At 41.1% G+C, this 54,049-nt stretch overlaps 2 protein-coding genes across 4 annotated transcripts; one reads left to right on the top strand and one right to left on the bottom strand.

Moving 5' to 3' along the window:
- The first annotated feature begins 7,577 nt into the window (after positions 1–7,577).
- Positions 7,578–36,557, top strand: RAD51 (RAD51 recombinase). Its single transcript, XM_019725566.2, has 10 exons — positions 7,578–7,827; positions 10,498–10,600; positions 13,137–13,274; positions 18,882–18,999; positions 19,654–19,745; positions 25,690–25,784; positions 32,803–32,916; positions 33,237–33,366; positions 33,589–33,710; positions 34,479–36,557. Exons 2-10 carry the CDS (start codon positions 10,514–10,516, stop codon positions 34,600–34,602), a joined length of 1,020 nt encoding a protein of 339 aa, XP_019581125.1. The 5' UTR covers positions 7,578–7,827; positions 10,498–10,513; the 3' UTR covers positions 34,603–36,557.
- RMDN3 (regulator of microtubule dynamics 3) lies at positions 36,558–51,783 on the bottom strand. 3 transcript variants are annotated; one of them, XM_019725476.2, is made up of 13 exons: positions 51,631–51,783; positions 51,065–51,258; positions 48,481–48,673; positions 47,937–48,080; positions 43,517–43,799; positions 42,682–42,784; positions 40,379–40,439; positions 38,783–38,858; positions 38,541–38,618; positions 38,249–38,347; positions 37,777–37,830; positions 37,559–37,639; positions 36,558–37,316 (listed from the first exon to the last, which is right to left on the bottom strand). In XM_019725476.2, the coding sequence occupies exons 2-13, from the start codon at positions 51,249–51,251 to the stop codon at positions 37,263–37,265; spliced, it is 1,413 nt and encodes a 470-aa protein (XP_019581035.2). In that variant the 5' UTR covers positions 51,252–51,258; positions 51,631–51,783; the 3' UTR covers positions 36,558–37,262. The 3 variants fall into 3 exon arrangements, with proteins under 3 accessions (XP_019581035.2, XP_019581036.2, XP_019581037.2); XM_019725477.2 differs by having other exon boundaries at positions 51,643–51,783; XM_019725478.2 differs by having other exon boundaries at positions 51,546–51,665.
- Between the last annotated feature and the right edge of the window lie 2,266 nt (positions 51,784–54,049).

Genomic DNA, 54,049 nt, shown 5'->3' with positions numbered 1-54,049 from the left:
ATTAAGACATATTATCAAGAAAGTGAAAAACACCTAAAGAATGGGAGAAAATATTTGCAAATCATGTATCTGATAAGAGTCTAGTATCCAGAATATATAAAGAATTCTTACAACTTAACAACAAATAGACAAACAACTCAAATTTTTTTAAATGGACAAAGGACTTGAAGACATTTCTCCAAAGAAGATACACAAATGGCTGACAAGTACATGAAAAAAAGTGCTTGGCATCATTAGTCATTAGGGAAATGCAAGTTCAAACCACAAAGAGATACCACCTTAAATCTACTAGGGTGGTTATAAAAAAAAGGAAAGGAAGTGTTGGAGAGGATGTGGAGAATTTGGAACCTCCTGCAGTGCTGGTGGGAATGTAAAATGATGCAGCCACTGTGGAAACTGGTAGGTTGGTGCAAAAGTAATTGCGGTCTTTGCAATTATTTTTAACCTTTTAAAACACGATTGCTTTTGCACCAGCCTAATAGTTTATCAGTTTCTCAAAAATTTAAAAGTAGAACTACCATTGGACCCAGTAATTCCCCCCCTAAGTAGATATACAAAAGAATTGAAAGCAGGGACTCGAAAAGATAAATGTACATCAATGTTCATAGCAGCATTATTCACAATAGCCAAAAGGTAGAAACAACCCACGTGTCTAGCAACATATGAATAGATGAACAAAATAGTATATACATACAATGGAGTACTATTCAGCCATAAAAAGGACTAAAATTTTGATATATGCTACCATATAAATGGACCTTGAAAATATGCTTAGTGGAATAAGCTAGACACAAAAGGACAAATGTATCATTCTACTTATATTGAGGTATCTACAGACCTTAATCAGTTCCACAAGTTTTTACATACAATTCATTTATATGTGTGTATAGTTCTCTGCAATTTTATCCCATGTATAGATTTGTGTAACCACTACCACAATGAAGATACCATCACAAGGGAGTTAAGATTCCCTTTTGCTACCACTTTATAGTCATACCCTCACCTCCATCCTTATCTGCTGGCAACAATTAACCTGTTTTTCATCTCTAATTTGATCAATTTTAGAATGTTACATAAATGGAATTTAACGATACTGGCTTTTTTTTCATTCAGCGTGATGCCCTTGACATTCACCCAATTTGTCATATGTATAAATAATTTGTTCCTTTTTAAAAAAATTTTATTGGGTAACTGTGTTTTTTCCAGGACCTATCAGCTCCAAGTCAAGTCGTTGTCCTTCAATCTAGTGGGGGGCGCAGCTCAGCTCCAAGTCCAGTTGCCACTTTCAATCTAGTTGCAGGGGGCGCAGCCCACCATCCCATGCAGGAATCGAACCGGCAACCTTGTTGAGAGCACGTGCTCTAACCAACTGAGCTAACCGGCTGCCCCTAATTGGTTCCTTTTTATTGCAGAGGATTATTCCCACCATGTAGATGTGCCATAGTTTGTTTAACCATTGACCAGTTTGCTGTTTCCAGTTTTTGGCTATTATGAATAAAGTAGCAATGAATATTCATGTATAATAAGTCTTTATGAACATACATTCTTATTTCTCTGGAATATATACCCAAGACTGCTTGCTGGATCATAGGACAAGTATATATTTAGTTTTGTAAGAAACTACCATACTATTTTCGAGAGTGGGTGCACTATTTTAACATTCCTTCCAGCAAGGCATGAGAGATCCAGTTTCTCTACATCCTCATCAGCATTTAGTATTAGTACCATTTTTTATTTTCACCATTCTAATAGATGTGTAACAATATATTGTGGTTTAAATTTACATTTCCCTAATGGCTAACATCTTTTGTGTGCTTATTTGACATCTGTATATCTTCTTTGGTGAAATGTCTGTTCATGTCTTCTGCCCATTTTCTAATTGGATTTTGTGTGTGTGTGTGTGTGTGTGTGTGTGTGTGTGTGTGTTTACTGTTGAGTTTTGAAAGTTCTTTATATATTATAGATGCAAGTCCTTTGTTAGATACGTAGTTTGCAAATGTCTTTTCCCAGTCTATACTGCATGGTTTCATCCTCCTATAGTGTGTTGTTTCACTCCTTAACAGAATCTTTTGCAGAACAAACTTAAAATTTTGATGAAGTCTAACATAACAATTTTTCTTTTATGGATTGTGTGTTTGGTGGCATGTCTAAGAACTCTTCACTTAGTTCTAGTTCTTGAAGACTTTCCCCTATTTTTTTCCTAAAAGTTTTATAGTTTTATGCTTTATATTTAAGTCTGTGATCCACTTTGAATTAATTCTTGTAAAAGGTAGGAGGTTTAGGTTGAAGTTCATTTTTTGCCTATGCCTATCTGGTGCCTTCAGCATCATTTTTGAAAAACCTATCCTTCCATTGAATTGCTTCCTAAAAAATTAATTAACATGTTTGGTGTGCAATATTTTTACTGTGGTAAAATATACATAATATCGATCATTTTAACCATTCAGTGATAGACATTCTAGTTGTTTCTAATGCAAATGTTTCTCTAGGCCCTAGCGTGTAGGGTATATACTGAAGAGAAACTGCTAAATCAAAGAATATGTAAATCTTAAACTTTAGTAGATAATGCCAAATTGTTTTCAAAAGTGTATCAATCTTTCCCACAACCAATGTCATGAAGATATCCTTTATTTTATCTTCTACAACTATAATTTTCCCATTGACATTCAGATATTTAATACACCAGAAGTTGGTTTTCAATGTATGATGTGAGGTAGCAGTTTATTTCATTTTTTCCCCTATATGGATATCCAATTGTCCAAGCATCATTTATTGAAAATATCAGCCTTTCCCTACTGATTTGTGATACCTCTGTCATGAATCAAGAGTCCTTATATGCATGGGTCTATTTCTAGATTCTCTATTTTTTTCCATCAATCTGTTTATAGCTGAGCCAATAAAACAGTCTTAATTACTATAGCTTTAAATAAGTTTTGGATCTGGAGAAGAAAATCCTGTCATTTTATTTTTTAAGATTGCCTTGTCTAGTGTTAGCCTTTTGCATTTCCACATAAAATTTTGATTGTAAAGATGCAAACGGGAAAGGGAAACTTTTGGGGATTTTTAGTGTGATAGCGATGAATCTATAAATCAATTGGAAGGAAACTGGAATATATACAACTTGGAGTCTCCAATCCATAACTACGATATGTCTCTTCATGTATGTAGTCTTCTTTAAAGCCTTCCAATGAAGTTTTTAAGTTTTCCAATAGAGATTGCTTATATATTTTGTTAGATTTATTCCTTGCTAATTGTTACTTTTTGATGTTATTGTAAAAGATACCATTTTATAAATATCATTATTTTTGCTAGTATATGAAATATAATGTATTTTTGTGTGTTGATTTTGTGTACAGCCACCTTGCTAAACTCTTATTCATGCTAATAGTTTCTGAAATTTCAATTTTTCCATATACGTACTCATATCATCTGCAAAATTGAGTTTTATTTCTGCCATTATAATAGTTGTTCCTTTTGTTTCTTTTTCTTGCCTTAATGCACAGGATTAAACCAGGACAGTGTTGATTAGAGGTGACGATAGGCAGGCATCATTGTGTTGTTCTCATCTCAAAGGAAAGCTTTAAAGTTTCACTAGTAAGTGATGTTTACTGAAGGTTTTTATGTTGTTACAATTTTCTGTTTATAAACATTCTGGATTAGTTTTCTCTGTGACAACTGCTGGCTGCAATTAACCTCTGAGCTTTACTTTCCTCATTTGTAAAACTATAGTAGTACTTCCTCATAGTAATAGTGAGGGTTAAATGAGTTCATATATATAAAGTGCAACACAAAGTAAGTATTCAATAAATGGTAGCTAGTACCTCACATAAACATACACATACATTTTTCAGAGGAAAACTAGATGCTTAATACATTCACATGGTCAAAAATTCAAAAAGTACCAAAAGGAATGTAAAAAGTTTTGCTTTTACTCTACCTGAAGACACCCAGCTTCTTTCTTGGAGAGAACCAATGTTACCAGTTTCTTATCTAACCTATCAAAGCTATCCTATGTACAAAAGCAAACATGTAAGCAATGTTTGCTTAAGTGTATAAATATGTATTTCTTGGGGGTGGCCAATTGGCTCAGTTGGTTAGAGCGGGTGCTCTTAACAAGGTTGCCAGTTGAATCCCCACATGGGCCACTATGAGCTGCACCCTCCACAACTAGATTGAAACAACTACTTGACTTGGAGCTGATGGGTCCTGGAAAAACACACTTGAAATAAATAAAAGTTTAAAAAAAAAATTATATATACACACACACACGTATATATACATATATATCTTCTTTTTTACACAAATAATACACATCAACACATCAAATTTCATTTTGCCTTTTTCACTTAACTACATATCTTGATAGGTTCAAATCAGTACATAAAGAACTTCCAACACATATTTTTTCCTTTTAATTAAATAGTTCACTGGATGGATGTATCATACATGATAGATATGTAGGTTGTCTATCACCTTTTGCTACTGTAAGCAATGCTGAAATTTCACATAGTGTAAGTTTATCTGTAGGATAGCTTCCTAGAGAAATGGAGCTGTTGAGTCAAAGCCTAGTTGCATTTGTAATTTTAATAGCTATCACTAAATTGCCCTCTAAAATACTCAGGTACTAGCAAATGAGTGCCTGGTTCCTCTCCAAACTTATTAATACAGTATATTCCAAACTTTTTTATGGTATCTCTGTATGGTTTGAATTTACATTTCTCTTATTATGTATAAGATTGGCAGTCTTTACATATACTTTAGAGCAATTTTTACCTCCTGTATACTGTTAATAACCTTTGCCTATTTTTCTGAGTTATTTATCTTTCTCATTGACTTGTAGGACATCTTTAACTATAAGAGGAAATAACCTTTGTGACACAGGTTACTAAATTCCACCCCCCACACCCCGTTTGTCATTTTATTTGACTTTATTTATGATGGGTTTTGCCATTAAGAATTTTAAAGATATATAATTAAGTGTATTAATATATTCATTTATAGCTTTGGGGTTTGTGTCATACTTAGATTTTCCCCACTGTAAAACCCATGGTTTCTCATAGAACTTCTGTGGCTTAATACTTGACATTTATATCTTTAATCCAGTTGGAAATATATCCTAACATAAAGTAGTGTGTGGTAAGGTCCAAATTAATTTTTCCCAGATGGCTATGCAGTTATCCCAGCACCATTTAACAAACAGTCTATTTCTTTCCACAGATTGGAATACCTTTTTTATCATATACTAAATTTCTTTATGTATTCGTATATATATCTGAGCATGGTAAGCAGAATAATAGCCCTCTCCCCACCCCCCCAAAGATGTCCACATCCTAATTCCTTAAACCTGTGAATGTTACCTTACATTCCAATAGGGACTTTGCAGATGTTTTGAAGGATCTCAACATTGAGAGACTATCCTGGTTTAGCTGGGTGAGCCCAATGTGATCACCAGGATCCTTTTGAGCGAGGCCGGATATCAGAGTCGGAGAAGGAAATGTGATGATGGAAGCAGAGGTCAGAGTGATTGTTGGCTTTGAAGTGAGAGGAAAGGGCCTTGAGCCAAACAACGCAGATGTCTCTAGAAAACGGAAAAGGCAAGGAAACAGATTCTCTCTTAGGACCTCCAGAAGGAATACAACTCTGCCAAAACCTTGATTTCAGCCCAGTGAAACCCATTTAGGAATTCTGACCTCCAGAACTGTAACATAATACATTTTTGTTGTTTTAAGCCACGAAATTGGTGATTTGTTACAGCAGTAATAGGAAACTAAGACACCAGGATAACTATTCTGTTCCATTGACCTATTTATTTTTGTTCAAATACTTTTTGTTTTTTTCTTTTTTTGTCTACAAATACTTTTAATTATTGTAGTTTTATAATATCCTGTATATCTGGTTGGCTCAGGCCCTTTTTATTCAGGATTTTCCTGGCTCTTCTTGCTTTTTATTTTACCATATAAAGGTGAGAACTAGCTTATTTAGTCCCCCAAAAAAACTTGTTGGCATTTTTACCGAGATTATGTATTAAATTTAAAGATCAACTAATGGAGAACTAGTATCTTTAAGATGTTGAGTCTTCCATAACAAGTAGATAGTAAGTATGCTTTTTGCGTTGTAGCCTTCTTTAATATCTTAACGTTTCCTTCATTAGGATGTGCAATTTTCTTTTTTAAATTTTCATTGGGGAATACTGGGGAACAGTTGTGTTTTTCCAGGATCAGCTCCAAGCTCAAGCCATTGTTTCTCACTGGTCCATGTGGGAATCAAACTGGCAACCATGAGGTTACGAGCACTGTGCTCTAACCACTGAGCGAACCGGCCACCCCTGCACTTTTCTTGTTAAGTTTATTTCAAGGCATTTAATATTTTTGTTACAATTTTAAAATTGTCATCATAAAGTCAAAACAATTCATACCAAATATTCAAAGAATACAGATAAAGGCAAAGTCATTCAAAAGCTTAGTGAGCATCCTCCCTAAGGATCTCTTAGCTATAAAGGACAATGACTATTGGGTAGGCAACAAACAGTGACTGCCACAAAGCCCTTTGGGATTTCTACTGGGAGTTCACTGATTTTGGAGGATTTTCAAGTTTATAATATTGAGCTTTCTTCTCTCGGAACATAGTTTTAGGTATTTCTCCATGTAGGTCCTGAACATTTCTAAAAGTTTATTCCCAGATATTTATGGGTTTTGTTGCTTAAAAACTTTCAATGATTTCCCCATTACCTAAAGAATAAAGACCAAAGCTCCATACATGGTCTTAAGCCTCTTCATTGCCTAAAGTAAACGTAACTTTCGTCTCATCACCTCTTACACTTTTCCTCCCTCATTACACAATAATATTCCTTGACCATGTTGTTCAATTTCCATGCCCTTAAGGCTCTGCTTGCCTTCCATCACTTGTTCTTTGGCCGAGAAACCCTATTCACTCTTTAAAACCAGAATCACTTATTAAATTATCCCAGTAAGCCATGATAAGGTTTAGCTTCTCAAAATCAATGCCTCCTTCCTCTGGAGTCTTGCAAATCTCCAGTAAAGTACCACAGTTCGACTACCATTGCTTTCTCCCCTCTACTTCCTCGATTTCCCAATTCATCCATCAGCTCTAGATTCCTGAGCTCCATCACTTCCAGGGACCTGGAAAGCGCCTGATTCCGGGAATTTGAATGAGTCGGAGGTTCAGAGCGACGTGAAGATCTAAAAGCCCAAGTTTAGATACGTAAATTAATCAAGAATAGCTCTCAGGAGCCAGGTTATTTCCGAGAGGGCGAGGAGTTACCGCCGCGGCGTCCGCCGGCGGTGCATACTGGGAGATGTAGTCTCGGGCCGACCCCACTATCTCTTGGGAGTTGTAGTTCTCGATCTGGTAATGAGAAAGCGGCAACTCCGAAGTTTTGAATTAGTCCTTACAGATAAAAGGAAGAGGGTAATCCATAATATCTTGCAAGGTCAAGTTCCTTGGGCCTATCTCCGGACCGCGAGCATTGGCGGAACAGGCTAGAAGGCGGATCCGAGAGGGGCGGGGAGACGTTACGCTGACGCAGACGTGACCCTGCCCTGTAGGGTTTGGCGGGATTTCCGAAAGCCATAGGGCAGAGGCGCGCTGCGGCTGGAGACTGAGTGCTGAGGAAGGCTGAGTTGTGCCCCGGAGCGCGTAGTTGGGAACTGGAACCCGCCTGGGTTGTGTGCAGAAGGCCAGAGCAAGGGAGTAGAGAAGTGGGGTGCAAGCGAGGTGTCTGGAATCCGTCCGGGGTCGGGCGCGCGCTGGGCCAGCGGACAGGTCGGAGCGCGCAGTCCGCCAGAACGAGTAACGCTGCAGGCCTAGGTGAGTTTGTCAGGCGCTGACCGGCCCCTTTCCATCGCCAGCTTCATCCCCGCGTTAGCCAGACAGGGACCCGGCACCCGAGCCCGTGTTCCCTCAATCGGCTTAGGGTTCCGCTCTGCGCCAAGTGAGGCAGGGGCGTGTCCGGGCCTGGAGCTCGGTGTGGCGAAAACAGTAGCCGACCCGTCTTTAGAGCTGAGAGGAACCTTTTTGAGGCTTTCCTTTCCAACACCTGTTTTATGGCGGTGGACGAAGAAGCCGAGATCCAGAGAGGTGTAATGACTTAGTAAAATCGCAGCCGTCGTATGTTAGAGCCAGGGTTTCCGGATTTCTGGTCAGCCTCTTTCCGTTACACCATACTTTGTTTACAAAGTACCAACCTCCAGTTGCCAAACAGATTTTCATTAGCTAATCGGAAGACCGTTCACGTGATACTTTGGGAATGATACGTAGTGAGCTGTAGATTTTTTTAAATCTTGTAAAGTGAAGTGTAATATACATATAGAAAAAGCGACAAAAGTGTATACAGCTCCATGAATTATGTACCTGCATAAATACCACTTGCGGGACTCCAGGAATTGAACTGGCAACCCTGTGGTTGAGAGCCCACTGGCCCATGTGGGAGGTTGAGAGCCCACTGGCCCATGTGGGAATCCAACCGGCAGCCTTTGGAGTCAGGAGCACGGAGCTCTAACCTCCTGAGACACCAGGCCAGCCCTAATTTATATTTTTTATGTCTGGCTTTACACAACAAGAATGTAGATCAGTACAGGTTTTTGCATATAGCAGTAGTTTTTTCTTGTTGCTATATTGTATTCCTTATTCATTCTACCCATGGTGGACGTTTGGGTTGTTTCTAGTTTTTAGCTTTTATGTAAAAAGCTGCTGAGAACATTCCTATATACGTTTTGGTGCAATGTGTATGATTTTCATTTGGTTAATAATACAAAGTAGTGAAATTCCTGGGTTATATATATAGCATTTGTCTGTCTTCAACTTTCACATTTAGTGCCCGTTTTCCAAAGCTGTACCAGTTTACACTAAAATCAGCAAAGTATGAGGGTTTAGTTGTTTGACATGTTTGTCAACACTTGATATTGTCAATCTTTTTAATTTATAGCTATTCTGGTGGGTATATAGTTATATCTTGTGGTTTTAATTTTAATTTTCCTGATTAATGAGGTTGAGTATTTGTTCAAATGTTTATTGGCCATTTTGATATCTTCTAGTGTGAAGTGCTTATTTAAATTTCTTGCCTATTTTTCTTTTGGGTTATCTTTCTTGCTGATTTGGAGGAGTTCTTCACTATATATTCTGGTTATTAACCCTTGGTTGTGTATGTGGTGAATATTTTCTCCCCTCACTATAGTTTTACTTTTCAGTCTCTTAATGGTGTCTTTTGATGGATAGAAATTCTAAGTTTAAGAACTCTTTATCGTGAAGTCATGAAGATACTTGCCTATGTTCTAAAAGCTTTGTTTTACCTTTTACATTTAGACCTGTAATCTAAATTGGAAATTGATTTTTTTCTGGGTTGTTTTTTTTCTTCTATAAGGCTATCCAATCAACCTAGCACCATTTATTGAAAAGACCAGCCTTTCTCCACTCTGCTGTCCTATCAATAAATTATGAAGGGAGAAATTTAGATTTAAATTGCATTCAGGTGATTTAGATATTTGGAATTATCATAGACACATTATGCTAAATCTGCCATCTAAGATCTGTACCTGAACCAATCAAGAAAAAATGGTCATCTTCTGTCAAGTCTCTTAAGAATGGAGATTTTATTTGAGTTAAATTTATCCCTATTGTTAAATTGTCCAGATTCTTTTGGTGTAATATAAGTCCATTCTTGTGGACATTATGACTTGTTCACTTTTACTAATGCCTCTTGAAGTTAATTTAAAAATTTTTGTTCTCAATTCTTTTCAATCTGAGCAATCTTCACTCTATCATAATAACCAGACTTTAGGTATAGGCTTTACGCTTATATGGAAGATTTCAGACTGAGCAGGGTACTTGCATGTCATTTATTCATTTGTACATTCACTGAGATCTGGAATTAATTAAAATGGTAATCTTTAAATTTCATACACTCCTGTTAGAAGCTACAAGTTATGATCCTTAACATTAGTCCACTATTTCTCTTTCTGTAATGGAGGCTTGTGGGCAGTCATTCTGAACCTTTATTTTACTCCTTTCCACCACCCCCAAATCCCGCTTGCTGGAAGGGAACAATGGAACTGAAGCAGTTTAACTGTTCATCTTTTTTTTTTTTTTTAATTTATGTAGAGTCCTGGAAATTCTGCATTCATTTACCAAATATTTACCAAACATCTAGCATTTATAATGTATCATGGGGGGTATACAAATAAATAAGACTTGGCCCCTACCCTCAAAGAATATTGAAGCAGGAAGAAACAGGCGACATAGTTGATCTAGTTAAGCTTTAGGAAGCAGAATAGTGCTGGCTGTTCCTAAAGTTTTTCTGATACATTTAGCTAGGTGGAAGGGAAAACTGGGGAGAGATTTGTTTTTTCCTTTCTGCCATGGGTAGGTCAGTGATTAGACCAAAAGCCTAGCAAGTAATTCTTCGGAGATTTATTGCAAAGCTAAGTTTACAGCTCTGTACTTTCTCTAGTGTTCTTCCTGATGGCCATCTGTGTTTTTCAGTATTGAACACTAAGTAATGGCTATGCAGATGCAGCTTGAAGCAAATGCAGATACTTCAGTGGAAGAAGAGAGCTTTGGCCCACAACCTGTTTCACGATTAGAGGTATGTACTTAGTTGCAAATGTGGGAATTAGAATGCTGGACTAGGTTCTTCTACCTGTTGGGAGAAATCACAACCTTTGCATAAACCCTTGGTTTACTACCTATGGTCAAGACCCAAATTAGAATTCAGAAGAGTTGTCAAGGATCTGGTGAAAAGGCTTAAGATAGTTGCTAAACATTTCTGGGCAGATCTCTTTTTTTTTTTTTTAACACTTATAAAATATATTTTATTTGCTGCTACACTAGATGGGTATTTTTGCCAATAATAAAGTGGTATATTTAATATTTCCTATGCAGTTCTGTGGCCATGTGTTCTGTTGTGCTTGCCAGAATCCTCCTATATTATTAAGCACTCTTTCTAGACACTAGAGCTTTTGAATTTATTGCATCTTTTCCCACTGAAAGTGCTCCTCGTTGACCAACAAAGCCAGCAAGGACCACTAGAGGTCATTCTTCTGCCTTTTCAGGTGCCTCCAAATGCTCCCAGACAGGTTTGTATCCAGAGGCTTCTAAATGTCCACTGGAGGTACAGCCCAACAGTAAATGTGCACGAGGGTGAATGTGGCTGTCAGAGACGACTGTGGACTCTCCTCCCTGGAAGGAGGACACGAGCCCAGCAAACTCCTGCATAAGCTAAGGATAGAATTCTGCCACGAATGTTTATCCAGTGGCTATTTGTGGAAACTCCCGTGCCAGCTGAGTGCTAAAGTGGGTGATGGTAGGGCGTCAATGATAAAGAAAACGAGGCTTGCCTTTAATCGGCTTACAAACTCCTGGTGCTGTGGCGGTGGTCATGTTACGGGCAGAGGCACCACTTAGACAAACATCCTCCTCTGTCCCGAGCCCTGGGCTAAACACGGGGTACACAGTGGAATAGAGCATGGCCTGGACCTCTGGAAGCTTCCAGGTTGTTGTGGAGGACAGACACCTACACTGATGAGAGTCATGTCATGATATGCCGTGCTAGCACAGCTGTGCCCTACCGCGCAGTAATGTGCATGCTAGCAGTGTGCGCTGGTGTCACGCAGAATGGAGGGATAAACAACCCTGTCGAGATGGAAGGAAGGCTTCCTGGAGGAGGTGATCATGAGCTGAGTCTTGAAGGATGAAAAAGGAGAGAACTAGGCAAAGAAAAGAGGAAGTTTGTTCTAGACAAAGGGAGAATGTGAGCAAAATGAAGAGGAGCGATGATACAGCCAGCTCAGATCTCTTCTTTTGTCAAGAATTTTCCTTCTACTTGATCACTTTTCTTTCTCAGACCTGGATTGTCAGAAACTAAGAAGCCCTAGGAACCCGTGGTGGAGTCTGTGCTGTTTGTACTAAGTATGAAATTACTGTCCAGGGAATTACAGTGGCCTGGGCCGGTGATGCAGGGATAGGAAGACCCAGATCTGTGCTGAAGTTACTAGCAAGACAACTTTCATGGGGGGCAGGGAGAAGGGCTTGTAGTTGTTAAGGTACAAGAGCCAAGCTCCAATTCAGGATTCTGCACAAGAACATCAAGCACCAGAGCTGGATGGAGCCTTGCACTATTTCTGCCCATTTTACAGAGACTGCAGTGTGAGTGCATCTGATATGGGCTGAAAGAAGTAGGAGGGAAAGCAGAGAAAGCCTTCATTCTTTTGTCTCTTTACACATATTCTTCCCATCCGTAACTAAGCTTCAAGACTCCAGAAGTTCCTTAAACAGGTTTGTGATAAACATTAGAGAGTTCAGAATTATAACTTGAGGTGTCATAAGCATCCTGATACCCACACATGTGTATTGCTTAACTATTAGTAGCAGGCATGGTTTCTATGGTCAGATTCCATTCTCTCCCGTCTTCCAAACCTTCCCTGACCACCAAATTAACTCATCCTCCCATTAACTCATACTCTCCCAGAAGTCATGGTATTGGTGGCTGATAAAACCAAAGCTGACTTTGTATATAGGGGGAAAGAGGTGCCTTTGGATAGTTTGTTTTGAGTAGTGGTATGTAAGTCCCTGACCAAAGTAGCTTTCCCCATTCTCAATGTCGGTTCTATTCATTGTGTTACAAAAAGGGTATTGATACGCTACTGTAGTGCTTCCCTCAGCTCAGGGGCAGCCTCATCTGTTTACCCAGCTTAGTGTAAAAAACATTATTTTTTAGGTGTGCTTATGTGGAAGACATTGGGAAGTACTGGTTTAAAGTGGTCTTTTAGGACTCAGGGTCTCAAAATTCATTTAGCATCCCAGTCATAAAAGGTTGAGAATTACAGGTTTATTCTCAGTGCTTGGGAGTTACTGGTTTAAACCCAGTTCATGATGAGTCCATTTTAATATACATGGGATAGTGCTAGTTTAAACTCCTGGTTTTGATAATGGAAAGGTTGATAATTTGTTTTTAAATACATTATATAAAGGGAACACTTTTCAAAGCTTTTGCATATAATGCAAAAAGCTTTTGGAAGCTTTTTTCTTCCAAAAAGCTCTGTGAAGTAGGTAGGGTAAATATCCACATTAGATAGATGAGAGAACTAAAGTTTAAATTTATCCATGGTTTTCTTCACTTGCAGCAATGTGGCATAAATGCCAATGATGTGAAAAGATTGGAAGAAGCTGGATTCCATACTGTGGAGGCTGTTGCCTATGCACCAAAGAAGGAGCTGATAAATATTAAGGGGATTAGTGAAGCCAAAGCTGATAAAATTCTGGTAAGTACTACTTATACCAACTAGGGCGGCATTAGAGGGAGTAGTACAAAAGGGTACACAGTGAAAGGTGGCTGTCTTCCTCCCGTCCCTTGTGTCATCCTGTTCCCCTTTCCAGGAGGGACTACGTTACCAGTTAATTATTTCTGTGTGTGCCTCCTTGGGATTAAATTGGGATTTTCTCTAGGGAATTGCAATATCATGAGATACGACATAAATACTGCCTCAATTTTCTGAAGTTTACATTTTGTATAATAAATATGTTTTGCTTTCAAATAGAAAAGCTGTTCTTATTGCTTGACTATTAGTCATATTAATTAGGTTCTCAGTGTATATAATTTTTTTATTTATTTTATTTTATTAAATTTATTGGGGTGACAATTGTTAGTAAAATTACATAGATTTCAGGTGTACAGTTCTGTATTACATCATCACCCAGAGTCAGTTCTCCTTCCATCACCATATATTCGATCCCCCTTACCCTCACCTCCCACCCCCCACCCTCCTCAGTGTATATAATTTGTTAGTCAAGTAATCACAGGAAAGATTCTTTAATGTCAAGAGAATGTGATTTCAAATCATGCGCTAAGTTTTTTTTTACCTGAGTGACATAAAAGTGATTTTACTGGCGTAACTGAAATGAGGTAGTAACTTAATCTCTCAAATAGTGCTTTAACTTTGAAATCCCATCCCTTTCATTTGGCTTTCATAATGACACTGAGAAAGATAGGTGGGGCCAGTATGACCTCTATTTTACAGATGAGGAAACTTAGGCACAATGGGTCAGTTATTTATCCACGGTCACAGAGATGATAGCAGAACTAAGACTAGAATCAAGTTGTTTTCATCCTATTACACTCTGATCCTTTTGCATCTCCCTCCAATGTCATCTTATAGCTATTTATTTTTCTTGTTTCATATATTTCTTCAGGACTCATAATTTCCCATATTACATTTTATTTTAAATACTTATTCTTTGGTATTTACATAGTTACACAGTTTGATTAGCTTTACCTTTGAAGTTTTACATAGTGTAAAGCAAATATTTATAAAATTTTCATATTTTATGTTTATTACTATTATAGTTTCATAGAAATTTTCTCTCAAAATAATCTTCAAAAGCTAAAGAATCTTCCAGAGGAATATACCCTTTGTTATTGAGTACCTTCAATACATGTAGTTCTGCCATGTAACTTAGTCAAATAGAAAATATCTGAGATTTATGTGTACTTGTTTAATATCTCACACATTAATACATGTGTACACAACCCAGTAAATTCTGTTGTATTGGGTATTATACTAAAAGCTTTGAATACTAAGGGCTGTTACTCCATTTATTTAGTACCAGTCTGTAATAGTAATTCAGTCAGAGCTCAAAATTGTAATTCTTAATTTGAGCCCTTTAGAGGAAAGATGTTGCCGTCCATGGAAGTATGAAGTTGTCATTTATTGGATTACTCAAATGAATAAATGTTTGTTGAAGCGGTGACTGAATTAGAAATAAGAGTTCTGAGTCCCTAATACTTCGTTGAAAGATTGATTGTGATATTGACTAAGCCGGTAGGTGTCCCTAAGTCCATTTGTTGTTTCTTTCTTTTTTCTTTTTTGTTTTATTTATTTAAGTGTCTTTTACCAGGACCTATCAGCTCCAAGTCAAGTGGTAATTTCTGTCTATTGTGGAGGGTGCAGCTCACAGTGGCCCATGTGGCAGTCAAACTGGCAACCTTGTTGTTAAGAGCACCGCGCTGTAATCAGCTGAGCTAACCGGCCACCCCTTTTGTTTCTTGACATCAGTTTTTGTGACTGAACAAATCCTGACAGGATTTTTGCTTATGCCTTATCAGACCTTGGTTTTAGAAATCAAGTCAATGTTCTGCTTCTGTGAAAACATAAATACAAACCTGTAATAAGTAAAATGAGATGTGCAAAGTGATATAGATAGATATACTTGTATGTCTTTATTTTTCTGTCCTCTTTGATTCAGACATTTTATATTATGAGTTTCTGGTGGGTAAAGATTGATTATGTTATTTATTTTTAAAGGTTAAAGAACATTTGTTCAGTGCTGTGGATAGTCCCTCCCATCCCCCCAAAATCTTGGAATTGAGACTTTTAGCAAGAATATCCATTGTCACAACAGAGAAAGGAAACTAAAGAAAAGAAATCCATTTTCAGTATATAAATCAAATAGTTGCGAGAAAGATACTGTGAATGAAGTAATTTATTCAGGAGGTGCCAGATTCTCCTGTGGCCTTTCACATTTTCAAAGTTTAAAGTAATTGTAATTGGCTTTTGTTGAGCTATGCTCTCTTGCTGCACTATGATAGCACTGACAGATTCAACATGGATATTTTTTGTACTATTTCTCTTTCACTTGCCATTCTGTGTCTTGTGTCTAAGGGTTTGGTAGCTGTTGGCTATTGAAAATTTCTAAGATTTAAAACTTCTGTCTAGCACAGATGAAAGCAAGCTTATTATGTTAAGTATAAGAATAGAAGTAAAGTTCTGCCAGATTAGGCAGTTGCATAGTTTTTTACTTCAAATTCCACTCCCCCCTGCCTTCTTCCACCTCCCCCGTTCTCCGATTCAAGCCGTTGTTTATCAGTCTAGTTGTATAGGACACAGCTCCCTGGCCCATGCTGGTATTATGAGTCTTGCGCCCCGCCAGGCTGAGGCATTCAGTTGCCAGTCGTCAGTAGGCCGGCCGCTCAGCTCATGCTGGCTGCTCACGCTGGCCACCGGCCACTCACAGCAGCACACAGTAGCCCGCAGCAGCACTCAGCAGCCCACGGCACCCCAGAGAAGCTTATGCCAACCTCCAGCTGCTCACGGCTGCCCAGCTCCAGGGAGAGCTGTTGTTCACAATCTTAGCTGTAGAGGGTGCAGCTCACTGGCCCATGTGGGAATCGAACCGGTGACCTTGCAACATGGCGCTCCAACCACCTGAGCCACTGGGCCGGCCCTCAAATTCCACTTTTTTTATAATATTCTGTTCCTTTAAGAGCTCATAGACTAGAAAATGTAGGGGTTAAAATGAAAAGATAAAGCATCTCTTAGGAGGGTATTTTTCCCTGAATATTTTATTATTAAAATGTTTGAACTTACTGCAAAGCTGAAAGAATTATACAGTGAACACTCATATACTACCCACCACTTAGATTCTTCCATTAGCTTTTTAATATACTTGCTTTATCACCTATCTGTTTATCTCTCTAGCCAACAGTCAGTCCATCTTGGATTTTTTTATGCTTTTCAAAATCAATTGCAGAATGTAACTTCAAAGAAAGTTATATTTCTCCCTAAATATTTTAGCATACATTAACTGGAGTTCAGTGTTGGTTTATAATTTCTTCCCTCTTCTCTTTGGTGTTTTTATTTTCTAATTTTCATTAATCTTTATTCATTCTGAAAATTAGCAGAAGTTACAGGAAGAAAGATCACAGAAAAAACAAGGGAAGGAATTCTCAATTAATGCAAGAAAATTTCCCAGAGCTAAAGGGAAGCAGAAGACTTACATAGCAAAACCCCATGGAGTGGCAAAGACCAACACCTAGACACATCAGTGTGAAATTTCAGTGTAACAATCATAAAGAGAAGATTCTGAAAGATTTTAGAGAGAAAAATGCCTTTACAGGAATAACAATCAGAAACCACATTTCCTATCAGAAATCTGAGTGGTAGAAGCTAGTAGAACAATGCCTTCAAAGTTCTGAGGGAAAATAATTTAAATCTAGTATTCTATTTATAGCAATATTACTAATTAAGTACTAAGGCACAATAAAACATTTTTAGAAATATAAGAATTCAGAACATCTTTCTGTCACCCACTCTTTCTTAGGAAGTAACCTGCCTTTTACTAAAATGAAGGTGGAAACCTAGGATCTAGGTTAGAGTCGTTCCAACTCAAGTACTCAATGAGGGAATGCCTGCCCAGAGAGCAGACAGTCCAGTCTGGAGAAGAAAACGAGGTCTTCAGGGAAAAATAAGGATTCAGTAGAATACATAGTAAGATTGGAAGGTTGGAAAATTTGAGAAATGGTAAAGTCAGAAAATACTAGAGAAAGACTTGGCTGAGATATAAAGGCAAGGTTAAATGGAGCATGATTTTGAATCTGGTGGAGTATAAAAAAGAATTCATTTGAATTTGACAGTAGGAACCTTTGAGAAACATAGGATTGTTAATGTTGGAATCTTAGTGAAAGAATATGTCTACAAAGCTATAATATAAACATTGTAATGAATTTTCAAGTGAAGTATTAAGAATATATAGAGAAGTTTAGAGAATAATACAAACCCTCTACTCACCTATTCATTGATTTTTTTTTTTTTTTATGGAAAGTTTTTAAATTACAAGTTTAATCTGTACTTGCTACAAATCTATTTGGTTTTTCTTTTTCTTTTTTTTTTTTAATTTTTTTGTAGTCAGACTCAGGCAATTTATTTTACTGAATTTAGACTCATGTTCAGTTGATCTTTCAGTGCCTTCACTTGGATTCTTTTCCTACTTAAGTGAGTTTTGATAGTTTGAGTCTTTCTAGAAATTTGCCTATTTCATCCAAGTTATCTCATTTGTTGGCATAATTTTATTTTTTTAAGGTTGATAGTAATGTCCCCCTCTTTCATTCCTGATTTTACTTGTCTTCTTTTTCTTTCTTTTTTGTTCTAGCTGAAGGCTTATTAATTTTCTTGATCTTTTCAAAGAACCAACTTCTGGTTTTGTTGATTTTTCTCTATTGTATTTCTATTCTCTATTAGTTTACACTCTAATCTGATTTCCTTTCTTCTGCCTGCCTTGTTTAGTTTGCTTTTCTTTTTCCAGCATCTTAAGGTGGGAGGTTAGATTATTGATTTAAGACCTTTCTAATTTAGGTGTTTGTAGCTATAAATTTATGTTTAAGCACTGCTTTCACTGTATCTCATAAGTTTTGGTGTGTTGTGTCTTCATTTTCATTTATCTAGAAATATTTTCTAATTTTCCTTGTGATTTCTTCTGTGACTCATTGGTTATTTAGGAGGGCATTATTTAATTCCCATGTATTTGTGAATGAAATTTATTTTTAAATTTTAGAATCAACTGATTGATCATTAAAGATTTACCAATAACTACAAAATAGGATTTAAATGTCTCAACCTTGATAGTATAAAAGAAAACTATAGCTGACAGTGATGGGGAAGTAGACATGGAGGGAGAAGAGATCAAAGGACAAATATCTTTGTTAACACATTTAACAAAGTAGAAAGTTAGCTATAGTCTGGTTAATGGAAATGAAAGTTTAAATATGTTTTGGACTTTTTACTGTATTGTCACATTTGTCATATGTGTAAAGCAGGCAAAGTACATATGTGTGAGTGAGTCTAATAGTTCTTTTTAACTACATGAATATATTACTTGAATTGGCAATTTAAAAATTAATCTTCATGGAGTCTCTAAATTAGTTTATTCTTTAGTTGCCTAAGAGATAATATAATCCTAGAACTATAATTACTAATATATTGATGATTTCTTAAATCATTCTGGGAATTTGTTAAATATTGTCTCTTTCCACTCTATGACTGGTTCTTGTTTTGTAAAGCATATTTTGTTGATTTGACATTTCTTGTTTTTCCTAGACTGAGGCAGCTAAATTAGTTCCAATGGGTTTCACCACTGCAACTGAGTTCCACCAAAGGAGATCAGAGATCATACAGATTACAACTGGCTCCAAAGAGCTTGACAAACTACTTCAAGGTATAGTAATCCCTTATCCTACGTTGTGAACTGCAGTTAGCAAAGCATCCAGGTCGTAGAACAAAACTAAAGTATTTGGGTAGGATTTGTGTTAAATATGATTAATAGATAAGAGAAGTAGCCACATCAGTGAAGTAAGATTGCTTCAGGGTGGGACCTGATATAAAATGCTAAAATTATCTGTTAATTAAATAATATAATCTCTAGTTAACATTGCCTTCAGAGAGTAAGCTCCCTTTGCCTAAAGAAATAATTTTAACCTTCTACTCTTAACACAATGAAAATCTGATGACTGGTTAAAAGACTCCAACTTTGAATACTACATTGTAGTATACACTAATCGTCAGGACCTTATATGGAAACCCATGAAGTTTTTGAACTTTTGAAAGCATTGCTGTCCTGTCCTAAATTATTGCAAAGTTAGATTTGGTTCTTGTTGCTTCCCCAAATATTTAATCATTCAAGTTTTCTCTTTTGGGTTGCAAAATAGCATAGGTTCAGGAATCTCACTCAAATTTGAGTGTTAGCCCTCTTTCCTATACTCCTATACCCTCCTGTAAAAATATCTTTCTGGTGAGCTATAAGGACATCTGTATGGTTATTGTATCTAAACATTTGTATTTTGCTAAGAGGTGTTTCTTATTGTTCTTTTAGGAGGAATTGAGACTGGATCCATCACAGAGATGTTTGGAGAATTCCGAACTGGGAAGACCCAGATCTGTCATACATTGGCTGTGACATGCCAGGTGAGCTGTTGGGGCTCTAACTAATCAAATCAGCAAGAATGAGTTTATTTTCACTGTTTTCAAGCAACCATTATGATGGACATAAAAGGCACTTTATCTGTCCCCAAGAATCCTATGGCTAGGTAAAAGATAGACTCCTGCTGCAGAATTCTTCCACATCATAGAAACTTTCAGATCATTGATTTCAAATACTTCCTTACAATCCACTATGCCTCCCGTGGCTTCACCTGCCCTCTTCAGTAGTCTGGATTTTATGATTCATTAAAGTCATTCCTTTACAAATACCCTCAGATTTATATCTCCCACCTGAGGAGATGCCAACCCTAGATGAACCCTATCTGTCTTCTCAATGCCTAGTCCCAAGTAGCTGATCATAGTGGGGAAAAATCATATCATAAAGCTGATTGGCTTCACTTTAAATTCAAGATGACAAACTTTAGGTTAACATTCAATACTGCTTGGCAGATCTACTGAATTTCTCCATTTTGGGATGCTTTTTCACATTTAGTAAGACAGCTGTCTCCAACCTTGATGTTCCTCTTTAGTCCTCTCTCTCAGCCAATGACCTAAGTTACTTTTCACATCAAATCTTTAAATCTACCAATATTTATACCCACCTTTTCTTATCTTGGGTTCCAATGGAGAAAGTGTCTCTTTCCCTCCAAAAGGTCCGTCCCTACCAGTGTGATCTGGTTACCATCTCTTGCCATCTTCTCAAATCCTCTATTCCTTATGTGTTTTCTATTCTACCTCTGTATAAGATTATCCTCATCGGTATACGAACCTGCCTAGTGTCTCTTCCATCAGGAAAAAAACCTTCCCTGGCCCCCTTCAGTTTCTTCTTCCTTCACTTATGCTCCCATTCACTGGTGGATATGAAAACAGACACAGTGAATTAAATAATTGCCTAAGATCGTAGTGCATTTGAGTACTAGTAGATACAGGAATCAAACCAGCCTTCAGAGACCATGCTCTTGAAATATTCATAAGAGTAGAACCTATCACTGGCTTGTTCTCTGCTATATTGCTTGTGCCTAAGTAAGTACTGGGCACTCAGTAAATACTTGAATGAATGGAAATGATAGAGAAGGTGTCCTAAGGCATACCTGATATATTATGCAATAAATGGTATAGAGGAAGTAGCGTAACTGTTTAGGAAGAGAGGAATTGTTTCACTCTAGAGTAATCATGGAATACTTTATGGAGAAAAGAGATTGTACCAGATTCCTGAAGAATGCTAAATTTGATCAGGTAAATTAAAAAGCATTTTGCTGTAAGGAATGGCATGAACAGAAATGCAGAGGGCAGAGAGGCATAATGTATTGAGAAGACAAGAAACCCATTTACCTCGTTCAGAGGTTTTATTTGGAAAAATTGTAGGAGATAATCCTTGAAAGGATACATCAAGAACATAGTTTTAGAAGGTCTTGACTACAGTATAAAATGGTTAGACTTAATTCTGTAAAGAGTGGGGATCATTCAGTGTTTTCAACTAAAGAGTAACATGAGCAAAAATTTTAAAAATCTGGCAGCAACCTGTTGAATGAATTGAAAGGAGAAGCAATAGGTGAGGATATTTGATGTATGATTATAAGCATTAGCTGATCAGGACTAAACTAAAGTAATGACACTAAAGGGATACAGGCAGAAGATAAAAGGACAGCAGTTGATGACTGACGATAAAAAAAATACCCCTCAGCCCAACAGTGTATTAATTTGGTAAACTCTAAAAAGGGTTTGGGAGAGAGAAACAGTTTTAATGGAAGGATGAGTTCAAGTTTAAAAATGGTGTGTTTGAGGTGATGAGACAGACAACCAAGTAAGCATTTCCAGCAGTGTTTAGAGATATTGAACTAAGTCCTATATAGAGAAGTAACACTGGAAACTCCGAAAATGAAAGATCTATGAGAGAGCAGGATATAGAAGAGAAAGTGAACAAGCTTTTTACTGTTTTGCAACTTTTGCAGTGTTTTGGGGAATCCTTTTTTCTCACTGAATGGAGTCAGAACATTCCTGACTTTGAGGTTATGATGTTATGCATGGCTGGCCCACAGAGTATCCTGGAACCTGGTCTATTCCCATGGACCAACTCTTCTGTTACAGTCTTTTTGGGCTTTGTTACTATTTTAGGTATTAAGAAAATGGCATTATTTTAATTTAAATGGATTGTACTCACTTCTCCCATGCACACAACTTACTGATGGAGTTCAAGAACAACTGAAATGAAATCTGTCTCCTTATATCAGTGTAATAGAGGAGGCTTCCTAGCATCTTTCCATCCTCGTGTGAGTTCCTGTACTCTCAACAAAATAATAATAGTTCTTGGAACTATTTATAAATTTAGACATCAAATATAAATTTTCTTTTGTGTTTTTTCCCTTGTAAAGCAAGTGTGAACTGTCCTTTGTAGTTTATTCTGTATTAAATCCCACTTTATCAAAAGTGTTCATCACATTGATACAGTGCTATACTTGAGGATAGTGTGTCATAAAAAATATGGATTTTGATAGGACCCTGTGTCTTGTGTCTTGCATAGGGTTTACATTTAGTAAGACACATACCTGCAGAGACTGATATAATGAGGCTGATTTTCTTCAATCACCCAAGAAAATCTGTCTCGTTTTTCTCGTGTTACAGATAGGTCCTGTATCAGACACTACTCCTGTCTTAAAGTGGTGAGTGCCATTTCTTGAGATAGAAAAATGTTCAGGTTCTTTATGAATAAAAGTTTATCTAACAGCAGGAGGCCCAACGTGATAGTCTCTTGTTTTTCTCATCCTTTTCCTTCCTCAGTTGTCATTTTACCTGCATTTCTTTCCTCAATTACTCTATTAATCTTTTCATTGTAGACCAAAATGTCACCATATGTCTTAAGAGACAATCAAGTTAGGATTTCAGTATCAAGTAGACCTAAGCTATTGTTGATTCTCCTCATAAATAATTCCAAGAAGGAAAGAGGGAGCTAGAACTCTTAAGATAATAACAGGGAAGCATTGAGAAGAAAGAAGAGTGTTAATAAGCTGTGGAAGCTATAGCTTATTGCCTGAGCACCATTAGAAAATTGTTAGCTAAAGGGAAATAATACTGTTTAAAATATCAACCCTCACATGGGTCATTTGATGTGACATGTGACCTTTTTAAATAGAAATGTTTTCCCTGTGTTGTTTTGACAGATTCATGTGGAATAAATATTTAGAGTATAGTACACTATCTATACTTACCAGGGCAACTCAGCATATCACGCTGACGCTCTTAAGTTGTACAAACAGAAACCTATCCTGAGAATGTTTATTAAGCAGTCAAATAATGCCTGTTAACAATAAACTGAAGCAAGATTCTCAAATAAACATATCCTCTATAAAAATAACTGAACATTCACAGGTGGCTGAACAACTATAGATCTTTGATATCTTTTTCAGAGAAAAATGCTAATTCATTAATAACAGAAAGGATTAGATTTTACCAGCCTGAGAGCTGGAGCCAGAGGTATAGAGAGGATATTAGACTACTTAAATCTAAACATTATCTGCTCTCATTTGTTCATATTTTCTCAACTTAATGAAGTGAAGTCCCATTATATGTTAGGTATCTGTCTAATAGTGAAGTTTCATAAAGTTGAGTCCCAAAGTTAGGTTATCAAAATGAACAGCTCACGCTTATTTAGAGTACTAGCGTAATTATAATATTCTAAGAAGACAGTTGAATATAAGTACCAATTTTAAATGTACATGCCCTTTGTCAGAAAGTGCGTCTTGCAGAACTTTTCACATATGGTCAAGGATAAATGTACAAAGAATTTACACCATAGCATTATAAAATGGTGAAAGTTCAAAACAACCTGCATCACTATAAAAATAGGAAGAAGAGTTAAATTTTGGTACTAAGTAGTTATTTAAAATAGCTAACTTGGTGTCCAAGTCCAGTACCACAAGATGGCTGTAGTGGCACTGGGAGGGCAAAGTAGAGGAGGCAAAATGGGATGGAGTGCAGAGCATGTAGTCCATCCCCTTGAGACTGGCCCAGAAATGCACTGGGACCTTGTCCAGCCTCTGCTGTCAGTCTGCCTGCCTGTGTCCAGACACCTATGGCCTCCCTTCCCTAGCTGGAAGGAGGTCTACCTCGCTGAGAAAGAAACACCTCTCACAGTAGCACTAAAGATACCAGAAAGTGAGAGAAGGGGAAACTTTAATTCCTGGGGGCTTAGCCCTCTGAGTCTCAAAATTTTCTCCTTCCCAAAAAGCTTAGGCAGCTTCTGCTTTCTGTCCTCTTGGTCAGTGTTTCCAAACCTTTCCTCTGTCAAGACCCTCTTTTGTTGCATACATATCCTTTGCTCCTTCCATGGATTCCTATAATTTGAAAGATTTTTGTTTGCCAGCCAGCCAAATGATAACATAATCATTTTTCCCTTCCCAAATTAACAAAGCCTTCTGTAACTGAGTGTATGCCCTAGAGGGAGAGACTATCACAAGTCTTCAAAGTGCTGTCTGTGTATTAGTCACTGTGCTGTACACTTTATATAAATTACTTCATATTCAGAACAATCCTAGAAGGTGGGTTTTATCTGCATTTTACAGAAAAAGAAACAGAATATTCTCAGGGAGTATGATGAGAGTTTTCAGTTTTTACTTCTTTCTATATTATTCGAGTGTTTAATACAAGCATATAATACTTTTATAATTTTGAAAACAAAGTTTTTTCTAAGAAATAGGAAAGGAAAGAAAATTCGGTGCTACCAGACCTTTCGTATAAAAATGTCCTAAGGGATTTTCCTCAGGATTTAAAGGTGAATTATGGCTCCAAAGTAGATTTCTAGGGTGGAAACTACCCTTTAGCATTATTCACTTAAAATCTGTAGAACTCAAAGGTGTCTGGCTTGGGATGGGTAGCCCAAAGCAGAGGTTTCCTTGAGTAGCTCATGAGACAGTTTTCATGGCATTCCTTCCTTTTCTTCCCTTTTTTTAAACTCTTAGTTTCTATTATTTATTTTTCCTTTTTGTCCTTTTGTTCTTTTTTCCCCCTCTCCCTTCTTCCACCTCCCATCACACACAGACACACATACTCCAGTTCAAGCTGTTGTTTCTCAGTCTAGTTGTAGCGCGCAGCTCCCTGGCCCGTGCTGGTATTATGAGCCTTGCGCTACCCCCGGCTGAGGCAGTTTGTCACCGGTTGTTGGTCAGCAGCTCTCGCCGGCTGCTGGCCACCAGCCCCTCATGGCAGCACAGGGCAGCTCACACCGACCTCCGGCTGCTCACAGCTGCCCAGCTCCAGGGAGAGCCGTTGTTCACAATCTTAACTGTAGAGGGCGCAGCTTACTGGCCCATGTGGTTATCGAACCCTCAACCTGGGTGTTAGGAGCACAGCGCTCCAACCACCTGAGCCACTGGGCCAGCCCTTTTGTTCATTTTTAACATCTATCTGTACTGTTGAAGCAAGCACCTTTTTTCTTCTTTCCGGCTCATACATTAAATTTGCTAGGGATGCCCCTGGGGTATTGCCAAGCTCCTTTAGTAACATACAGAAATGAACTCAGCTCAGTAAGTATAAGTGGTCTGGACATGCTGAAATTAACTGGGTATTGGATTAGGTTCTCTACTTACTAAAGCTAAGATAAATGATCTTCCAAATGTTTGTACTCTTGAGAGACTTGATAAGTCGTGTTGGTATGCAGTCGTAGAATTTTATCACTTAATTTGGACTATATTTCCAAGCAGTTCAACTCTGGCAAGACTCTAGCCTCACATGTTGTGGGACATAGTGAGCTTCATATCTACTACCAGCTGTATTTCTCTCAGGACGGAATGCTTCCTTCTTATCTCTGCCACCTTAAAGTGTTTTTCCCCTTTGCCTTTTTGGGGATGGGGGAATTATAAACCCATCATGGGAAGTTGGTCAGTTATATCACAAGAACAATGTTCATCGCTATGGTTCTTTTTGTTCTCTCTAGCTTCCCATTGACCGAGGTGGAGGTGAAGGAAAGGCCATGTACATCGACACTGAGGGTACCTTTAGGCCAGAACGGCTGCTAGCAGTGGCTGAGAGGTAGGTTACTGGATTAGATGAGAGAAATATGGCCATACCTGTCACTGTCTTGAGTTAGTCTGGCTGAAGAGTGTCTCTTCTTTTATTGCTCCACATCCCAAAGTTGTATATGTGGTTCAAAGAAATGACATTCCTTAGTAGAGAAATAGCATTCTTCTTTAGTCAAAAAATCTACGAGGTGCTGTCAGACTGGGTTAAAAAAACAAGATCCAACTATATACTGTCTTCCAGAGAAACACTTCAGATTCAAAGACATAAATAGGTTGAAAGTAAAAGGATGGAAAAAGATTTGCATGCAAATAGTAACCATAAGTGAGTTGGGATGGCTACACTAATATCAGACAAAATAGACTTTCAGACACACAAAAAATATTACTAGAGACAAAGAAAAACATTTCATAATTAAAAGGTCAGTTCATCGAGAAGGTGTAACTATTATAAATACATACAAATCTAATAACAGCCCCAAAATATGTGAAATAAAAACTGGCATAATTGAAGGGTGAAATAGACAATTCAACCATAATAGTTGTGGATCAGTGTCTCACTCCCAGTAATGGAGAGAACATTTATCAGATGCCCTGATAAAAGGCATCTAAAAACAACCTGCAGCTTGCATTCTACTAAGTAGTGGAAGTCTGAATGCTTTCTCCATAAGACCAGAAACAAGGCAAGGGTATCCATCTCACCACTTATATTCCACATTGTACTGAAGGTCCTAGCCAGTGCAGTCAGGCAAGAAAATAAAAGGCATCCAGATTGAAATGGAAGACAGAAAACTATCTTTATTCACCAATGACATGATCCTATATGTAGAAAATCCTAGAAAATCTACACAGACACAAAAACTACTAGAATTAACTTAGATCAGCAAGGTGGTAGGCTACAGTGGCGGCACTTCTACATACTAGTAATGAACAATTCAGAAATTAAGAGAACAGTCCCATTCACAGTAGCATTAAAAATAGTAATAAATTTAGCAGAAGCTCAAGACTTGTACACTGAAAACTACAAAACATTGCTGAAAGAAATTGAAGAAGATCTAAATAGAGAAACATTCCACATTTCATAGATTGGAAGACACGATACTATTAAAATAGTCATTCTCCCTGAAATTGATCTGTAGATTCAACACAATCTCTATTGAAATTTCAACAAGCTTTTTTGTAGATATTGACAAGCTGATTATAAAATTTTATGGAAAATGTCAAGGACCCAGAATAGCCAAAACAGTCTTTGGGAGGAAAAAATGAAGGTCTTGGTCTTCCCAATTTTAAAACGTACTGTAAAGCAACAGTGATCAAAACAGTGTGGTGCTGGCATAAGGATAGACATAGATCAATGGAACAGAATTGAGAGTACAAGAATAAACTCTCTCATTTATAGTCACTTGATTTTTGACAAAGATTCCAGGCAATTGAATAGGGGAGATAATAGTCTTTTCAATAAATGGCTAATATAGTTGGATATCCACATATAAAAATATATATTTAAATCCTTACCTTACACCATACATTAAAAATTAACTAAAAATGAGTTATAGCCCGGTGATTCCTTAAAAAATTAAACAATTACAATATGATCCAGCAATTCCAATTCTGGGTATATAATCAAAAGAATTAAAAGCACTCAAGCAGATACTTGTATACCAATGTTCACAGCAGCATTATTCATAATAGCGAAAAGGTGGAAACAGTTTTTAAGTATCCATCAAGGTGTGAGTGGATAAACAAAATGTATATACATACGATGGAATCTTAATCTCACAAAGGAAATTCTCACACGTGCTACAACATAGATAAGCCTTGAAAACATGTTACGTGAAATAAACCTTTTGCAAAAGGACAAATATTGTATGATTCCTATTATATGCGGTACTGAGAGTAGTCAGATTCATAAAGAAATTAGAATGGTGGTTTCCAAGGGCTGGGGGGTGAGGAGAATGGGGAGTTAGTGTTTACTGTGTACAGAATTTTAGTGTGGGAAGATGAAAAGTTCTGGTAGTGATAGTTGCACGACAGTGGAAATGTACTTACTGCCCCTGGACTGTATATTTTTAAAAGGTTAAAATGGTAAATTTTATGTATATTTACTATAATTTTTTTTAAAAGATGATAATGCTTTACGTAAGAGCTATAACACTTTTAGAAAAAAACAGGAGAATACTCTGATAAAGGTCTAGTACCCAAAATATATAAAGAACTCTCACAATCAGACAATAAAATGACAACCCAATTAAAAAATGGGCAAAGTATTTGTAAAGACATTTCTCTGAAGAAGATATGCAAATAGCCAAACAGCACATGGAAGATGCTTAGTGTCATTAGTCAAGAGGAAATGCAAATTAAAACCACAGTGAGATGTCACCACTAGGGTGATTATAATAAAAAAGTTAGTAATAAGTGTTGGCGAGGATGTGGATAAACTGGAACCCTAATATATTGTTGGTAAGAATATAAAGTGGTATGGTCACTTTAGAAAAGAATGTGTCAGTTAAACATAAATTTACCATCTGACCCAGCAATTTTACTGTGGTTATGTGCCCAAGAGATGTGAAAACATGTCCACACAGAGAGACTTGGATGTGGATGTTTGTAGTAGTATTGTAATCACCCAAAAGTGGAAACAACCCATTTGTCCAACCGGCGAATGAATAAACAAAAATTGATTTATCCATTAACTGAAATACTATTGAACCATAAAAAGGAATGAAGTACCAATACATGTTACAACATGGATGAACCTCAAAAACATACTAAATAATAGAAGCTAGACACATAATATATGATTCCATTTATATGAAATTTCCAGAAGGGGACCGTCCATAAGGACAGTAGATTGTTTGCCTGGGGCTGGGAGTAGGAACAGAAGTAACTGCAGATAGACTTGAGAGATCTTTTGGGGGGTGATAGAAATGTTCTAAAATTGGATTGTGATGATGGTTGTACAACTGTGCAAATTTTTTACTAAAAAGTTGAATTTTACACTTAGCACAGGTCAATATTATGGTATATAAATTACACCTCAGTAAAGCTGGTCAAGAATTTAAGTTTCTACATCCCCTAATACAGTTTTCAAATCAACTCTCAAAATTGTTTTACTTATTTTCCCTTATGTAGGATCAAATGTGGTCATTTGGGCCTTATACATTTTACTGAAACCTAATGCTTGGTGAGATGTCAGGCTCAAGTTGGAACCTGCTTCGCTCAGTTGAGGATAATTTTCTTTTCCAGTTTTATAATGGTAACCAAATTCTCTTTCCCAGTTTACAGTTTGAGGAATCCAAGCCATGAAGTGTGTACCATTGAGGCATAAAATTAGGTTGGAGCAATAATTGTACCTCTTTGCCCCTGCTTACAAAATCCCTGTCATGAAAAAAGAATTTTTCTCTTGCAACCTGATCTTAGTTTTCTAAAGATGAGTACACTGAACTGTATTGTCGCTCCCAAAGTCGTTGGTGTTCTTTACAGAAATCACACTTTTAATTTTTAAGTACACTACTGGGGGTACCAAAAAAATGTATACAAATGACTTTGGTCAGTGTTGCTCAAGCAGTAGTTCACCATCATCAGAAGTGTCTGGATGCTGATGGCAACCACTTTGAGCACCTCTTGTAATTGCAGAAGTTAAATGTGACTTGATTCATATTTTGTTATCGGTATATATTGAGTATTACAATTTTAATACAGTTTTCCTTTCTTAAAGTGTGTATATTTTTTTGGCACCCTCTGTATTTTAGTAGTTGAGTTCTCTTGTATAGTCATTAAGATTTTGTCCAGTGACTTAAATGAGTGTTCCGATAGGATAGATGAGATAGTAGAATGCTGGCTATGAAGACGGGACCTTGGTCTGATTACTCACTGTATCTCAAGAAGCCCTAGAACAAGGCATTTAGTATTTGTTAGTGAATGAATTAACATTAAGTAGGGCCATGTTTATGACTGTTTTGTCAATTAAAAGAAAAATATGTTTAAATAGAAGTTTCATTAATTCGTTTTAATCATTTCTAACTATAATTGCATGTCTGTTTATGTATATTGCATTTAAATTTATAGTTTGAGAAAGTTACCAGCCTCCTAATTTCCTTTCACAATAGAACAGTGCTCACTGATTAATTTTTGTGCCCTGGTGAAGATTAACCCACATTCAGGTTCCGGTAGCTCAGGGTTCTCAGAATACGGTCCTCAGTACAGCTGCATCACCATCACCTGGGGACTTGTTTGAAAGGCACATTGTCTCCACACCAGATCTGCTGAATCAGAAACAGAGACTCTGGGGATAGGGCCCAGCAATGTTTTTAGTAAGCTCTCCAGGTGATCCAGATGCTTGCTGGAGCTTGAGAACCACGCCACAGTTGTTAGCTACAGTGTCCCCAACCTTTTTTGAAAGTTCTTTTAAATACTATGAAAGAAAATGACAACCCACCTTGAGGTGATACAGCTGAGTTTTACAAACACATGTTAAGAATCATCTGAGGTATTTGTTAAATGTACAAATTAATACACTTCTTCCCTGAAAATTGTGATTCATTAAGTCTAGGTTAATGAACATTTTCATTAAATATAAATGAATTTTTTTTACAGGAATACTTTTTTTACAGATTCTTTAAGGAAGTTCTGGGAACACTGAGAGAATATGCTTATTTCCAACCAACTTTTTCCAAATTGTGGGAACTGAAAATTCCATGTTGCGTTAGGAACTTAAGCACAGTTCACATAGTCTTGTTTGTGAACACTGCTGAGTGTAAAGCCAGGAGAACTGTTTTTCTAGTAAACCATCCATGTTCTGATAGCAAAAGATAATCTCTCTTCCTGATAGATTATAAGTGTTTCTTGAGGCAAGACTAGAAGACTTGTATAGTACAGTACTCAGGCCTCTTGAATCTTTTTAAAAATCTTAGCCATAATTTAAATATGGAAATTTCTATCCCCTTATTCCCATTTTATTTGGTCAGGATCCCAAGGTAAAATTCTGTCCTTTCTCCATCACCTTATCTTCATGCCTGGACTTAACTAATAATTCATTATCATCCATCTGCTTAATGCTAGGGCTAAACTTCCATTTGTGTTGATGATAGTGAAGAATAAGAGATGAAATGTCCGGGAAAGTGCCAAGACTGTGTGTGCCTAATATGCAGAATCCACTGTTTGATGTGGAAAATGCAGTTGGGTAGAGTGAGATCTCCTAATACCGAGATTTAGTTTACTGCAGTGTTATTTCAAATGCTAGAACATTCCTTTGTTTTTCTATTCTTTTTTTAGGGAAAACTATTTAATAAAGCTAAGTTTCAGAAAAATAGGTTTGATGCAATATATGTTTCTGTAATAACCAAAGTCTCCACATAGAGTAGACTGTTTTAAAGACTGATAGAATCAGAAACAGAAACTTTTTTTTTTTTTTTTTTAGATTTTATTGGGGAAGGGGAACAGGACTTTATTGGGGAACAGTGTGCATTTCCAGGACTTTTTCTCCAAGTCAAGTTGTTGTCCTTTCAATCTTAGTTGTGGAGGGTTCTGTTCAGCTTCAAGTTGTTGCTCTTTCAGTCTTAGTTGTGGAGGGCGCAGCTCAGCTCCAGGTCCAGTTGCCGTTGCTAGTTGCAGAGGGCACAGCCCACCATCCCTTGCGGGAGTCGAACCGGCACCCTTGTGGTTGAGAGGACGCGCTCCAACCGACAGCCATCTGGGAGCTCAGCGGCAGCTCAGCTCAAGGTGCCGTGTTCAATTTTAGTTGCAGGGGGCGCTGCCCACCATCCCTTGCGGGATTCGAGGAATTGAACTGGCAACCTTGTGGTTGAGAGCCCGTGCTCCAACCAACAACTGAGCCATCCGGGAGGCAGCTCAGCTCAAGGTGCAGTGTTCAATCTTAGTTGCAGGGGGCAGAGCCCACCATCCCTTGCGGGACTCGAGGAATTGAACTAGCAACCTTGTGGTTGAGAGCCCACTGGCCCATGTGGGAATCGAACCGGCAGCCTTCGGAGTTAGGAGCACGGAGCTCTAACCACCTGAGCCACCGGGCCGGCCCCAGAAACAGAAACTCTTGTTTCTCAAAGAATTACAGCGCTTTGTAATTGATTTGTTTAAGCAGATTCTCTTGAACTATTACATAACAGATTTTCTTTTGAACTATTACATATACTTATGGACTATAATGATTTTAGATGATATTAATATGAAAATGTGACGAGTTAAAATGATGTATATGATTCTCTTTGGATTGTGGATAAAAGTTTTATTCAGCAACATTTATTCAGAATTTACTAGGTTTAAAAAATGTACTAGGTAGAGAGCCTTTGTCTTTCCCATCAAGGAATTTGTAGTCTAGTCAAAGAATGGTGGGGTAGCTCCTTACAAGTGCCATAAAAAGACCCTCATCAGTTTTTCTGGACGTGCAGAAGAGGGAGAATCACATCTATTTGAAAGGTACAGGGACGTTTTTATAAAACTACAGGCATTTAGTTGAGTCTTGATAGATGCATAAATCGAACTGTCTTTGATTAAATGGGTCTTCATTATGGTATATTTAGTGAGAATGAAAACTGTCTTAAACCTGTCTTAGGTAGGAGTCACAAGGGTAAGGAAATATAGATTGTTCTAAGAAAATAGGAAGTACTTTATTTGCCTTCTTTAAATGCAAAGGAAAAAAATCATTATTGAGGTATAAGATGAATTAAGGTATCATTCATTTAACCATTATTTTTGTTTCAGTCCCAATTGTCATGTTGCCCGTGGTTTTTCCATCACATTGTTTCCTTATATTTGGGAGTTTCTCATTCTAGTTCAGGAGTGCTCAAAGAACTTATTTGACTTATCCTGAAGTCCTGCCAGGTAGATCTACTACAAGGCAGCTGCTGCTGTCATCTTTCTCTCTAGTTTGCCTCGACTACCTAATAGAAAGGGAATTAATAGTCTTTGGCCCCAACACTACCTCTTACCTATCCGTCCAGGTAATTTCTTTGTTAGAGATGAATTTCTGATCTGCCTGAGTTGTGTGTGCAGCCTATAAATGTTCTCTCTTCTAGATATGGCCTCTCTGGCAGTGATGTCCTAGATAATGTAGCATATGCTCGTGGGTTCAACACAGACCACCAGACGCAGCTACTGTATCAAGCATCAGCCATGATGGTAGAGTCCAGGTATGTGCTCCGTGGAGGACAGTGAATATGCGCCCATGGCCCTTATTCTGAATCTTGTATAGACTATTTGGCCAAATTGATAGTAGCTTGAATTATATAGAAGTGGGGAGATTTAGGTTTTAGTTCCTATTTTGACACTCTTGCTTTGTGGTTAAAGTTAAGTCACTTAAAAAATGAAGCCATAACCCACCTAAAGTTGTTGGAAATTTTACCTTGTTATGTGGTACCTCCGTGTAACTGAATATGAGAGTTTAGCTTAGAAGGAAGCAGAATCTGACATAAGCTAGAAATAGGCTTCAGACAATCCTTGTTCCTTGTAGGTACGCACTGCTAATCGTAGACAGTGCCACCGCTCTCTACAGAACAGACTATTCTGGTCGTGGTGAACTTTCAGCCAGGCAGATGCACTTGGCCAGGTTTCTGAGGATGCTTCTGCGACTTGCTGATGAGGTAAGTTGTCGGGTAGGGACAGAGAATGCCTACTTTTAGGGGTCACCAATTCCAGGTGCCCTGCTGCGGGGCCAAGGTATCAGGGCTGGTGTCATCAAGATACCACTTAGACATGAAGAGAGATGTCAGTCACTCACTGATTTGTGGGGGAAGGGGTGGCAGCAGTAAGGTCCTTGGAATGTCTGTGGCCACAAAAAATGACGTTTATCCTTTCCCCATCAGTTTGGTGTAGCAGTGGTAATCACCAACCAGGTGGTAGCCCAAGTGGATGGAGCAGCCATGTTTGCTGCAGATCCTAAAAAACCTATTGGAGGAAATATCATTGCTCACGCCTCAACAACCAGGTAAAGTGATGGGATAGATGACCTCATCTTGGAATGTCATGTTAACTGTGAAGTAGACATGAAGATACATTTCCATTTGAACACTGTTAAAGCTACTGTTGTGTAATTAGACAAAGGAGCACTTGCTAAATCTAATTGTCATGCTCTGGTTAGTAGAGGTGTTTGCTTTTAGTTCATGAAAGAGCATTCAAATGTGGAGGACTGAAAAAGAAGAATTGATATGCGTCTCCCTCATTATTAAAAGAACGTAACTGTTTTAATATGGAAAATCCATTAAGGGGAAGAGCAGGGCAGAAATGGATTCCTCCAGATTGGAAGTGCCCTAAGGAATACAGAAAGATCCCCAAAGTCCTAAGAAGTATATGTGTCCAAAAAAATGTTTAGGTCTACCATAAATAGGAATAGAATTTTTTTATTCCCCCCCTTTTAAATTTTTCAATTAGTTTACATTCAGTATTATTTTATATAAATTTCAAGTGTACAGCTTAGTGGTTAGACATTTGTATAACTTAAGAAGTGATCCCCCTGACTAGTACACACCTGGCACTATACATAGTTATGACCATATTGTTGACTATATTCCCTGTGCTTTACATCCCATGACTGTTTTGTAACTACCAACCTGTACTTCTTAATAATCCCTTCACCTTTGTCTCTCTGCCGCCCAACCCCCTCCCATTTATCATCACGATAAATCTAGTACCCATCCGAGGAATAGATTTCTAAATTGTAACAACTTTGGTGTTTTCATCTGTGTCTTTGGGTCAGATTGTACCTGAGGAAAGGCAGAGGGGAAACCAGAATCTGCAAAATCTACGACTCGCCATGTCTGCCTGAAGCTGAAGCTATGTTTGCCATCAATGCAGATGGAGTGGGAGACGCCAAAGACTGAACCATTGGGTTTTTTCCTGTGGTAAAGCTAAGTACTGCAGCCTAATGGAGAAGAATGCTCCTGGGGTTCTTCGCAGGCCTCTTCCTGTTGTGACTGCCAGGAAAAGGCTTCCGGAAAAACAGCTATTGTACAGGTTCTCTGATGGTGTAAACAGGAGACAGGTCAGTAGTCACAAACTGATCTGAAATGTTTATTCCTTCTAGAGTGTATTAATCTCTGTGAATTCTTTAGTTTTTTGGGGGGGCGGTGTGTGGAATACCTTTGACATAGTGCCTTGCAGTTGACTCAGGACTGACAGTTGGACAATCTTGTCTCCAAGGGAACTAAAGCTAGGAAGACCTGACTCTTCTCTGTCTATGTTGAAAAAAATGCCTGAGTTGTGTGGCAGACCGAATGGGTCTCCTCACAGGTTTATTCTGTCAGTAAAACGGTCAGTCAGACTGAGATTTTTAAGTTTCTGTGCCTGAATTACCTTATGTAAGAATTTGTTTCAGTTCAGGGGCCCAGAGCAGACCTGCTAAAGCACCAGCCCTTCACCATCTACTTGGGGTTCTTTTACTGCTCAGATCAACTCAAGATAATTCTGGAATTTTAGGCATTCCAGAGGCTAAGTAGATTCAGTGTGGGCCTGCTAATAAAGTAGTTATTTGTTCTGAATGTGTTGTTTATAGAAGTTATTCTGGTATAAGCTAAGTATGCAAAACAGGCCCTTCATAATAACTTTTTGGCACTGGTGGGGTGATCAGTTTCTATTGCTTTAAAATTGAAAACTTAAAACAGAAGTCTGCATTCAGATGACTGAGCTTTTATTGTCCTTCAACCTAATAGACTGTTACAAGATGGATATATAATTGCTTTCCTGTGGCCTTTGTTTTCATTCTGTAAGTCATGTAGAGGCCTGATGCTTGCCTGGATTACTCTACTTCAGGGGTTTGAAATACTCTTCTTCCCAACCTTCTACTCAGGCTGGGTTTTAACCAGCTCTTCCCGTTTCAAAGGGCCTCTCAGCTAGTACTGGAAGTGAAAGAAAGGCGGTGAAAATCTCTGCTGTTGCCTGTGTTGATCTGACTATATGTAGGGAGATAGGGAAATACAGTCACTTTAATGCAGCTTTGTTTTTTGTTGTTGTTTTGTTTTTAAAGATTTTATTGGGGAAGGGGAACAGGACTTTTTTGGGGAACAGTGTGTACTTCCAGGACTTTTTTCCAAGTCAAGTTGTTGTCCCTTGACTCTTAGTTGTGGAGGGTGCAGTTCAGCTCCAGGTCCAGTTGCCGTTGCTAGTTGCAGGGGGCGCAGCCCACCATCCCTTGCAGGAGTCGAACCGGCAACTTTGTGGTTGAGAGAACACGCTCCAACCAACTGAACCATCTGGCACTGGCCCATGTGGGAATCGACCCGCCAGCCTTCAGCGTTAGGAGCATGGAGCTCCAACCACCTGAACCACCAGGCCAGCCCCAATGCAGCTTTGTTTTAAAAGCAGTTCTTTTGTTCCTGGCTTTAAAGAATGGAGTATCTCTCAGATATTCTTTCATTTCTATACCATAAGACCTGGGATGGTATAATAAAGCCACAGTGACAGATTCTAGAATGAAAGCTTCTTGTATAAAAAGCATCTCAGTCTTTTAGACCTATAAAGTATTTAAGTGCTTTGACCTAGAAAATTGTCTCAATTTTTCTTGTAGGCAGGATTAAGCTTTGTGCTGCTGGCTCTAAGCGAACATGAGGGTCAGGGAACACCTGCTTAGGTGGACGAGGCCCTAATAGGCTACAAATCAGCTCTGTGCTCGTATTTACATGTAACTAAAATTTTCACTAAAATAGCTTTAATCAAAGAGCTTATTCTAAACTATTTGGTACCGCTTTTCTACTTTTCTGCAACAGCCTCTGTAGTAGGAAACAATTATGCAAGTGTCAAGAATAAGGAGCTGATAACAAATAAACACAGGGGAATATAATCACTTCTAGTCAAATTTGGTTTATTTTAAGTTTGTACCAAAATATATTCCAGGCAACTCCTCAGATCATCGATTCAGTCTCGTAAGCCTTATGTACTGTTGGTCCAAAAGCAGCCAAGACTCTGGAAGTCAAGTGGTCCCGCCCCTTGGCCCAGGGATACAGTTAGAAGCCACATGATAGGTGAGAAGAGGGCAATAGCCATGCACTACCCTGACCCTTCCTTTTACCCTGGTAGATAGAGTGTGGTCTTAGCACTCTACACTTTGGTATTGAATATTAATCAATGAAAAAGATTAGAGAGTACAAGTTCTGTGTTTTGTTCATATAGCTCTTTGAAGTTCATTCACCTTACCAGCAGTTGGAAGGCAGCCTTCAGTGCTCTACCCCCACTCAACCCTAGGACAGGTGCCACACTAGTCTTGATTTTTCAAGAATTTACTTAAGGGAGAGAACAGAAACTCAAGCCTCAAGTAGTTCCCCAATTTCAGATTAGTTAAGGGATTAGAATAAATTAACCAGTGGACAATAGGCAAGAAATGCGGAATGGTAGTGGGTACCGGTTAGATCTAGGAGTCAGGACACTCCCTTAACCAGTCTTGCTCAGTTTCCTGATCTAAGTAGGGTCTCAGGGAAAAAAGACTTGATTTTTGTCCCCCTTAATAAGTAGTGGTATTTCTCAAGTCATGAAGGTCATGGAAATGTGATTAGTCTCCTAAAATTAATTGCAATTCTTCCAGGTCCTTCTGGAAAGCAGAATCCTAGGAAGACAAGAGAGTAAGACTAGGACTCAAAATCTAAGCCAACATTTCCCAAACCACTGTACCCAGTAAGAAAGGCCCTTTGCTCCTTTCTGAGCTCTGTTAGCATAGCGTCTACATGCACAAGTATAGACTCTTTTCTAGGGAAATAAGATCTCAAGGGAAGATTTTCTTTTCCTGAAAAGGTCATGTGATGACTTAATGATGGAACCCAGTGTTAGAAAAGCTCTTGAAAGCATTACCTCATTAGTGACATCTGGCAGTTCCAGGGCCAGCTTCACCCACTGTCTAGCTTCAGAGTTTTGTCCTAGTTCTCTGTAGCACTGAGAAGAAACAACAATGAAAACCTGGGAGAAATACCACCAGGAGACGAGAAGGGGATGCATAGGTATGCTTTCAGGAGTTCCCAGAGTATCAACATACAGGTTTTACATGTGTTGAAATAGTCAGGTGAATTTACCTTGGAAATGTATACCCTTCCTGCTTTGGAAAATCCTGGCTGTAGTTCTTCAGCCTGGAGAAGGGAGGAAGGCATTTCAGTGAGGCGTTCTCAAAGTCAAGTCAGGCTCTGAAGTATATTAAGAGATCTCCAGTCCCCTATCTGGAGACTGATTTAGTGGGTCTGGGAATTTATGTTTGTTTTTTTAATTTATGGGGGTGACAATTGTTAGTAAAATTACATAGATGTCAGGTGTACAATTCTGTATAACATCATCTATAAAGCCCATTGTGTGTTCACCACCCAGAGTCAGTTCTCCTCCCATCACCATATATTTGAATTTATGTTTTTTTATAAGCTCTCCAGGTGGTTCTGATTTTCCCATAGAACAGGCAAATAAAATTGCCCCCTTGGAGAAACCCTCCCAACAATGTCCTTAGGAAAAACAGGTCACCCTGGCAGTTTGGGCTGCTCGCCACCCCCCCTTTGATACCTTTAGGAAGCTTTGGAGGGCGTCCTGCACTGTAGCACTGAGAGGGCTTTCAAACAAGGCTGTGGCAGTTTTTCTTTCTAGCCAGCTCAGGTGAGCGACCTGCCACCAAAAGATCAAAAGTTCTAAGTATTTTTAGGAAAATTGAATATTCTGTACTGAAAACAAACAAGGCTGGGTAACATGACCATTCAGAGGAAATGGCACTTGAGCCAGACTGAGGACCCTGTGGCCAAGTTTTTACTGCAAGTAGGTGAGGACACTTCAGGCCCTTATGTCAAGCCCCAGAATTTACCTGGTAGCACCACCTGCCAAGGAGAAAGTGAGCCATGGGGTTTTCTGGCTGAAGAGCAAGGGCTTTGTCCACGTGCTCCTGAGGGAGGAAACGTAAACACAAACTATCATGAGACAACAGAGTGGCTAAGAGCAGAGGGGCAAATCATAGAGGTTGTAGGAATACCCTTTGCAAGGAGCTAGGATGGAGCAGGGAATACGGACTAGACCAGCACAAGGGAAGGGAGAGAAGCCTTTCCTCACCTTGAAGCTAAAGCCACTCTGGATGCGCCTCTGGATGCCCTCATGCTCAGCCAGCTGACCACAAAGCACGGCATACCTAATGGGGAAAGCGCAGCAAGCTCAGGGGCAAGGAGTGGGCTTCCCACCCAGGGCCCACTTGCACTGCCCCTTACCCCTGTGCCCTCAGCTAGAGCTGAAAATATCATTTCCATCTGTATATAACTCCTCTTCACAGATCTGTGTTCCCAATTCATAGTCTTTAGCAAACACACTGGTAGGCTCTCCAGAGTATACACACGAGGTACAGAAAGGCTGGGTCCTCCACAGTAAATCTCTCTGTACTTGATATTTAGGCAAGGTCTCCAACAGATTCCCCCTCATAATGAGTACAGCCATAGGTTCATAAAAACTTAAAAATCTCTAAAATGCAGTTCTAATAATCATCATCAACATGTAAGAGACCTGAGTACATTGCTTTTTGTCTCCTGAGGAGACACACTGGTAAACTGGACAAATTGGGATGAGATACCCTAGGAATTTCTAATGTTAACTTGAGAACCAGTAGTAGCAGAGGAAGACAGGCCTCTAATTTCAGCCCTCTCCGTCACATCCTCCCCAAGAAACAAAGCCAGCCAGCTTTCCACCTTCTGTCTTCAAAAACAAAGGTCTCATTACCCCATCCCTCCAGCATTGTTTCTCGCACAGTTGACATTAAATGAGTAAAGACCCAAGTTGCTTTTTCATATATTCACTAAACATTTGGGGGGTATTTTTATCAGATACTTCCAGAGGCTCATTTCCATGTTTAGTCTAAACAGCTGTCCCCCAAGAATAGCTTTAAAAGTATGAGACCAGTTTCCATCCTTGGGATCCCAGGAGCCCCAAGAAAGCCCACAGGGAAGCAGCACCTGTGACACCCTAAAAACAGTGACCTGGCCTGTGAGAAGAGCCCTTGCAGAGATAGTTTTAGCAACAGACAGAGAAATAGCATCTCTCAGCTCACAACATGAGGGCTGAGATACAGAAAGCAAGGTGGGAAAAGAACATTTTCACTAATACTCTGAGGGGCTAGAACCAGTCCCCAGGATACAGGTTGGCCCTGACCCACGCAAGTTGGTAGAACTTTGCCTCACAGGAGACCACAAACTGGGCTGATGCTTCTGTAAGCTAATAAATTGACTACTCAACTTTCTGGGGTTGAACTCACTTCCACTTTTCCTCATGCAAGCCATGCAAGGAAGCCAAAGCCCCAGCCAGCCAGGGGTCACAGCGGGGGTGGGGAGGGGTTCTGCAGGAGAGGGGAGCTGCCAATTTTCCCAGCCTCCCCGAGAAGCAAGGACCCACAAGTTTTGTCAGGTTGACTTGCACAAAGCCGCTCATTTCTCCGCACCTCAACAGAAAACTTGTGCTCTCCCCCACCTCACCCCCAAGGCACCTCCCACAGAAAACTCCCCCGGTGCCCAGCTGGGGCTAAGGCAGGGCATATGGAAGTAAAGGCCAGAGCTCCCTCTCCTGGTTCCTCTGGCAAATGCCTTTGTGGCCAAGGCAAAGAAAAGTGCCTCCACCCCCACTGGAACCCATGCTGGCTCTTTCCAGAACCCTGTAGGGTGTTATTACCATTGGTGACATTCAGCATTGTCATCCCCCTTCTCCAGAGCAGCCTCTGCTTCCTCTTTTCCTGTAGGACAAAGGTGATCCAGAATTGACAAAAGCCACACCTCCAAAGAGGCTGCTGGAAGAACGACTGCTCCAGCTTTCAGCAATGCCTACCTAACCCGGATTGCTGGAAATAGTTGTGAACTTGAGCAACTCCTCAGATCGTTTTAATCTCAAACCTTATGTATTTTTTATGAAAAAGCTGCAAATAGCTTCTCAGGAATGACTTCTGCTTCGCCTTGCCTTCCCTATCTCTGTCATCAGCTGCCCCAGCTACCTTGTTTTTACAACACTCACCTGATGCGCTCGCAGCGCTTCAAATATAAAAGGACCCAACGCCAATCTGAAACTGTCCCCAACAGGCCTGACCCCCTTTTTGATTTGGGGTCTGTGGACAAGCTTCAGGGTGTACATGAATCCCTCTGAAGCTGTATAAAATTTTAGGTATATGTGCTTTATTGAGGAAAGGATCCACAGGTTTGATAAAATCCTTTAAAGGATCCATGATCCAAAAACATTAATCACAGCTCTAGGCTAAAACTCCTCACCAGAGCCAAATGGACTGAGGTATAACCAGAGATGATTCTCACTTAGTCTTAACCTAAGTTGTCTAGGCACTAACAGAAATCGAGGCCTAAACACATAAAAGCTCTCGACAAGGGTCCCCCAGATTGTCAAGGAGCCCGGAGCCCTCCAGGCAAGGACCATCATGCTCACAACGGAGAAAACAGCACCCTGCAAAATGGGACTTTGATTAAAATGGAGAGGGCTTGGCAAGGAACATGGAGAAAATGGAACAAAAGTAGTATGTTGCGGTGGTAGCCTGGCTAATCTGAAGTGTTCCGCTTGCTTAAGTGATAGTAATTACGGTATAACATTGTATATGCAACAAATACATTTTAAGACAGCTGATGAGAACCCTGCATCCCCCTTTCCAAACAGAAGGACCATATGGCCCACCAGTGAGGGTCGTTACATTGTCTTAGGGGATTTCTCGCTGCCCTCTTTCCAAGCACTATCTCACTTGGAAAATAATAGTGGAGAATGAGAACCAGTTCCTGCCAAGCTAGACATAGATATCTGCCTCCTGGTGGTACAGCTTCTAGAGATAGAACAAAATGAAGAACTTTATAGACCCAGGAAGGATGGTCTTAAAAAGCTAGTGTCTCAGAGCAGGGCCTTCCAAGACGCTCCATAGTCATCTGACCTCCTGCAGGAAGAGACTTGTCCAGGGTGCTGGGCTTGGGAAGCCAGACCAGACCAGTACTGGCTGGGCTGCCCCTCCACCTTCAGGGTTCTCGCTGGCTACTGGGACTAATAAGAGATGATCATTGAGCAAAGGGAAAAGAAAGGTTCTGTTGATACCAAAAATCAGCCCAAAAGCTGATCAGAATCCTCACCTGAAATTGAGAAGGGAAAGCAGAAACTGCTTTAAAAAGAAACCAAAAAGTAATTAAGCAAGCACCTTTTGTTAAAACTTCCAGGTATTTTTCTGCATCGACTTTCTAATTCTACAAATGTTTAGAATAGTGACCTTGAGGTACTGTCAGAATCTCATCAAAGATTCAGTAAAGTTTGCAAGGCTGTACTTGTAAAGAAGGGAAAGCAAACGAATCCACTTTCGATGACTAACTGATGGTGCCTGACTCAGGAGGTATGTAGCGAGGCAGGACACATCTTCCCCACGAACCAGTCGATTTTTAAAGTCCCAGGATTCTCAGTGACCTCATTCATGACAGACAGGGATGAACCCTGAGCCTGGCATAAGTCAGATGCACCCTATCCCGCAAGGCACAGACTTGGCAACACAGTTGCTAAGCAGATCCCAGGGACTTCTGAGCGAGCAGTATTCTCCCAAACTGTTCCTTCCAGGTGCTCAGCAAACATTCTCCTCATCGTCTTAGAACTCCCGCCCCACAGTCTCCATAACTCAAACCAGATTCCTAAGCCACACCAAAAACACCTTTGCAGATTAAGAAAGGTTTTGGCAATTCTCTCTGTTTGGGGAGTAAGAACAAAGGATTATGCTGATATGATACGAGTACTCCTAAAAGCACACACTGTGTTAATCCCACTGCAGAGAAGCACAGGCTCTGCCTCAGGAAGCAGGGAGCCATGGGAACCAGAGTTTATCCCTAATGAGCAACTGAGCCACAACTGCCCTGACATTCTGCATCTTGGCGGTTTCCCTGGGACCCAAGCAAACAGGCTGGCTCTACTGCCACAGTCAGCCACCTTCCCACCAGGAGCCTGTCAGCACTTACCATTCAGAGCGTATGACTTCTTCTGGCTCACCTCCTCAGTGAGCTCACACATGTCACTGTAGGCCCGGGCCAGGCGCCAGAGAAAGTCCTGCCGACTTCCATACTACGGACCAAACAGAGCGGCATAAGGCTCCCCCTTCCTTCAGCCACAGAGAACTGAAGCTCTGGCCTCCCCCCACACCCTTGGTCACAAATGCTGACAGCCACCAGGCAGCCTCTGCACAGCCCTCACCCCCACGCAACCCCCTCCTGCAGTTTGTTAACTAATGACACACTGTCTCTCGCCAACAGACTGCACTACCTACAGAGTGAGGGCTTTCTGCCTCCTGATACTGTAAGGAGGAAAAGTCAACTCCAGGATGTAACGAGGCACAGCAAAAATTCTAACTTTGGGGGCAGTTACACCCGCGTGAGCATAAATTCTGGCAGTGAGTCTGAGAAGGGAGTTACTGTTGCGTGGCCTACACACTTATCACTGATGTTGGAAACTTCACGTGGGGCAGGCAGTTTGGGCTCTGCCTCAAGGGAAATAAAATAGGCAAAGGCCATTCCAGTCCTCTCTGCATTTCCCTTTGTGAGAGGCGAGCTCTTCTGCAGCATCTCTATAGGAGGCAGAGGGCTGCCCTCGGGAAGCAGCTCTGAAGTGGGCAGTAAACTAGGCTTCCAGGGGCAGCGCCTAGTCCCCTTGGAAGAGGATGTGCAACCCTTCGGGGTGGGCGGAACCAGCCATCTCGCCCGCATTTCCCTTCCATGTCACTTTGCATTCGGTAACACTGGCCTGCCTTCCTTCCCTGGGGGTCAGAGGAAGGGGGAGGGCGGGCAGCGGGCGCCTCACCGCCAGCTTGTTGTTGAGCAGCAGCTGGAAGCCTTCCCGCTTGTTCTGCTCATTGCCCTGGTGCAGCTCGTCCGCCTGCCGCAGGAGGGGCAGCACATCGTCCAGGCCAGGGGCGCCTTCAGCCTCCAGGGCTCTGGGCACCGGGTCTGAAGCCTCCTCTGCCTCCAGGTCCGCAGAATCCTCTCTTCCCATCTTCACGGTCTCACAGCTCACTTCATCTGCCCCAGCTTCACTCTCGTCAGAGTCCCGCTCGTAGTCAGACTCCGCGTTGGCTGTTGTGTAACTGGCAGAGAAATGGAAGCGGCAGGGTCACGGCAGGGGATTAGTCAGCCTTAGAGCTCTAGGGTCTGTGTCCCACCCGCAAAGAGGGATCCAAGGCATTGCTGTCCAGAGCCTGGAGCCCTCCAGAAAAGGTTCATTCCCCGCACTTAGGGGCAAAAATTAGTTCTCTAGAAAACTTCCTATGGGAACCATTGGCTGGGAAAAATGATCCAGGAGGGGAAGAGTGACCAACTGGGGGCGCTGTGACAGGCAGCCAATATGAGAACCCCCTGCTTAGCTACCATCACATCTGCCAGAAAATAGAGAAACAAGAAGCATAGAAAGGTACCGTTTCCCCGAAAATAAGACCTAGCCAGACAATCAGCTCTAATGTGTCTTTTGGAGCAAAAATTAATATAAGACCTGGTATTTTATATTTATTATATTATATTATATTCCCGGTCATATACTGTATTAAAATAAGACCGGGTCTTACATTAATTTTTGCTCCAAGACGCATTAGAGCTGATTGTCCGGCTAGGTCTTCTTTTCGGGGAAACATGGTACGTACCAAAATGTTGCCAGTTATTCTCTCACGATAGAAGAATTAAAGGTAATTATTTTTCTGTCTTTTTATATATGATTCTGTTAGTGAGCATATAGTCTTATAAACCAAAAATGTTTAAGATAAAAATCTTAATATATGTGGAGCTCCTGAGCTAAATGGCTCACCAGGCTCAGGTCTGTCAATCATTTTTGCTTTGTCAGCCAAAAGCACCTGCCAGAACCATCATGGGTGGGTTCCAGACTCGGAGGCCATGGACAGCCACAGATATCCACATTTTCTTTCTCAATTCAATGTGTACCTCTTCCCAAGTCAGCCACCAAACCTAAGCTACAACAGGTGTAGCCCCTGGGAATTGATGGGGTGCAGAGGCACTTGCAGCTGGAAGCAGGAGAAAAATGCAAACAAACCTTCCTCTGGGAAGGTATTTCTGGGGCCATCATAAGCCAGGGTTCTAGGGAGCCCCAACTTTGATGTACCCACTGAAGAGGAAGCTGAGTTTCTCTCAGATCTCAGCTTCCCCCAGCAGCTAATTGGGAGCTAACTGCCAACTCAGACAAAAACAACCGGGGAGAAGGTAAGACGTGCAGGGGCCAGAATCAGCCACCAGCGAGCCCTCCACACTGAGTGCATGAATAGCAGGTGCCGTAAGCCAGAAGGTTCTGAAGCACAGGGAGATCTTAGGGCCATTTAGGGATAAGCCTTCCTCCATCCTGGAATGAAAGATGGGGGAGGATCCTATTGCCACCCACAGTGAAAGCTGGTGGAGCCCCGTGAGGCAGGGAGGCTCGAGCAAGGCTGGCACAGCGGAGAGGCCTGTTTTTGCCCCTCAGCCCTACTTGAAGGTGCTCTGCCCACTGATCTGCAGCCCCGCTGCCTGGCGCGCAGCGGGCAGGCAAACACTGAGCGAATCCTGACATCAGTCCCATGGGCTTCCAGGCTTGAGAAGAGATTGATCGTGTGCCAGAGCTACACGGCTGCTGCCCCATGTTCACATCATGCTCTCACACCTCTTGGACCACCAGCCCAGCCCTTGGAGAAATCCACCAGAGAGGGGTGGCCCTTTTGTTCAACACACGCTGCAGCTTTTGATCAGCAGGGGACTGGCAGGGACCTTTGAAAAGGCCCTTTGGACCTGTGCCTTCGGAGGGAACACATTGCTCCCACAGTGGGTCAAGAGCTCCATGCTCCCTCGGAGCAAGGACAGCAGAAGCACCTGACTCCTTGAGGAGAGCCCACTAGCCGGTGGTCAAGGGCTCAGTTACACATATCTCCCTCCTTCTGGCAATTAAGTTTCTTTCTTTGAACCCCTAAGCCCCATTAGAGGGGCTAAGCTGAAGTAGTCAGAGACAACCAAGCCTGACCCTCTGAGTGGTGGGGAAGACCAACCTAGACGAGGTGACAAATGCCCAAGAAGGAGATGAGGTCGCAGGCAATCCCTCGGCTGGGAAGCCTGGGAGGGCTTGCTGGAGGAGGTGGTGTATTAGGGCAAGCTGGGTTTTGACAGGGAGGGAACTAAAGCTGTGTTTGATACAATGCACTGGGGACAAGCTCACACACCCACACGGTGATTCTGCCTCTGCCACCTTCAGTTGATCCCCGGGAGCTCAAAGTTGCTGTTTTATTTGGAAGGAAAAGGAAATACAAGGTTTAGTGGAATAGAGTAGCCCATCAAATATCTTTATCTTTTTTTCATACTTCAAAGCAACGCTTCTTCTCCCAGGGCCTCCGTGTTCAAAGTCATTCCAGAGACTGGTCTCCTCCCAGTATTCCCCCTTGACCTACACTGCACTGACCGTGGCAAAAAGAAGTATTCACTATGGCCACTGCCCCAGATGGCAGCCAGCTAAACCTGAGTCTTGCATCACACCCCCCTCGCTTCTACATGCCACACGGTTGTGGGGCTGAGCCCGCTGGACAGCCAGCCTTCCTCTCAATTCCATCACACGGGCCAGAAGGCCTGCCCAGCTCCTGTGGTGGGGGAGCCCCAGGGCGCACTCACAGGCTTCCCTGGTTATGTACTGGCTCTCGCTGCCCACAAAAATGTGTACGACTTCTTAAAATCATCACGGGCCTTGAGTTCTACATCCTGATCTTGGGCAGAGCTGTGACCTTTTCTGTTCTACCCTCTGAAAAGTTCAAATGTCAATTCCCACCCAAGCGACCTGCTTCCTCGGGTCGCACAGAGATGCTCCTTAAGTCTCAGGGCCACTACCTACTACCTCGTGCTGCTTCCTTTTCAATCCAGACGTGTCAAACACTCATTTCTGCCCCCCCCCCCCCCAAACAGCCCTTTGGAAGCATCTCCCAGCTCAGTGTTATTAGGTAAATTAAATAGAAAAGGGCCACCTCTGCTAGCCCTTGAGAAGACGGATAGTAGAGATCGGACAACCAAGCATCAGCAGCCATGAACGGAGGACTAAAGCTCTTTACCAGGACTTCACTTGTTTCAAGAGGCATCTGAGCAAGAATCAAATACAGCACAAATGTCCAATGGCAGTGACACGGAAAAGAGAGTGATACTATTAATTTTCTTATAAAACAAAACGATGAGAGGCAGGAGAATATAGTGGCCCAAACAACAAAACACGCCTGAAATCTCTTGAGTAAGACGTATGAACACGCTCCTGCTATGGGCAGTGAGCTGTGGCAGCTCTTAGTCAATAGGAGGAACTCACGAGGGCTGCATGCGACATAATCTCCCCGTGAAAGCCCTTCTGTGCCCTGATAATGAAGCCACGCCTCAGATCGCAGACTCTCACCTCCCTGCACATGAGCCCAGCTAAGCGTGCACGTGGAGTCGTACAACCCCGGGCAAGGCACCACGCCTCGCCAAGTCTCAAGAGAAATGGAGAAAAGGGGCACCTACTCCAGGATCCTGTGAGCAGTGAGGAAATACCTCCAACTAAGGTACTGAGCACAGTGCCTGTCAGAGGAAGAATGGCCGTAGTTAATATCCTAAGGAGTTTCAGCTAAAGAGGGACCATGCTGCCAAGATCATCCTGAAGTGGCACTAGTGACTTAAAATCAAAAGCCCTTAGCCTGACCAAGTTTGGTGGCTGTCCACAGACTCCCTGCCTGCTGCCTTGTCTCACAGCAAGGCCTATGGTCAGAAGTGCTGGACCACCAATTACTCGGGACAGTCACCTCCCACCCGTAAAGTTGGCAAGGGAGCATGGCGAGCCTGCCCCATGGGGAGGGGAGCACTACCAGGGGGAGGGGAGCACACTCAGTGCTTAGAGAGCTCTAATCCGGTTCAGCCACTCAGTGAAGGAAATAAAGTCCCTGTGATAACACAGGAAAATGCCCAACTAATGTTACAGGAAAAGAGTAAATAAAAAATATAACTATGTAAAAAACAACCCTACTCAGAGGAAAATAAAAGATGCAAGCAATAACCACTGTTAAATTTCTGTTTGTATGACGTAAGGTGGAGGTCTTTCCTATTTCAACTGTTCGGTATTTATTTATACCCTTAACCTTATTCCAAAAATTACTCACAGCAGCCCGGTGTGACTGTTCCATTGATAAACATTCCTATTACAAAACGCAACCTGGCTGGAGCCACAACTGCCTCCAGGAGAGACGACTCACCCCCCTTCGCTCTCGGCATCTGTGAACGTGGCTCCCGACGTAGCCGTGAAGTAGACGGAGCTGGAGCCAGTGGAGTCACTCCTCTCCCGGGCAAATGGGAACCTTCGTCGCCGAGCCACTCTCTGGTTCTCTTCCATGTGGGAGCTGCAAAGCAGGGTGGCATTAGGCCCCACCAGCCCGTCTTGCCCCTAACTGTGAGGGAGCCTCTCACTACCGCTCCTCATTAGAGGGAAACTCCTGGAGCTCTACACTCAGGAGAGAAACCAGCACCTTTCTGACCCCGCCTGCATGGGCAGACCAGGCTGGTCAGAAGAAAGCCTTCAGCTGCTACAACAGACCATGAGGGCCCCAAAACAGCAAGAAACGTGCAAGGCAAGGTACCAAGCGCACGGCTTCCCTGCCAATTAGGTGAGAAGCTATAAAGCTGGCTTCCTCCTGAGAGAGAGACAGCAAAGGCCGGAACACAGCTCAGGTGACAAAGCAGTAGGGCCAGGGAAAAGTTGGAAGCGGGGGACAAGGCAGGAGAGGAGGCTGCATTACTCACCGGACCTCCCCAACGATCTGCCCCGCGAGCCCCTGCAGGCTGCTCCTCAGCTCCTCTACCTCCCGCCGCAGCGCCACCAGACTGGTCAGCACGAAGTCCAGGCGGTCCAGCACCACCTCCTGGCCCTCTTGTGGAAGGCTGGACAGCACCGCGGCGTCTCCAGCCTCACCTGGGACTGCCCGCAATGGCCTCACTGAGGGAAGGACGGGACAGTGATGCCCATGGAACATAGTAAGGAAAAAATCTTACAGCTAGCACACTTCTCATTGGAGTTCCACTTACAAGGACCCTGAAGGCTCAAACAGCATGTGTTCACAGTTAAGTCCTGGTAACAAATCCCAAGTGACTATCCAGAAAAAACACTAAGGTCCCCATCTCTAAACAAGAGCCCTCTATTCCAAGGCCCTCCCTCACCAGGACCTTCAGCAGAACTGCACACCACAGCAAATGTAAAATGCTTGCAAGAATGACGTACCTCAAAGGCAGGACAGCTGCCCTGCTACAGTAAAAGAAAAGCCTTTTCCTGACTACAGAGATATTGCAGATTCAGTCCCAGACCACCACAATAAATAGAGTAGCACAAAAAAGAGAGTCATAATCTTTTGATGGTGAAAGTCTTGCCTTTAATTTACAAAAAAACCGCAACATCTGTGATGCACAATAAAGCGAGATACAAAAACGCACTATGCGTGTATATAACGCCACAACACCAGTCAATACCAACCACACAACAAAACTAAAATGAAGCTCACTCAAATTCTGATCTTTCACTTCACAAAGAATAGCAAAGAAAACTCTGAGCTCCTCTCTAGAACTTCATTTAATATCACCAGTGAGAGGCCAAGAGAAAAGGGGCAGGTACTGAGAGAAAAGGTACACTGGGAAACGCCCATCCAAACCCATTGGAAAAATACCATTGCCAAGCCCTGAATTGAGCACTTAGTAAATTCCAACAGTAAATGCTAGTAAACTGATAGCTACCTAAGGCAATTGTACTGAAAAGTGTGAAAACAGGAAAGAAAACAAGGAGGTAGGATCCACAGTCCAGCAAGCATAAAAGGAAATCTAGTAACAATCGAGGTCAGGTTACAATACAACCCAACAGTGTTCAAGAAGGTAGAGCAAGAAAGATCCCTGGAAACATGGCTACTTTCCCCCAACCTCAGCAAAAGAAAGAATACTGCTAAGAAATTACAAACAGGGCCAGCAGGGTGGCTCAGGTGGTTGGAGCGCCGTGCTCCTAACGTCTAGGTCACCGGTTCGATTCCCCCATGGGCCAGTGAGCTGTGCCCTCTACAGCTAAGATGGTGAACAACAGCTCTCCCTGGAGCTGGGCGGCTGTGAGAAGCCAGAGCTGGCAGAGAGCTGCCGCAGGCTACGCTGTGCTGCCTGTAGCGGATGGTGGCCGGCAGCCATTGCGAGTGGCCGGCAGCTGGTGAGAAAGCCAAGAGCTGCTATGAGCCGGCCGACTGCCTCAGCCCCGGGGGAGCACAAGGCTCCTAATACCAGCAGGGCCAGGGAGCTGTGTCCTACACAACTAGACTGAGAAACAATGGCATGAACTGGAGTGGGAGGGGGAGGAAAAGAAGGGGGGAAAAAATACAAAAACAAGTACCTAAATGCAAATAAAAATTTGAATTAAAAAATTTTAAAAAAAGAAATTACATACAAAACACAAGGAAAAGGAAGGAAAGACAAGCACACTTGCAACACTAACTAGGTTACTACCAGGTTATAAAATGCGGACAAACAGTTGCAATCTAAGGTGATAACTCTTTGAAGACTCTTCTAAACCTAACTTTTCCAAGCCATCTGGCATTTGGTAACCAGAGAAAATACTCATTCCCAATTAACATGGGGTGGAGATGATCTGACTGTTCCTCTAGTCCACAAACATGAGGTCTGAACCAGCCCTAGGTGCTTTGCTCAAATGAGTGAATTTAACATGAAAGTTCTGCAAAACTGAAAGCACTACCCATGTTAGCTCTCGCTGGCTTCCAGCCATATTCAGCCTCAACGACAAGTAGTGGCACTCCCAGCCCCATGCAGTGGAAAGTCCACAGGACCAGGTGACCAGGCCCAATATACCACTTACTTGCTCTGTGACAACCTTGGGAAAGTTACACAATTATTTTTAATCTTGATTTCATCATAAGAAGAATAAAACCACTTGACCTAGTCTCCAAATTCCCTTCAAATTCTAATATGCAGTTTAATAACGTAAGCCTCAGGACTTTTAATTCCTACAAGATTTGTTTTTCGTTTTCGCTACTTTTGGACTCTTCCTCTACTTATTAAACATCTCACCCAACACTAAGCAAGTAAGTGCCTTTAATACACATATAGCACCACTGTAGCCAGAACTAAAAGTGAAAGTTAAACAGCCTTTTCACAATATACTCCTGCGATTACAGGAGAAAGAGTACAGAAGAGGGAGACTGCTTTCCTTTTCGATAAGCTTTCCAAAAAGGTGAAACTCTCGGCTCCCCGTCCATTGTCCTGTCCCACAGGTTCGGCTAAAGGCAGTCTGGACCCCACACCCACCCATCAGCCGTGACTGCGACCTCAGGGGACCGGCTCCTACCCTGGCGTCCGGGCTCTGAAGTCTGCGTGCAGTCCAGGGAGTTGGGGAGGGGCTGGCTCTGGCCATGGTGCCGGGTCCGTTTCCACCGCTGGCTGTAAAGGGCACACAGGAATCCAACGCCCGCGGCGGTGCCCAGCAACAGTCCCAGCCCGGAACGGGTGCCGCCCAAGGCCCCCAGTCTAGACATGATGCACCTGCAGCCCGCGTGTGCCACCGGAGCAGGCGGGCGGGGAAGAGAGACTCGTGAGCGTGGCCCGCCCACCCCCGCACCAAACCGCTAGAGACACCTCCTTGCCCGGTCCCTGAGCTCCCGATGACCCGACCCCTACGGTTTCCGCCAGCGCCCAGGGCCTGACCACCGCGCCTTTCACGCAGCGTGGACCAGCCTCCCGTCCAACACGCCCCCTAACCCTGATCCCCGAGTCGGGTTTCTGGGCCTCCACACCCTCCCCGCAGCCTCACGACCACGCAGCCCACGAACCCGCCGCCCTGGCCGCAAACTCCTGGCCTCCCACGTGCCCTTCGAAGGTGCCCTGGCCTGGCCTGAGGTAAACTCAGCCTCTCACCCGGCAGCTCACCACCATGGCAGCAGCCTCCGCCGCCCCACGCTGTCAAAGGCCGTGACGTCATTAGGCGACGCCATCAGCCCCGCGCGCGGGTAGGGAGGCGCAGGAAGGTCATCAGCCCTCGACTGCGCCTCGGGCCCCGTAATTCCCGGGGGGCGGAGCCCGCAGAGGCGGGAAAAGGGAACCGAAACTGAGGGAGAGGGAGAGAGCGCGCTGGCTTCTCGGCCGGATGCTCGAGCTCCCGGAATATCTTCCTACCTTCGCGCCTGTTGTCGCTTGTGCCTAGAACGACTCATTCTCTACCTGGAAAACGCCACCCCCTCCCCCCTTTCCTTAACAGTCTGTAGCAACTCAGACCTCATTTGATTTCGGCTTAATTTGTTTATGCATTTTTATAAACCATTTACTAAACACTGGACAATAGCGCCGCTGGCAGATCAAATTAGAACAGATAAATTGTTGGTTTGCCACAAGAGGTCCCTGAGTCCCCAGGGCCAGCTTCCTAAAAAGTCTCATACATTTAAAAACATATCATAGATGCACACCCCAGCACTAAAAAATAATCTTAAATCTTACATTGTCATTATTACCTTAACCAGGGACAAGGTTATAAACTTTTTCCATTTCCAGAACGTAAATGAAATTCATTTCTCTAATGATAACATTTTTAAACATTATTTGGGTGAAGCTGAAACTTGAGTTGAGCTCTGATTGCTTAAATTGGTTCAGATACCATTTCAGGTTTCTTTGTTCATTTTTTTTTAATCTGTTCAGTTTTCCGTGCCCACCTGTGGCCCATTAATTCTTTTATAATTCCATTTTACTCGTGATTTTATGCAACTTCTCGTAATTTTAGAAACTGAAAATACAGGATTTTATAGACTATGATTCCAATTTTATTGTCAGCATTCCCTAAGAGTTAAAATTAAGTTGAGTGACAGCCAAAATATCTAGATCGTTCCTCCCCAAATCTTTGAATGATTTATATTGTCTTATATTAACTTACTTTTAATTGTGAGATATTTTACACATATGAGTACATTACATGTATATATACATTGTAAAGAATAATTTAAAAGCAATGAGGTATCCGCCCCACAGCTTAAGGAATAGAACTTCACCAATACTTCCTATTCATTCTTAAGGATTCATCTCAATTAATACCTCTTGAAATACACTAGGGGACTAATTATAATTGTCTTGGTGGTGAGAAAAGAGTGGGTTTTTAAAATTTTTATTAAACTTATTGGGGTAATATTGGTTGATAATATAATTTTCAGGTGTACAACATTATAATTTGATATCTGTGTACTCTATTATGTGCTGCCCACCTAAAGTCTAATTTCCTTCCATGACCGTATATTTGACCCCCCTTTACACTTTGCCCTCCTCCCACCCTCTTTCCTCTCTGGTAAACACCATTCTGTTGTCTGTATCTATGAGTTTGTTTTTTTGTTTGTTCGTTTGCTACTTTTTGTTTTATATTCCATATATGAATGAAATCATACAGTTTTTATCTTTTCCTGTGTGACTTATTTCACTTAGCATAATACTCTCAAGATCCATCCACTTTGTGACAAATGGCAATAGCTCATCTTTTTTATGACTGAGTAGTATTCCATTGTATATATGTACCACATCTTATTTATGCATTCATCTGTCAGTGGACACTTAGGTTGTTTCCGTGTCTTGGCTATTGTAAATAATGGTGCAATGTGTAAAAAAAATAATAATATAAATGGAGCCACTTTAAAATGGAGCTGGAGCTGCCAGGGGAACTACCTTGCATATCTTATGTCTCAAACCTTTGGAATGTTAAACCTTTGGACTGGGCCTAAAGCAACATTGCGTTTTGCAAAGATAATAAGAAAGAAGATATTTTGTCTACTGAACTGATGACTATGGACCAAAAATTAACAACATTGTTTGGGATTAGTGTCACTATGTTAGCTTATCTGCATCAGTAGAAATGCCTTTCTTTTATTGCTATTACAGTGGTACCTCGGTTTTTTAACATAATCTGTTCCAGAAGACCGTTCGAGTTCTGAAATGTTCGAAAACTGAGGCACGGTTTCCCTGTAGAAAGTAATGCAAAATGGATTAATCCGTTCCAGACCTTTAAAATCAACCCTGAAAACTGCAAATTTAGCATGAATTTTACTATCTAATCATACCATAGATCCATAAAATTTATAGCGTTCGTAAACCAAAACGTTCGTCAACGGAGACATTTGAAAACTGAGGTACCACTGTATTTCCTTTCCTTTTCTCAGATATACCCCTTGCCTTTGTCTCCTTATCAGAATATTATTTGGACTAAATCAATGCTTCTCAAATAACTTTTTTTTTAAATCTCATATAAATGCTTGTTGCTTCTCACTTGGCCTTTTATTTTTAGGTTAACAAATGAACATAGGGG

This window comes from Rhinolophus sinicus, linkage group LG03, assembly GCF_036562045.2.
Source record: "Rhinolophus sinicus isolate RSC01 linkage group LG03, ASM3656204v1, whole genome shotgun sequence".
Taxonomy (NCBI): Eukaryota; Metazoa; Chordata; class Mammalia; order Chiroptera; family Rhinolophidae; genus Rhinolophus; species Rhinolophus sinicus.
Note: the sequence above shows the minus strand (reverse complement) of the source record. Positions and strands in the feature narration are given on the sequence as shown.

Coding starts and splice junctions, on each gene's coding strand:
- RAD51 (XM_019725566.2), top strand. CDS start 10,514: ATGGCTATGCAGATGCAGCTTGAAGCAAATGCAGATACTTCAGTGGAA. Junction 13,275..18,881: donor CCAAAGCTGATAAAATTCTG/GTAAGTACTACT, acceptor TGTTTTTCCTAG/ACTGAGGCAGCTAAATTAGT. Junction 25,785..32,802: donor CTGCTAGCAGTGGCTGAGAG/GTAGGTTACTGG, acceptor TCTCTCTTCTAG/ATATGGCCTCTCTGGCAGTG.
- RMDN3 (XM_019725477.2), bottom strand. CDS start 51,707: ATGGCGTCGCCTAATGACGTCACGGCCTTTGACAGCGTGGGGCGGCGG. Junction 48,674..51,064: donor TTCAGAGCCCGGACGCCAGG/GTAGGAGCCGGT, acceptor TCCTTCCCTCAG/TGAGGCCATTGCGGGCAGTC. Junction 38,348..38,540: donor TTGGCAGGTGGTGCTACCAG/GTAAATTCTGGG, acceptor TTTTGGTGGCAG/GTCGCTCACCTGAGCTGGCT.